A 72,089-nucleotide genomic window follows, 5' to 3' on the forward strand; every position below is an offset into this window, starting at 1 on the left:
GAGCAGGAGCAGGGCAGAAGGACAGACTGTCCCACGTATCCAGTCACACTCACTGTCTGTCGATTCCACAGCCAACTTTGAAAGAAGTGGCAACCTGAAAAAACATCAACATATTGCATTGCTTTTACAACATCAGAGAAATCTGTCATGAGATTATTACTAAAGTAGCATTGTGTATAAAAATGAATCATTTACATTCAACAGTGAGTCTGAAATGTACCGGTGAATTACGTCTTAAATTATAATGAGAAAAAAAAGTAGTTCAAAACGTAGTTTGAAAAAGTTACAGACATTTTGCTGTTCTACCTTCTCCTTAGAACATTAGACACCCCACTGTACATTGTTATGTTGCTGTAAACCATGACTAATTGTCTTTTGCTTTAAAATAGAATTTTAATTTTTTTACTTTATCTTTAAATCCTAATTCCAAATGTGTAAGTGGTGCATTAAACACATTGTCCTCATGTACCACGAAAAGACCACAGTTCAGTAATGACTGCAGAAAACAACAGCAACATTGACAACAGCTCAACCAAATACAGGGTGAGTGAAAAGTAACTAGGTATTAAAATTGGTCCATTTCTAATACAGTAGGAAATAAAAAAAAGAAAATAGGAAAATGAAAGCAACTTTTTTAATTTCATTGTAAGCACCAGTTGTGTAAACCAGTTTCCTTAAATGGCCGACGATGGAATGTACAGTCTTCTGAAAGAAGTCATTTGAGATATTGGAGAGAACCTCCCGAATCTGTGGAGGTTCCAGTCCTTCAGTGTGCGAGGCTTTGCCCTGTACACCATCTCCTTTACGTAACCCCACAGGAAATAAAGTGGAGTGAGATCTGGACTTCCTGGGGTCGTGGCATCGTCACAGCCAACATCCTGGAAAATGTGGATCTAACCATGCATGCACAGTAAGAGCAAAATGGGCTGGTTCACCATGAGGTCATGCTCTAGTGATACTACAAGTTCTATAGCCTTTAAATATTGCCTAATGAATTTCAACCTCCATGTAGTTTCATGTGTTCAGTGTGCATTTTACATCTAAACATCATAAGTAAAAATACTACATGATGTGAAGACGCAAAGACTTCAAATTTTTAAATACTTAAAGAGAGAGAGAGAGAAAGATGACTCACCTTCATTAATGTGGAAAAGAAGAAAAAGATAAAAACATATCAGCATTTTAAAAACGAATGTCCCCAACTCCTTAATGTCTGTAAGCTAAGACACTGTCTTATGTTTAATATTCAGTTTCCACACTCACTCACCCACCCACCAACACACACACACACACACACACACACACACACACACATTTTGTAAAGTAAGAGTTTCCCATGTTTTTTTTAATTATTTGGTAATTCCTCTTTTATGTTTCAGAACATGATTAAGATTTAGTTATTTGTCACATGTTCCTTACAGCACATTGACTTTGTGAATCTTTTCACATATTCCAATAAGAAATTTGAAATCAAAGCTTAGGGTCAGCCAGGATACAACGTCCCAGAGCAGATCGGGCCCAACAGGAGCAACTTGATGTGACTTAGTGCTTACAATCTTCTGAAAAGTAACCCAGAGCTTTAAGTGTTTGAGCCAGCAACGCAGCACATAATCTTATACAACTCTATCTATCTATCTATCTATCTATCTATCTATCTATCTATCTAGCTAGCTAGCTAGCTAACTAGCTACAGTAGATAGCATGAGAGCTAGTTATCACCATCAGATCCAAGTGATTATATCTCAGCTTTAGTAACATGAAACTGTATGAGGAGGAGAAGAAAACACATCTGATCAACTTGTGCACAGTATATGATAATGAAGTTTAGAAATTTACCAGTAATGCCTTAATAAAAAGTTAAACATTTGCACTGTCATTGACAAGAGAAAAGTGAACTAAATACAGTAAAAGGCCAAACTACATTGCTGTGGAGAAAGATACAGAGACTTTAGATATTCTTAAGCGCAAAAATGAAAAAGGACACTGATGAGACATTCCATAGAAAATCAGATAATAAAAAAAAAATATATATATATGATTTTATTTATAAACTGTGGATTTTGTGGGCAGAAAAGTTTTGTTTATTAGCTTTTTTTTTTTTGGGGGGGGGGGGGGGGGGGGGGGGAATGAGAAACTAATTTCATGCGATGATGAATCAGGATTTTTCTCTTTCCTGCCAGCAGGGGAGATAACATATGGGACTCTGTATTACAGGGAGTAGGTTTATAACGTACTACAGTTATAATGGGGAATGTATTTATGTGTCATCATTACATATAGGCTACATTTACAGAACACTCTCATACACCTGCATGGGTATTTTTATTTGGTATGCAGTATAGTACTTACAACTTTCGGGTCATAACCAAATATCAAGCATGCAACTGAGAAGGGAAATTTCACAAAGTCTTTTTTTTTTTCTTCTTTTCTTTATTTCCTTTTATTAGCATGGCACAAGCTAGTTGGGAACAGCTTGTGATTTCAAAACAGAAATCAGGCAACAACTTGTTTCCTCATTTTTAACATTCCAATAGTTGTCAAGTAGACAAAGCACTAAGGTGTATTATAAGGTCAGATAGATGGAGAGAGAGAGAGAGACAGAGAGATAGATAGATACTATATTGAAATTCCAGACATCCAGCATCAATGAAGTCAATAACACTAAGACAAGTTTGGAGATGTAATTGCTCACTTTATATCTTACATATAGTCAGTAGATAATGGCTAAATGTGAGAGCTGACCAAAGTTAGTGCAATGCTAAAATCTACAAAATTTATATAAAGAATATAAAAAATCTGTAATAATAGCCTATATATTTATATAAAAACATTATAATAAAAAGCATAATTGCATAATACTAATAAGTGAAATTAAGTGCAACCTTTGATGTGCAACTGTATTTATGACAACTATTTATGACAATTGACAACTGTATAACTGTCAATAATAGAACAGAACAGCGTGAGAGTGACAGACAACATGTTACATATTACGCATATTGGCAAAATATGTAATACTGAGAGAATTGAGCAAACACTGAAGCTAAAAGACGAAAGCAAGATAATCAGTAAAAATGTCATTGTCAGGTGGGTACAGTAGAATGTTGCTGCTGTTAAACGTCTCTGTCTTTTGTCGACATTTTTCTGTACTGTAGTCTATCAGTTCTATTTCCATCATTTCTGCTGCAATAAGCTCAAGCAGGGCCTGGAGACAAAAATAAACAGGAAACATTAAGTCACATCATGCAGAAAACAAAAGATGACATGTATGTTCATATTCATCATTGATATTAATGTGTGTATATTAATGTATGTATTAATGTAATGTATCATTGTGTGTGTGTGTGTGTGTGGTTAGGGGTGTTGGGGTTGTCATTTCTATGTCAAGTCTATGCAGTTGTAAGTACTTATACTTTTTTGTCTGTGTCACTTTGCAATTAACAATGCCAAACCTCTAGTTGTTGGTGCGGTTTCTATGCAACTGTATGGAGTCTGTTCACCGTACTCTATGCTTTTTTGTTGCACTACAAACTCTGACAAAAGAAACTCAAACTGGTTGTTCGTGGCAGTTTTTTGCCGAAAATGTATTGCCATCTGGCAGACCTTTTAGTGTGGCAAAGATGAATTATATAAATGTGATGCTACTAGGTGGACCAAACACAGGGGTATCAGAGCAATGTGTACTGTAGGTCCATTTCTTTGGGCTTGTTCGTGTACTGTAGGTAACATGGTAGGGTGTGTGGCTACGCAGTACCTAAGTAAGACCCACTATATTGTGTAGACTTGACACAGACACATAAAGAAGGCTTTAGGGTCAGTGGATGAACGATGTGATAAACCTGTACAGTATTATTGGAAGAGATTGACCAAGTGTGTGTACCTTTCTTTATGGTTCTTTAATAGACCACAGCTACGATGAAGTGCAGAAAGATCACAATCACCACAGCGACAAAGGGAAGAGGATCTAGAATGTTGATATACAGAGACAGGCAAAAAAAAAATGTATAAGATAGTAGGATGTATATTATATTAATATAATATTAATAATATTGTCATATTATTATCATAAAAGTATCATATATTACAATATATAACATACAGTATAGCAATAAATTTAGTATTAAAATATTTATACAATAATTTCTATATATTTATACAATATATAGAAAATCTTTTATTTTTTTATACTAAAATATTATATTATATAATATATATTATATTAACAAAAATTTAAGTTTTTAATAATTTTCACACGTACTATAAGAGAACACCGCATATTTCCGTGACCTGAAGCATGTTATTTGACCCCTTTACAAGGAAATAGCTAATATTTTTATGTTAAAATAAATAAATTAATAAATAAATGTATACACTGATCGCAGCATGTGATCTTATATCAACAGGAATAAGATGTTACTCCATTTTTTCTTTTTTTTACAGTTGTAAGGAAAACCTTTTTTTTTTTTTTTTACAAACAAATAGAGAATATTTTGTGCATGTTTTCTTTGAGTCGCAAAGATGATAAAAAGCACATGACAAAATATTTTGTCAAATTTTTTATGATTATATATCAGTGTGAATTTTACGCTTTTTGCCAAAAGCTTTAACTCCACCTCGCACAGTTTTGTCACAGTGTGAGGTTATGTACAGCTAAAAAGAGAGTAAACTTTTGCCCCTATTAAATCTTTTTTTTAAGCTGAGTAGCGTTTTGGAACTACTGTGATACTGACTGATAATACTGTGCATGTTTCTTTAAGAGTGCTGTTCGTGTAACAATCAGCTACTAGCGGAGGCACCCTAATTGGTACACTAGGCTGAGGATTGGGCGTGGACGCTAGTAGAGTGTAAGCAGGTGTACATGTGAATGAGAGTGCTCCGGGTTTAAAAGTGTTTTCATATAAGTATTTTACAGAAAGAAATGTGTTGGCCAAGGACGATCGCCTTTATTTTTTATTTTTTTATTTATCGCCATTTTTTAAAAAGTGTAACATATATACCGGCCTACAGTTGTGCATGTGTGTGTGGCTATTTATAGTAAATATGCAATTTAGTAACAATAATAGTGTTGAGTGTTAAATTTCAATATAAAATTATAGTAAACTGGTGTTTTGACTGTGATTCTCTAGTGAGTCAAAAAGAAATTAGTGTTAAGTACAAAGATTGTTAAAGATCCTGATGAATATTATGAGCAAAACAAAAACCTTAGTTTGCAGCATCATGCAGGTCTCTCTTATAGTACAGACAGGCACTGGATGATGTTTGTTCATGCACACTTTTATAACTTTATAATCAATTTCATAACTTTGCAGTAAGAGTAGTCAAAATGTGCATGAATTCCTCACGTGTCTTTTAGTTTTATGATGTTATTTTCCTGTTTTACCACCATCGTTAAATTTACAAAGAGTATTTAAACAACACTGAAATTACAGAATGTCCTTTTTCACACAACCCATTGAGGATGTTAAGCAATACCAGTCATTGACAAGAACATAATGTAAGTATCCATGGTTTCATCATTCACCAAAGATCCTCTGAACACATTCAAACCACTCACAGAACCCAGAGTGCTGCACACAAAGGATCTTTGGGTCACATGACATAATGTAGCATTGCGATTGGCTCATCAAAGCATGCCAGCTTTTGCTCGAAACTCAGGTTGTGCTTCGTGCAAAACATAGAAGCTTAAAGATTCTCAAAAAATATTTTGTTACAGACAACCGTGTGTTTTTACAAAATAATTTGGCAAAATTAGTAAAAAAAAATGCTATTTATCATATTCTACTGTCAAGCTGTTCATATGAGGTTACAATTACCAAATATCTGACAAAACCTATACTGTAAGGTTCTGTCCATTTCCCAGAAGTGTTCACAGCAAATACAAATCACTGAAATTGTTAATGAACTTAAGACAGTGAATCGATTATTACCTTTTCCACATGAGCTTCGGGGTTCAGGTGTGACACCTACAAAAAAAAAGAACAAAAAAATCATGGATATATTTGGGTATATTAAGTTTGTCGACTCTTGAAATGGGGCGGGGGTTGCCATAAAATTGGATAAATGCTCAACATAATTTTTATACAGTAATAATATTTATTTACAATAATCCATGTACTTGATTAGAAACAAATTTCAAAAACAAACATGATCTATTGACATACAATACATTACCTTTCACTGAAAGTGAGACGTATTTAACGTCATTCTTGCTGATCTCACACCTGTACCTTCCTTCATCCTCTCCAGTCAGGTGTGATATCAGTAGAGAGAGATTTCCTGGATGATGATCATTAAAGAGTTGAACTCTGTCTGTGTAGAGATTTGTCTGGTCCTTTGGGGAGATTTCTGTCTTATCAGATCCCTTTAAAAAGATCCACCTGAAAGTGTGTGGTTTGGTTTGTAATTGAAAGCAGGAGCAGGGCAGAAGGGCAGACTCTCCGATGTTTCCAAACACAGTCATTCTCTTTTCATTCCACAGGCAACCTACAGGACGAACAAACATCAACTTATTGCAATTTGGTTACACCATCAGATCGATCTGTCATGGAATTATCACTGAACAAGCATATAATTTACCTTCAACAGTGAGCCTGAAGTTTCTGTATTCACTCTTAAGTCTACACATGTAATCCCCTCCGTCCTCTACAGTCAGGTGTGATATGAGCAGAGAGAGATTTCCTGAAGAGTGATCATTAACAAACTGGAATCTGTCTTTGTACCAATCAAGCTTGGGAGATATCTCTACCCATTCATTTTCATTTCTGAGTTTCCTCCATGTGAATGTCCCAGGTGTGGTGTGGAGGTCAGTGCAGGAGCAGGGCAGCAGTACTGAGTCTCCTGTGTATGCAGTGATGAGTTTTCGTATATGGTTTCCTTCCAGCCTGCAGCCTGTAGGAACGCATCAGTATATATTTTTTTAATAGGCAGTTTATGTATCGGTATATATGCATGTGTATACATACATACAGTATATCCATATATACACTACATTTCTCTGATGCTTTTATCCAAAGTAACTCATAAAGCTGATTGGGGTGCAGATTAACCACATTGGCCTGGCATCACCAGGGTTTAAACTCACAACTTTCACACGATGAAAGCTTTAACCACTGAACCACCACTTCTTTCATCTAGCTTACACTGAAGTAACCACATTTACCAGTGAATTTAATCTCAATTATTAATGAATTTTAGTGCGCAGAAACAATCCACTAATTTTAAAATTAAAAATAGTGGACAAAAGAGTAATAAAACATTTAAATAAACCACTGTACATTGAATTTATACTCTATCCAGATACTCAACTAAGTGGTGCAATTACTTTATAAGTAGACTAATACATGTAAAGACTTAACTAATTTAAATGTTAAACATTACATATTTACAGTAATAAGATTATTAAATGAAAGAGAGAGAGAGAGAGAGAGAGACGGAGACTCTTACAACAGACTTACCTATAGTGATGTTGAGCAAAAGGAAAAAATAAAGACACACCAGCATGTTTAATATGTAACGTCCACAATCAAAGACACACTGTGTGTGGCCTTATGTTCACTCTAAAGTGTCCACACACCTTGCACTACTGTTTCAGTTGCTATTTCCTCTTTTTTGTCCCAGCACCTAATATAGCACATAGTCACACAGTATTGCTTCTATCTGTCAAGCCCGAAATTATTCATACCCCTGACAAATTCGGACTCAAAGTTACTTTTATTTAGCCGGCAAGTTTTTTCTTGATTAGAAATGATACAGGCGTCTCCCAGAAGAATTGCCAAAAAAATAACATTTTTGTTTCATCTGACCTAAAATAGAAGACCAGAAATCTGAGAGATGTGACGAGAAGACTTCTGGTCTTCTTTATGGTCTGATGGAACTAAAATTGAATTGTTTGGCCACAATGATGTAGACTCCTTTAACCCTAAGATCACCTTCTCCACTATCAAACCTGGTGGTGGGAACCTAATGTTTTGGGGGTGTTTTTTTAGCCGGTGGACCAGGGAACCTGATCTAAAGATCAGGGTAATGGCAAGCACCTGCCAACCTAAAAGAGTTTGAACTCATCGTTAAAAATAATAATTGGGCAAAAATACCAGTGGAGAAGCTGGCCAGCAATTATAGGAAGTGTTTGATTGCTGTAATAGCCAATAAAGGATTTTTTATTGATTATTGAGAAGTGGATACATTTTTAAAGTTTTTTTTTCAAACGTAAATAAAAAGTGACTAATCATTTTTTTCACATTGTCTTAATATCTTCTAGGAACACCTGTGTCATTTCTAATCACAAAACACTTGCTGGTTGAATAAAAGTAACTTAAAGTCAGAATTTGCCTGGGATAGGAATAATTAGATGCAGAAAAACAGCAAAACTTTAAACCTCAAAGAGTAGCTGTACGTCACTACTGTTAAAACTGAAAAACATTGACTAGAGTGTCCATAAGGATTGCTCTGTACGATACTACAATTACTCCCTGTAGTGCAGCCAGCAAATTTACATTATACAAATTTAAATACCACTTCAAAATGATTTTGTGTTGTGTTGAAAGTAACGCATGCCTCGCCATTTTCTCTGGCTGTTTTCTGACGGTCACATGATAGCATCAACATCGGTGTGACTACCAACATCTTTAAAGGAAACATATTACTTTGCTGCCATGATATATTTCGAGTAAAAAAAAAAGAGCACAGATTACAGCTGTTAAAGTGTGTACAGTACTCTATATATATTTTGGGCCCCTTTTAATGTGTGTGTATATCAGACCCAAGTGATTATTTCTCACTTTCTGAGACATGAAGCTGTATGGGGAGGAGGAAGAGAAGAAGAAAACACACCTGCATTCTGGTTTGTTCGGTTGTGCAGCGTGAAAACGGATGAGGGTTTTATTTAAGATGTTTGGAAAATGAGCCACAGTGGTGTTTTAACTGCAGAAGAGGAAACGGGCCAAGAGCGTTTTCTTTAGAACATGTGAGATACAAGCATATACAAAAGAGTAAGACATAAAAAAATAATAATAATAATGTGAGCAAACAACACTGGAGACAGCTTCAGGGTGGATCCAGACCAAACTAATAAACAAAACAACGATTAAATTCCTTAATATTACTGAAAGCTACGCCTTCATATACAGTACAGTGTGGGTACAGACAGTAAGATCATGCAGAATTAATACAACTGCTAACAACATGACTATACACACAAAGTGAATTAATAAGCCAAAGCACAAAGCAAAAATCAGAGTCAGTTGTAGGATAGAAAACACAGAGCATCAGTGAACCACTCTCTCTCCAGTCTCTAACCAGTTGCCAAACTCTCTCTCGTCGGCTCTTCCTGTGTTACAACAGTCTCCTGCTCACTGCGCCATTTTCAGAGCGGGAACCACAGCGAGGCAGGCGGAAAACATGGACTGGAGTTTTTAGCAGCGTGACCTAGAGGCAATATACGCTGAACACACTGGACACTGAACACACACACACACACATACACACAACAGAGCACAGCAATAAACACACATTTATAAAACATATATCTTGACCAGCATCATGCGGAAATAGTGACATTTCTAAACAAATGCCGAGCCACAAACAGCATCTGACCTTTGGCATTTGTCCAGTGTTCTTCATCTAGTGACCTCTGACGCAGGAACGATTTCGAATTGGGAAATGGATTTCAAAATAAAAAACTTACTTTTTTGTGTAACAGTAACACCAGTGACATATGGGGTGACTGATATTTATTCCATATTCATTTTTGTATTGCACTTATTCCATAAGATATTAAAGATATTGTGAATCATGTTTATTTTATTAAAACAAACAAACAAACAAATAAACAAACAAATAAAGGAGCTTGAAGATGTAAGTGGAGCAAGGGGTGACGCTGGCACACTGGCGACATCAGCTCCAACAGGATCAGTGGGGACTGTTCCAGGGTAGCCAAACTTTTGTGGAAGAATAATTGGTTCTGACCAACACACATGATGTGAGGCAGTCATACTGTACTGTACAGTGTGGATGGGGGGCTGGTTAATAGCAGGGCACTGTGCACATGAACATTTGCAAACATGAACATATTTTATTATTTATTTATTTTTTTCTATTATATATTATGTGTCTTATGTTTACAGCATTTAAGTTCTAGTATTTCTTTATTTTTATTATTTTTATTATTTATTTATTTATTTATTACACATGTTTGCATAATTGCAATTACCATAGATTCCATTTGTGTCTGGAACAAAATATCAGATTAGATGACAAAAAAAAGACATACACAAAAATAATAAATTTTTAATTAAGATGTAGTAGAATATTATAATTAACCTATTATTGAAATTAATCCTCAGTCTCGGAAAACAAGGTTAACATTATATTATAGAGGTATATTTAATGATTAAGCAATACAACCTTATACAACAAAACACTTTATATTTTAAAGCATGTATTTAAATGCAAACTAATATGAAACAGTAGGAAATTTATATTATGTTGATAAAAAAAAAAAACCCTATGAGCTGACATATTTCATGACAAAGCATAAGTTAAAGGGTAATTACAACTTTTCAAAACAAATACTCAACTGCAAATCTGATAAAAAGACATTTACCAAAGTGTTGGTATTCCAAATTTCCGTTTATTAACATATATAAAAATAATATATATATTTAATTAGATAAAGGTTTGTTTCCATGGTAACATATTAAAACTAAAATCAATGGCCAGTTTTCTGTTTCTCTGAAGGTTTTCATTTCACATGTCTTTATTTTTAAATAGTAATTTAAAAACTGTGTCATTTCAAAAAAAAAAAAAAGCAAATGGTTGCTTTATGATTTTAAGGTTTTATTTCCAAATAAAAATAGTATTCCTTGGTCACCATTCTTCTCTACTATAGTCTTACTGTTCCATCTTCATCAGTTCTGCTGCAATGAGCTCGATGAGCAGAACCTGGAGAGTAAAATAAACCAATGAACATTCAGTCAGGTTATGCAGCTAAACTCCTAAACAACTCTTGAGTGCATTTAAGTTTTTTTTTTTTTTCTCTTTTATATGCTTGCATAGCAGCTTGGAATGAGTGGAAACAACATACAACACAATAAATGATATTAGTGTTATAGTTGGCAATGTGTGTCTACAATTAATATCATTAATATTGTTGTACTGTATTTAATAATTGTGAGCATTTATACTTTTTGTCTATGTCAATCAGCGATTCCAATGCAGAACTGCTAGTTGGCATTGCAGTTTCTATGCAACTGTCCTAAATCTCTTCACCAGTCTCTTTCTTTCCGTTCATGTACTACAATCAAGTAGTGTAGTAAAGATAACTTGTGCAAATGTCCATATTTGGACATTTAGTCATTTTTTTTAATTTAGTTCATGTTCAGTCAATTTTCAACTGAATTTAAAAATGCAGCGCTAGTAGATGGACCGGCCCAGCTGCTTCTGTTCGCATCCATGTGACATGTTCTTGCATTTCTAAGGAAGCGCACATCAGGCTATTTGTGAAAGATACAGCCTATTGTATGTAGCTACAGTGTAGACTTGATGCAGAAGCATGGATCAGGATTTAGAGTCATTGGCTAAAAGAGATTAAAAACATGTATATTATGATGAGAAGAGCTTGAATGTTTGAATACCTTGAGTACCTTTCTTACTGGTTTTGCAATGGACTACAGCTACGATGATGTGCAGAAATATCACAGTAACCGCAGCAAAGGGGACGAAGGGAAGAGACACTGGACAATAAATATAAATATGAAAATAAATATTAATAAATAAGTATTTATTAAATGATTCTGCAGAGAATCATTGCATATTATTTGATGCCACAGAAATAATCAAAGCAAAATGACGGTCAAATGAAATATTTCAGTGTGCAACATTATTATTTATTTATTTATTTATTTTTTTTCGTCAGACAGTGTATACAAAGTGTATTTAAAAAGCATTTGAATTGCATAATGTCGTATTTCCCAGAACATATCGTGGACATTGAGTGACACATACTTGTCATTTATTACTGCTTGGATGACTGAATTTACTGGGGTGCACTAAATGCACTAGGGTGCATATTTAAAGTACTTACAGTACAGCAGTCCATGTGTAGGACAGGGTGTATTTTTGCTTTACTGATCATGTGACAGAAAAAGTAATTCGATATGAAAATCGGAGTGCTACATGTTCTGCTTTGTTTAAACCATGAAGATTAAAGCCTTTAAAAAGGTTATAAAGGAGATTTCTAATTAAATCATTCATTATAGTGGTAGGGAAAATAAATGGTGTTCATCTTGTGTCTGTACTTAAGTAGTTTTATTAGAAGATTTTTTTTTTTATTTTACTCCACTGCATTATACTGGAAATATTTGTATTTTCACTTCACTGTATTTTAATGTGGCAGTGCATTACATAAGCAAGTGGTGTGTAGTATCTGAAGCAGGAATTTCACCAAATGCTATATTATAATAAAAAAAGTTTTTTTAGTAATTCTGATATGACGAATCTAAGTGTAAAATTTGATTTTGTCTATTATGTTAAAAGAACACTTATACACAAAAACAAAACTTAGTTTTAATTTAGGTCGAAGATGCGATTAGATAATTAAGCAGCAAATGTTCTGGTATGCTGTTAGCATAGTGTTGACTAGCTCAGCACAGTTTTTGGCTCACTTGTCCTCATAAAAAAATCAATGCCCTACTAAGACCAATGCATCCCAAGCAGCAAGTTTAAATGGTTTGACTGTTCCTTGGAATGTTCTATCACACATCAGTTTGTGTATTTCTGGTCTGCTTTCATTGCTCTAAACCTTTCCTTAATATATTGAAATCCATTTCTATTATGATCCATTTATGCTAAAAAAAAATGAGACCAATTTTAATGTAAAGTGTTGGAATGCAAACAATATTGTCAAAAGTATTCACCTGCCTGCCTTCACATGCATAAAGTAACATCGAATTCATAATCCATGGAGTTTAATATGATCCTGGCCATTGCAGCTATAACATATAATGTCTTTATGAACCTTGCTTTGTGCACTGGTGCACAGTAATTTTGGGACACAAAGGACCCGTCCTCGAATTGTCAGTCATGTTGAAACACAAAGGGTCCATCCCCAAACTGTTCCCACAAAGTTGGGATCATGAACGTGTCTGAAATGTATTGTTAAGCTGAAGCATTAGGAGTTCCTTTTACTGGAACTAAGGAGCTGAGCCCAACTCCTAAAAAACAACCTCATAAAGCAAGGTCAATAAGGAGATGAATGAGTGAGTTTGGTGTGGAAGAACATCCTGGTCTTGACCCGATAGAACACATTTGGGATAAATTAGAGCAGAGACTGCCTAGAAAAGAGGCAGAGAAAGCCTTCTTGTACAACATCAGTGTCTCAACTCTCAAATGCAAATCTGGAAAAATGCTTAAAAATTCCCATAAGCACACTTCTAAATTTTTTTTTGAAAAGCCAACATCATATTAAACTCATATTAGACATCATATTAGACTATATATATATAGATTAGATTGTTGAAGACCATAAGAATCATTGTAAGCAATGCAAAAACCTTTGCAGCATCATTAGGCTCCTCCTCAAAACCAAATTGTTTAATTTCAGTACATTTTTCACAGCTACCTATAATAGTACGTTTGTGCCATGTGACAAAGGTTCATGCATGACCCGACTGCATGTCCGACAGTCATCCCCTAAAGTTTACAACATTACATTACTTCTGTACATTTTTTTGTACACAATTTGCTTTTAAGTCTTTTAATTGCACTGTTTGTGCTTTATTTATTTATTTATTTTTTTTAGAAAATATTACTTTAAGTGCATCATGACATTACAATATCCCACAGAGTTAAGTTAAGTATATACATAACTATAACATAGTGTTATAATAATAATAGCTTATTCACAGACTATTTTGCAAAGGTTAGATGATGTATGCCTGTAATTTATTTGTCAGGGATGGAGGTCGGGACGAAAAAAACCCAATAGCAGACACAGACTTACTTCACGGGAGTTTATTTGGAGTTAGGGGTTAAATATATGGTGGCTAAGGCAGCGTAGTGTGTGTGTGTGTGCGCACGTGCGTTTGTGTATGTGTGTGTGTGTGCCTGAAAAAAGTCAGCGCGCAGCGGCGCAGGTGTGTGTGTGTGTGTCTAAGAAGGTCAGCGCGCAGCGGCGCGGGGGTGTGTGTGTGTGTGTGTGTGTGTATGTGCGTGTGAGTCTAAGAAAGTCAGCGCTCAGCGGCGCGGGTGTGTGCGAGTACCGAATATTCCGAGGAGCAGGCTGTGGCGTGACGAGGGTCAGGGTGACGACGTCGGAAGTCCTCCGCGGAATCCGGAAGCGCGCACGAACCTTGCGCCGTCTTAGCAATGTGCGCGGGTGGTGCGACTGAATTTCCGTGATGATTTCGACGTGCTGGGCTGTTACCAGAACGGAGAGGGGCAGAGAGAATCGGCGTTGTTTAGCAGGTAAGGGTCGATCATCCGAATCCAGCCACGATAGCCAGCAAATCGATAGGGGCGGGTGCAAGAAACAGAATCCTAATACAGGCAGGGTCAAACACGAGAAGCAATCCAAGAACAGGCGAGATGATCAAGGGATGAGACAAGAAGAGAAGTCCAATGGGCAGCGAGGTCGGCAACGGGTCAAAATCCAGCGAGAAAATATTCGAGAGAAAACGGGAGGCACACGAGCGAGATCCTGCGGCACAGACTGGTGCGCTCTGCATACTTTTAAAGCCTGGGGATGATGTTCCTAATTGAATACAGGTGTGTCGTGATTAAACGCTGGGTGCGCTGAAACTCTGGAATGGAGTTAGGATTGTGAGGCGCTTGGTGGTTGGGGCTGGCTTGTGACAGTACCCCCCCTCCTACGGACGCCACCTGGCGTTCTGGCCAGTGCGTTGGGGTGTCGAAGATGGAAGTCATCAACAAGGGATCGATCCAAGATGAATCTGGAGGGGATCCAGCTTCTCTCCTCAGGGCCATAGCCCTCCCAATCCACCAGGTACTGGAGGCCTCTGCCTCGCCGTCTGGCTTTCAAAAGCTTATGCACGGTGAAGACCTCACCACCATCGAGAAGTCGGGGAGGAGGAGCTGGGCGGGTGGGTGGATTCAGTGGACATGAGACCAGGGGTCTTATCTGAGATACGTGGAAGGAAGGGTGTATCCGGCAAATGGTGGAAGGCAGATGGAGTCTGACGGTACAGGGGTTGATGATTCTGGTGATGGTGAACGGGCCAATGAATCTGGGAGATAGTTTGCGCGAGGTTGTTTTGAGGGGAATGTAGTGGGAGGATAACATCACTCTTTGACCCACACGGTATAACGGAACTCTGGAGCGACGTCGGTCAGCTTGCTGTTTGAAGATCGAAACGGTCCGGGGGATCCTAGCCCTTGCCTTTAACCACGTTCTTCGGCACCGACGAATAAAGGCTTGAGCCGAGGGGACCTCAACCTCCGCCTCCTGAGAAGGGAACAGAGGAGGTTGATACCCTAGGCAACATTGAAAAGGGGAGAGACCCGTGGCTGATGTAGGTAAGGAGTTGTGGGCATACTCGATCCATGGTAGCAGCTGACTCCAGTGATGGGGGTCCTTAGATGTCATGCACCGAATAGCTGTTTCTAGGCCCTGATTAGCTCGCTCCGCCTGGCCGTTCGTCTGCTGATGATAGCCGGAAGATAAGCTAGGGGTGGCACCAATTAGCTTACAGAAGGCGGACCAAAACCGGGCAGTGAATTGGGGTCCTCGATCCGATGTGATGTCTGTTGAGAGTCCATGCAGCCGGAACACATGCACAATTAAAAGTTCGGCGGTTTCTTTCGCTGTGGGGAGTCCAGATAGCGGAATGAAGTGGGCCGCCTTGGAAAAGCGGTCGACCACCGTGAGGATGCAGGAGTTCCCTTCCGAGTCGGGGAGTCCTGTTACAAAGTCAAGGGCGATATGGGACCAGGGCCTGTGAGGAATCGGGAGCGGTCTAAGGAGGTCGGCGGGTGGCTTGTTACTGGCCTTGCTCCTGACGCAAGTGTCGCAGGCACTAACGAAGTGACGAATGTCCTTCCTCATAGTGGGCCACCAAAACCGTTGTTGAACCAGCGCCAAAGTCCGTGCCGCACCAGGATGGCAGGCCAGTCGTGAGCTATGTCCCCATTCCAGAACGTGGGGCCGTACTTCTGCCGGAACGAAAAGTCTGCCCTGTGGTGTCTCTGAAGGGCCAGGCTGCTAATGGAGTGCATCCCTGACCCGCGATTCGATGTCTAGTAGTGCGGCACCCACAAGGCATTGAGGGGGTAAGATGGTGGCTTCAGGCATCTGCTCATGGGCTGGACAGAACTGGCGAGAAAGGGCGTCTGGTTTCGTGTTCTTAGACCCCGGGCGATAAGACAAGGAGAAGTTGAAACGGGAGAAGAACATGGACCACCTAGCTTCACGGGAGTTTAGGCGTTTGGCTGTCCGGAGATATTCCAAGTTCTTATGGTCCGTCCAGACCAGGAAGGGGATTTCGGTGCCCTCGAGCCAATGCCTCCACTCCTCCAGGGCGAGTTTAACCGCTAGTAGTTCCCGGTCGCCAATACCATAGTTTCTCTCCGTAGGAGAAAGCCGGTGGGAGAAAAAACAACACGGATGCAGTTTGTTATCTTTGGGCGACCGCTGTGATAGGACCGCCCCGGCGCCTGAGTCGGAGGCGTCCACTTCCACCACGAATTGAAGAGAAGGGTCCGGCTGAAGAAGAACCGGGGCTGAGGTAAATCGCCTCTTCAACTCTAGGAAGGCCCTGGCCGCTTGCTCCGACCAGATGAACGGGGTCTTGGCTGAAGTCAGGGAAATGAGAGCGGCGGCCACTGTGCTATAGCCCCGAATGAATCGCCTATAGAAGTTGGCAAACCCCAGGAAACGCTGAAGCTCCTTGCGTGTTGTTGGAGTAGGCCAGTCGGTCACTGCCTTCAGCTTTGCGGGGTCCATCTGAATCCTAGAGGGAGCGACAATGAAACCCAGGAAGGAAACTGTGCTACTGTGGAACTCGCACTTCTCCGCCTTGACAAACAGTTGATTCTCAAGTAACCTCTGGAGTACCTGGCGGACGTGCATCTTATGTTCCTCCCAGGACCGCGAGAAAATGAGAATATCGTCAAGATAAACGAAGGCGAAGATATTGATAAAATCCCGAAGGACATCATTAACTAGGGCTTGGAATACTGCTGGGGCGTTGGCCAAACCAAACGGCATGACTAAGTATTCATAATGCCCCGACGGTGTGTTGAAGGCGGTCTTCCACTCGTCCCCCTCTCTAATTCTGACCAGATGGTAAGCGCTGCGCAGGTCCAGTTTCGTGAAAAGTCGGGCCCCCTGCAGGAGGTCAAAAGCGGTGGACATCAAGGGCAGAGGATACCGGTTCTTGACGGTGATATCATTTAGTCCTCTGTAATCAATACAGGGGCGTAGGGTCCCATCTTTCTTGGCCACAAAGAAAAACCCGGCGCCAGCAGGTGATGAGGATGGTCTGATGATGCCAGTGGCTAGGGCCTCAGAAATGTATTGGTCCATGGAGTTCCTCTCATTCTGAGAAAGTGAGAAGAGGCGGCCCCGAGGTGGGGCTGTGCCAGGCAGGAGGTCGATGGCGCAGTCGTAGGGACGATGAGGGGGAAGAGAGACAGCACGGGACTTGCTGAAAACGGTTTTAAGGTCGACGTAATCAGGTGGAACCTTTGAGAGTTCAGGGATCTCCTCTGGGGCGCTTGGGGCTCCGATGGGGCAGAGAGCAGACTTCAGGCAAGAGGCCAGGCAGAGAGGACTCCATTCGAGGATTGTATTGTTCCTCCAGTCTACGTGAGGGTTGTGGCGAACCAGCCAAGGATGTCCGAGCACCAGCTGGCACTGAGCCTTTTCCATGACCAGGAGTGAAATTTCTTCAGAGTGGTTCCCGGAGGCCCTTAGGTTAACCGGCACTGTGCGACAGGTGATCGGAGGGAGTAGTGTTCCATCGAGGGCGTGGACTGACAGTGGCGCATTCAGAGGAAGAGTGGAGATACGTAGTTCCCTGACCTTCGTGGCGCAGATAATATTCTGATCAGAGCTGGAGTCGATGAGGGCATGAGCTATGTAGGGCTGGTTGTCTAGGAAGAGGGTGACAGGAAGAACTGGACGGCCTCTAGGCATCTGCTCTTGGGTGTGCCCCTCCAGTGTGCCTAGATTCACTGGGGGGGCCTGGCTTTTAATGGACACTGCAGACGTAGGTGTCCGACCTGGCCACAATAGAGGCACGCCCCTGCCTGGATCCGGCGTTGTCGCTCCTCTGGCGAAATCCGGGTTCGTCCAACCTGCATGGGTTCGGCAGGGACGGCGGCTGGCATGGGAGGAGTGACTGCCCTGAGCTGGAGCTGGGAAGGGGGGCGGTGCCTCCGTCTGAGTCGTGAATCCACCCGGCCTGCGAGGTCCATCAGGTCATTCAATTCTTCAGGAAGCTGCTGGGAAGTCAGCTGATCCTTGACCATTCAGGAAGGTGTCATAAAGCGCCTGAGAGTCCCATTGAGCGCCGGCCGCCAGAGTCCGGAACTCAATGGCGTAGTCATAAGCAGATCGGGAGCCCTGACGAAGCTCCAGTAGTTGTCTGGCGGCCTCTCTTCCTACGTGGGAGCGATCGAATACTCTCTTCATTTCCTCGGTGAAACTGCTGAAGGTGATGCAGCAGGGATCGCCAGCGTCCCAGACGGCCGTTCCCCACTCACGGGCTCTCTCCGTAAGAAGGGTGATGATGTACGCCACCTTGGATCGCTCAGTAGGAAAGGCGGAGGGCTGGAGTTCAAGCAGCAAGGAACACTGTGACAAAAATGACCGACAGGTGCCAGGGTCTCCATTGTAGGGTTGAGGATTGGGTAAGCGAGGCTCGTGCCGAGCTGGAGGTGTGAGCGTGGATGGGAGGATGGAGAACGCCTGCTGGAACTGATTTGACAGCTGAGACAGACTCTGAGATATCTGTTGGAGGCTTTGCTGTTGGGAGTTAATGAGAGCACCTTGTTGGGCAACAGTCTGGCGAAGCCTGGCCTCGGATCGGTTACTAGCCCGCAGCTGGGATTTGGTGCTAAGGCCCGGCCGGGGTCGAAAAGTGTCTGCTGGGTCTGCCATGGCCGCAGTATACTGTCAGGGATGGAGGTCGGGACGAAAAAAACCCAATAGCAGACACAGACTTACTTCAAGGGAGTTTATTTGGAGTTAGGGGTTAAATATATGGTGGCTAAGGCAGCGTAGTGTGTGTGTGTGTGTGTCTGAGAAAGTCAGCGTGCAGCAGCGCGGGCGGTATGTGTGTGTGTGTGTGTGTGTGTGAATTGGTGCGCCGCAGCGGGGGGGGGGGGGGGGGGGGGGGGGGCACGTGCGTTTGTGTATGTGTGTGTGTGTGCCTGAAAAAAGTCAGCGCGCAGCGGCGCAGGTGTGTGTGTGTGTGTCTAAGAAGGTCAGCGCGCAGCGGCGCGGGGGTGTGTGTGTGTGTGTGTGTATGTATGTGCGTGTGAGTCTAAGAAAGTCAGCGCGCAGCGGCGCGGGTGTGTGCGAGTACCGAATATTCCGAGGAGCAGGCTGTGGCGTGACGAGGGTCAGGGTGACGACGTCGGAAGTCCTCCGCGGAATCCGGAAGCGCGCACGAACCTTGCGCCGTCTCAGCAATGTGCGCGGGTGGTGCGACTGAATTTCCGTGATGGTTTCGACGTGCTGGGCTGTTACCAGAACGGAGAGGGGAAGAGAGAATCGGCGTTGTTTAGCAGGTAAGGGTCGATCATCCGAATCCAGCCACGATAGCCAGCAAATCGATAGGGGCGGGTGCAAAAAACTGAATCCTAATACAGGCAGGGTCAAACACGAGAAGCAATCCAAGAACAGGCGAGATGATCGAGGGATGAGACAAGAAGAGAAGTCCAATGGGCAGCGAGGTTGGCAACGGGTCAAAATCCAGCGAGAAAATATTCGAGAGAAAACGGGAGGCACACGAGCGAGATACTGCGGCACAGACTGGTGCACTCTGCATGCTTTTAAAGCTTGGGGATGATGTTCCTAATTGAATACAGGTGTGTCGTGATTAAACGCTGGGTGCGCTGAAACTCTGGAATGGAGTTAGGATTGTGAGGCGCTTGGTGGTTGGGGCTGGCTTGTGACATTATTACTACTAGTAATGGCAGTAACAGAGTATAAGTTCCTTTTCCTGGCTATCACATTGAGCTTATTTATAGTAAAGTACTGAGATATAGATTATTTACAGGTAAATAGTTTTAACTGTACTATACAGTATACTGTACTATATTCCTATGCAATATATATTGAAAATAAGAATTTACGTATCAATTACATTTGCCTAATGATTTGGTGACATGTAGGTTAACCACAGCAGCTTTTAGTGCTGAAATCTGAAATCACAACATTCATAACCTCAAAGCCTTAACCATTTAGCCACCACTTCCTTTGCCAAGACTACACTGAATGATCCACATTTACCAGTGAATTATGTAAAGTAATAATGTATTTTAGTGTTTTACTAAATCAAAATTGATAACAGCATATACACTTGCATCACAAAATGAATATTTACTGTTAAAACTAAAACTTAAATACCTCTCATACAGTGCACTTTATAGTATTTTACTGCAAAACAGTGCTGAACTTAACCAAATAATGACAGATGTTCATTGTGCACTTTTCTTTTTTACATTATAAGTAAGATTATTACATGATGTAAGTATTTAAGAGCTTTGAATGCTAATTATTAAGTTCAGTTAGATTATTAAATACCAAAGAGGGAGAGAGAGGGAGAAGAAGACTTACCTTCAGTGATGTGAAGGAGAAGGAGCTACAGGATATACAGTATCTATCTATCTACCTACAGTATCTATCTATTGTCACGGCGTGCGCCCAAATTAATATTGCTTCTTGCTCACTCCGAAGCTCACGAGGTAGGTGCCCTCCCCTTTTACTGGTGCGCGAAAGAGCAGGGCCGCGGAATTAAGCACGGCTGGTGAGCTATCACCTCTGATGGTTCCGGGCTTCTTCCTGCGCTATAAAACACAGCGAAAAGTGTAGCTTAGGGTCTGTCGGTCTGTCTGACTGTTGGCAAGCTGAACTTTGCGACGCGGTGGATTTTTGAAAAGACAGTGAGACACGAGCGGAGCAATGTGACGCGCCCAAGAGACTTTGAAAGCAAATAATTTCCACGAGAAGACAGCGCGTGAACAAGCTTCGTGAGCTCCCATGGCACCTTAGCTTCCGCTTAGAGCCCGCCTTTGCATCCCTGCCACCGAAATTGAAAAGGTCGCAGAAAGGACTGCGTTAGGGCTCCCTATCCCAGCCGGGAAAGCCGCCCAGCCGTCGGACGTCCAGGAGAGACTCCCGCCTGTGGCCGCGGCCAGAGAGAGCTGGGAGGGGCCGGTCTTGGCTCATGTTCAGTGGGAGAGGTCGCCGCCTTCGGGAGCGTGCAGGAACGCTACCTCTGCGTGCTCCGAAGCTGCCACTCTGCCAGCCACCAGCGCTCACCAGCCTGTGCCCGCATGCCAGGAGGGCATTGCCAACCAGACCAGCACGTGCATCATCACCTTTCCTTCCCTTTCTCTCCATCCTCCCTCCTTTAACCCTTTCCTTCTCCATTTTTCTAAATAAAATTACCCTTTTTCCCAGTAAAACCTCGCCTCGTGTCTGTGTTTCATGGTGTCACCCGTGTACTTAGGGTCGAACACGTTACTCTATCTATCTATCTATCTATCTATCTATCTATCTATCTATCACTTTGCAGCTACTAAATAACATAAACAGAAATTATCTGATGATTGAGCAGCAACCCATCCATTTATGAACCGTACCATGTAACTTGTTTAAGGTCAAAGAGGGCACAAGGCAGGAAATGCCCTGGATGTGGTGCCCACCCATTGTAGAGCACAAGCACATACACACACACACACACACACACACACACACACACACACAATGTGGAAGTGCCAATCAACTTAAACCATAGAGGAAACCCATCTAAGTACAAACAGTACATGCAAACTTCAAACACTCAGAAGAGTCAAGATTACCTGTACCTGAGCACAAAGCCAATGGACCACCCTAATAAGGCAATTAATAGGAAATCTGGAAATAAAAGATCACAGTATCTACATCTCTGCATATATGTAGAATTTCTAGGTGGGATTTGTTTAGTTTATTACAGTCATGGTGTACACAGTGAACATGACGGACACAACTGAGAAAGTTGCGTTAAAAAGCCAGCAGGAGCCGCTGCCTGGACAGTTCCACTCTCCCGCTCTACCGCCACCAACGCTTGTCAGCTGAGTGACTCTTTCTTCACACTCTCACTTCTTTACACCTTCCTTTTTCTGTTTTCCTAATAAAATAAATTGTTTTCCATAAGACATCACCTAATGGCTGTGGTGCTGCCCAAGTCAAAGATCTTACAAGTACCTTAATTGTTTCAATTGGCAGGTAGATGAAGTATTAAATGCATGTGATGAGCAGGACTATGTTAACATACTGTATTGGGCTTTCCAGGCTGTAGTCCAGGGCCTTGGCGTCTAGCAGAACAGCTTTGGAGATAGTTGGAACAGTAGTGCCATCTTGTGAGATATGTGTACTACTGTATTTACTTGTGTCTTCCACAATGGTGACCTGCTTATCTTTTGATTTGTCTAAACAGTTGTTAAAATTGTAGATATAATAGAGAAAGGAAAAGAGAGCCAAGGGGAAGGAGAAAGAAAGGGGACTGTACCTGAAGAGATTAAATCGCAATGGTGTTTGGACAAACAATACTAAAAGACAACATAGATATGACTTGGCAATCCCTCCACACACACTTCAGACATGTATGTTCATAGTGCATTCTCTTTGCATAAGTTTAAAATGTATAAATCGCTAAAGATATGAAAAATTAAAACAGAACTAGAGTTTAGAGTAGGAAATCGATCCTGAGTGAGCAAAAAATTTTGTCCTACTTTTAAAAGTAAGAGTAAGAGCAATTTAGCAACATTCTTAAAAAAGGAAATCACGCCTTATAAACTGGAGTTTCCTACAGTCTACCTGAGCCTTCAATAACGAATTGGACTCCATATTAACTTAAACACATCTCCTGGTATACTGAACTTCCAGCCTCTTCACACACAGTATGACTACAGATCAATCCCTGCTATCCGTTATCACCCACATGAGGATGGGTTCCCTGTTGAGTCTGGTTCCTCTCAAGGTTTCTTCTTATTGCCATCTCAAGGAGTTTTTTCTTGCCACTTTTGCTGTCACCCTTGGATTGCTAATTAGGGACAATCTGATCATTTTGCTTTATTCACATTCATATTTCATAGAAACTTCCAGAATTCTTTTGATTGTGTAAAGCTGCTTTGCAACAATGAAAACTGTTAAAAGCGCTATACAAATACAATTAAATTAAATTGAACTCAATATAGGTGGCATGGTGGTGTAGTGGTTAGCACTGTCACCTTGCACCTCCAGGGTCCGAGTTCGATTCCCGGCCAGGCTCGACTCCAGTCTCTGTGTGCATGGAGTTTGCATGTTCTGCCCGTGCTTGGTGGGTTTCCTCAGGAAACTCCAGTTTCCTCCCACAATCCTAAGATACTCAGGTTAGGCTAAATGGTGTTCTCAAATTGTCCCATAGTGTGTAAATGAGTGTGTGTCTGTGTGTGCCTTGTGATGAATTGGCACCCTGTCCAGGGTGTACCCCACCTTGTACCTTGTGCCCTAAGTCTCCTGGCATAGGCTCTATGCCACCCACGACCCTGAATACAGGATAAAGCGGTAAAGAAGATGAGTGAGTGAACTCAATATAATGTCACTTAAAAATGTATTAATCCCTTTTTGATATAGGTTTAAAGCATTGTCATGGCTAAGCTGTTTTGGATATCAAAAGATCCCTCTGCTATTTTAAATAGGGCCCTAATAAACATTAAAAGAACAAAAGTGCCCTTCACACGCTATTACTACATATTGTAGAGCTGATGTCATAGTGCTTGGGCCCTAATCATAATTAAGTTGAAGCATATTGTTTGATTCGGAATATTCAAAAATATGTTACTTACAATTTACATTGTGTTAATTACTAACAATGCTCAGGTTCCCTCTTTGTGAGGTGTGAAAATGCAGAATAAGTCCGTGATGACTTTTTTCATCTTTTATGATTTATTTATGGAGTAAAAAAGCACAAAACTGTTACAGAGAAAAATAACAATAAAGTCTACTTTATCCAAAGCTATACATGATTTTAAAATCCTATAACAATAAAATATTCATAGTTTATTAGTTTTAGTTTTCTGGTTTTCCTAAAAGACAGCTCATAATATACACACACAGGTTCAGGAGAGAGTTTAAAGCTGGAGAGGTGGATCAAACTGCTGCAATACGTTTTAGCTAATGAAAAATATAGCGATGCTTAAAAAGTGTGTATATATATATATATATATATATATATATATATATATATATAAAAGCCAATCAATTTCACTTCTTGGCTAACTTACAGTAAAACGCAGTTAAAACCTGTAAGGACTGTGCCATAAGCTTCACCTAAAAAAAAAAAATTACAGAAAATAAATATTTTTTTTTTAGAATAAAATAAGAACATTTTCTCCATGCACAATGTGGAAACCCTAACACTGATTAAACAGCTGTGTGGCCATAAGAAAAAACTAACAAACAAACAACAACAAAAAAAACACTTGTTAGTGAAAAATAACAGTTAAATTTGCTACAAGGCATAAAATTGGGTTTTAAAGTGATGGAAAAAGGTCATGTGACCTGATAAGTCCAGAGTTTATTCCAGAGTGATGTGTGTGTGTGTGTGTGTGTGTGTCAGGGTAAGAAGGGAAGTGTATAAAGTGATGAACCCATCATGCATAGTGTCCACTGTACAAGCCTCTGGAGACAGTGTTATGATCTGGGGTTACTTCAGTTACTCAGGTCTAGACTAGGTGTGTGTGCGTGTGTGTGTGTGTGTGTGTGTGTGTGTGTGTTAGTGTGTGTGTGACCTTTATGTTAGCCAGGGGGTGACATTTACTCTATTATTTACTATATGATTTTTATTTTATGCTTCAAACATTTTGGAATAGCACAATGCAAAAACCTCATGTTGTAAAAAAAAAAAAAAAATGGTGTGTGTGCGTGTGCATGTTTTTTTTATGTGTGTGTGTTAGTTAGTTTTGATGCTAGCGTAAACTGTAATATCGTCTGATGTCACTGGAGTGTGTGCTGCTCTCACTGTGTTACTGAGGACTACAGTCGAGTATGTCACATCATCCTGCAGGAGGAGACACACACACACACACACACACACACACACACACACACACACACACACAGCACATAAACACAATGTAAAAATAATACACACATTTTCTTCTGCTTTGTTGCATTTAGTCTGTAAATTTATAGCTGTGTGCAGAACATCAGAATCATTCGGTTAAAAGGAAAAGATGGAACATTACTCTAAACTTACACACACATGCACACACACACACACACACACACACACACACACACACACAAATGGTGTGTTTTCACATGACTGAATGCACAACACATCACAAACAACTGTCCCGAGCACGTGCACTCACCTTTTTGTGTAATTCTTCTTTAGTAGGTTCTGTTGTTACAGCTGAGTTTGGAAGTTCTTGAACATCCTACAGTGCACACACACACACACACACACACACACACACACACTAAACATAAGACTTCTTAATAAAGATCAAGCTGTAAACCATAGTGGATGTGTTTATTCACCTGCTTCTTCAGCTGTGTCCTCTGTCCTGTTTGTCCATCACCCGTCTCAATCTGTCCTCGTCTCTGTCCTACAGGATCAAAGCAGATGTATGATCTCTCACTCTTTCTCTCTTTTGCTCACTCTGTGTGAGTGTGTGTGTGTGTGTGTGTGTGTGTGTGTGTACCTCTGTGATTCCAGTACATGACTCCTCCGAGTATCAGCAGCAGCAGCAGAACCACAACAACACCAGAGATGATGATGGTGGTTTGCGGACCTGTGTGTGTGTGTGTGAGTCAGTGTGAACAGCAATACAAATGACACTGGGTGAGTAAATGGATTCTGTTTAGACATAATAAAATGGGTGCAAAATGTGCAATGAAACAATAATGATTTTAAAAATGCACACGAAAAAAAGGATTACACACGTTTAGGTGTATATATATATATATATATATATATATATATATATATTTATTTATTTACTCATTAAGCATCTGGTTTATTTTAGAGTAATAATATAATTTAAAAGAGGACTTTTGTCTGCTCTGGAGAATGTGTAAGTAATCACCACTAGAGGGGACTGTTTTTTCATTTGTAGTTTTTGTTTTGCAGACTCAGTTTCCCAGAAGGCACCTCGGTCAGGTGATGCGGGTGCACACCTGAACCGAGGCATGTCATTAAATCTTCAATAAATAGCTGATTAGTCTGGGAAACTGGGTCGAGCATTGAATGTTTGTTTGTGTGAACTGTTTATGTGCACTCAAAAAAAATGAACATGGCTACCTGTTACATGTACTAAAATGTAATATGTGATTTGTACATAATAATTTCATGTTTCCAAGATGAACATGAATAAATGATGTTGTATTTACATGAAATTTAACAACTTAACATGTACTAGATTCAATCATGTTGAGATAAACCAAAGAGATCTTGTCACTATGAAAAGCGGAAATATCAGATCAAACATCGCGAGAAGACATCGCGAGAAGAGAACGCAGTGTGTTGAGAAGACAAACGTTTGGCGGGCGTGTGGAAAAGGTAAGCAGGAATTAAATCCTACTAAAGGAAGAAAGTATAAATATTGTTCATTTGATTAATTAAGTATCATGAATTTTAATTGAATTTATCTCTGTATTTTTTTACAGGAGTTTGTGAGTGAAAGTGTCCCGTCTGCATCTGACTTCAGGAGTTTCCTGACCAACCGTCTCTAACGGTCATATTTAAGTCATAACGGACAGTTATAAAGTACAAAACTTTCTGTTGGTGTTTAATTGTTTTTCTACGATTCATACTTATTTGTGGTGATTTTTTTTGTTTGTTTGTTTTTTACATCTTTTTAAATTGAGACATCATTTGTAAGTTGCTGCTGGTGTAAAACAGGGTTTTTATTAAATATAAAATAAAAATCTCTGTTTTATCCCGTTTGTCTTATGCTTCCTTCCTTCACAGAATTCTGTTGACCAGGGCTTATAATTTAAATTTACTTGAGTTGGATCAACTTAATTTGCAACTGAAAAATGTGTTGTATCAACGCTATTCATTTATGTTAACAGTAATAAGTTATGTTGGACGCAGCTGTAGTAAATAAGTTAAATGAACCTAATAAAATTAATTTGACTGAACCTAAGAACATTAAGTTGGGCCAACAAAATTGCTTAATGCTGGAAGAGAGCCATTAAATCAGGTGGAAATTCTTTCCATAATTTAATTATGTTCATTTAACAAGTTATTTTTTTGAGTGTGGGCACTTTGTTTGGTATTTTGGTTTATTTTATATATTGGTTTTATTGCTTTTACTTGTACTATGATTTAAAAACTTGTCCCAAGGCCCAACTCTATGTAAGTTTTTTTGGTGTTTAGTGTGTGTGTGTGGAGCTGATTCGGTGTTGTCAAGATGTGTTGTGTCTTAAAAAGCAGGTAAGTAATTAGCCCCTGTGTGTCCCCTAGCCTAGCCTCTGTGTTTCTGTGTCCCAAGTCCATAGTGTTGTGTAGCTAAGTGCATGTTGGGCTAAACACAAAACAAGACTAGAGATGCGACTAGACGAGAGACAGGACTAGGGACACAAGACAGGACTCAGGCTAAAGACATGGCAATCAGCTAAACATACACCTAGCTAAACATGTCTTTAGCCCGAGTCCTGTCTTGTGTCCCTAGTCCTGTCTGTAGTCTCCCTGTGTCTCTCGTCTAGTCGCGTCTCTAGTCTTGTTTTGTCCTGTTTCAGCTCCATACTTACTTGATGGGTAATGTCTGGTATGTTTTCCAGAAGCCTGTGTCACAACACAGAGCTAGTTCTGGGTATCAGGTATTAGAGCCTGTATGTTCGTCTGTAAGCCTGTGTTTCACCTAATGTGTGCCCTGGTGAGGTCTCATGCCCGATAAAGTACAAGTTTTTGTTTCTTTGTTACTTGTTTTGTGACTTTTGTTTGAAAACACCCCTCTGCGCCTATGCCTGCCCTTTTTCTGCCCACAGCAACACCATCTGCCATTACACCCCAAACATGACTGTTTTTTTTTTTTTTTTCAAATTCAAATTTTATTTGTCACATACACAAACATACACAGTACGAAATGTAGTGAAATGCATTATACGACTGCCATTGACCCTAAAGAGAGTTAAATTTTACAAATAAGAAATAAATATGAATAAAAGAAATACGATAGAAATAAAATTAAAAAATTAAATTAAACTATGAAAAATAGAACTAAAAATAAAAATATAAATGTGCTAGGAAAAAAAAAAAAAATAGAACTAGAAATAAAAATAGAAATAGAAATATGATGTACAAAATAGAAATATACTGTGCAAATTGAAATATACTGTACGGTGTGTGCAAATATGCATAGAGCAAAGTGTCTTAGTGCAGAGGTTATTAAAGTGTCTTTGTGCACTGGTCCAGGATGTAAACGTAAAACTGTAAAATGTAGTGTAGTTGTGAAGGTAGGTGTGCAAGGTTATTAAAGTGTCTTTGTGCAATGGTCCAGGATGTAACGTACGACATGTAGTGTATATATGAAGGAAGGTGAGCGTGTAATTGTCCATAGTGTTCATGGATGTAAGAAGATTGATAGATTTGACCAATTATGAAAATATTGTGTAGTTCTGCATAGTGGTGTGGTTGTGGTTGAGAGACCTTATCGCCTGCGGGAAGAAGCTCCTCCTCAGTCTCTCTGTGTTGGCCTTCAAGGAGCGGAATCGCTTCCCAGACCGCAACAGAGTAAACAGTCCGTTATTGGGGTGGCTGAGGTCCTTCACGATCTTCCTGGCCTTGGTCAAGCACCGCTTGCTGTAAATCGATTGCAGGTCAGGGAGCTCGATGCGGATGATGTGCTCAGCGGATCGCACCACCCTCTGTAGAGCTCGTCTGTCCTGCATGGTGCTGTTCCCGAACCAGGTCGTGATATTTCCCGTCAGGATGCTCTCGATGGTGCAGGAGTAGAAGTTCCTGAGCACCTTGGAGGGCAGTCTAAAGTCTCTCAAGCGTCTGAGGTGGTAGAGACGCTGTCGGGCCTTTTTTACCACGGTGTTGATGTGACAGGACCATGCCAGGTCCTGCGTGATGTGAACACCGAGGTATCTGAAGCTGTCCACTCTCTCCACTGGGCTCCTGTTGATGACGGGGGTCTGGTAGTTCCTCACCTGCTTTGTACTAAAGTCCACTATCAGCTCCTTTGTCTTACTGACGTTCAGGAGGAGATTGTTTCTCTGGCACCAGTTCTCCAGATTTCCAACCTCCTCCAGGTAGGCCGTCTCATCGTTGTTCGTGATCAGGCCCACCACAACAGTGTCATCAGCAAACTTGATGATGGTGGTGGAGCTGGTAGTGGCCACGCAGTCGTGGGTGTACAGAGAGTACAGCAGGGGGCTCAGAACACAACCCTGGGGGGCTCCAGTGCTGAGAGTGAGGGAGGCTGAGACATGTCCGCCTATCCTTACTGCCTGTGGTCTGCCAGTTAGGAAGTTGGAGATCCACTGACATATAGATGAGCTGAGTCCCAGGTGCTCCAGCTTGGTGGTAAGTGTGGAGGGAATTATGGTATTAAATGCAGAACTGTAGTCGATGAAGAGCATTTTCACATAATTCCCCCTCCGAGTGTCCAGGTGAGTGAGAGATGTATGGAGGAGATGAGAGATTGCATCGTCCGTGGAACGGTTTGGACGATAAGCAAACTGTAGTGGGTCGAGTGTGTCTGGTAGTGAAGAGATGATGAAGTCTCTGACCAGGCGTTCAAAGCACTTCATCACTACTGAAGTGAGGGCTACAGGGCGATAATCATTGAGGGTAGCAGGATGAGGTTTCTTTGGGACAGGAACAATAATGGACTCTTTGAAGCATGTGGGGATCACCGACTGAGATAAAGAGATGTTAAATATCTCAGTGAACACAGGTGCTAGCTGGTCTGCGCAGGCTCTGAGAATACGACCTGAGATGCCGTCTGGTCCTGCTGCTTTCCTGGTGTTCACTCTCTTGAAGGCTCTCCTCACGTCATGCTCGGTGATGATGAACGCGCTTCCGGTGCTGGCAGTGACTTCCTGTCTGCAGCCGTTAGCGCCGCTAGCATTAGCATCGCTAGCGTCCTTAGCTGCAGCCTCGAAGCGAGCATAGAAAGTGTTCAGCTCGTCTGCCAGAGTCACGTCTGCGTTTATCATACCGGATGTTGGTGCTTTATAATCCGTTATTGTCCTTAATCCCTGCCACAGGCTCCTAGAGTCACTCTGTTGGAGTTGTGACTCTAGTTTCCTCCCGTAGCGCTGCTTCGCCTCTTTCACCGCCTTCCGGACGCTGTATGACGCAGCCTTGTACGGTTCCATGTCCCCCGACGCGAGTCCCGTGTTGTAGGCAGCGGTGCGAGATCTCAGAGCGTCGCGGATGGTTTTATCCACCCACGGCTTCTGGTTGGGAAACGTTTTAATAGTCTTTTTTTCTACGGTATCATCCGCTAGTTTCCCGATGAATCCCACAACCGCTTCCGTAAACACGCTGACGTCACCATCGGAGCTGTTTCTGAACATGTCCCAGTCTGCGTCATCGAGTGCGTCCTGTAACGCGGCCACCGATTGGTCCGTCCAGCGCGCGACCTCCCTCTGAACCGGAACTTCCTGTTTCAGCCTTTGTTTGTATTTTGGCATGAGGAAGATGGCGGCATGGTCGGATTTACCAAACGGTGGACAAGATTGTGCCTTGTAACCGTCCTTGACTGTGGTGTAGCAATGATCCAGTGTCCTTTCGCCCCTGGTGGGGCAGGTGATGTGCTGATAAAAGTTCGGCGCTGCGCGTTTGAGGTTGGCACTGTTAAAGTCCCCCGCCACAATAAGCGCAGCGTCCCGGTGTTGTGTTTGTTGTTGTGTGAGTGCCTCATGCAGCTCGCATAAGGCAGTGTCCGTGTCCGCTTGTGGTGGAATATAAACGGCGCTGATTATGACCGATGTAAACTCCCGAGGAAGGTAAAAAGGACGACACATGATGGACAGTAGTTCCAGATTTGGTGTGCAGGAGCGTGTGAGAGGAACAACGCTCGCGCTGTTGCACCAGCTGCTGTTCACCATTAAACACACGCCGCCTCCCCTTGACTTCCCCGAGTCCCGCGTCCTGTCCATGCGGTGAACCGAGAAGAACTCGGCCGGCTGGATGGCGTGGTCCGGCACCGCTGGGTTCAGCCATGTCTCGGTGAAGCAGAGGAGATTGCAGTCCCGAATGTCTCTCTGGAACTTTACCCTGGCCCTGAGGTCATCAAGCTTGTTTTCCAGTGACTGGACGTTGGCGAGCAGGATGCTAGGCAGAGGTGTGCGGTGTGCACGGGCTCTCAGCCTGTTCCTGACGCCGGCTCGTTTCCCTCGGGGCCGCCGCTTCGCGTCGCGTCCTTTGTTCTCCCTCAGGATCTCACTCGGCCAGCTCGGATCCGGAGTTAAAAACGTCGAATTGTGAGTACATTGTATACCAATAGAAACAAGAGTGTCTCTATCATAACTAATGTACCCCATGGTGGTAATTTTGCCGGTTTTAAAACGCTGTAAACTAACTTAAAGAACAAAAACAAAGAAAAGGTGGTCGGAGCAGTCGTGACGGCAGCCGACCTCACCGGCGCCATCTTGGATCCCATTTTTTTCTGGAAATGTTCACAGCAAACAATCAAGTTGTTTTTGGAATGTGTGGATTTATTTTCTCATCATCTATAAGGGTTGGTTTTGTAGCTGTGATATTTACAAGAAAAAAAAAGACAGATGTAGATTAAAAAGATAAATGTAGTGTGTTGGTGTTTGAGCTTTTCTCCAAGCTGATGCATTAACCTGCACTAACTGTCCTGACTGTGTGTTACAGTGGTGTGTAGTACCTTGTTTGGAGGTTGGTTTTATCTTTGGTGTGGGTGTTAAAGGTTTTGTATCCTCTGCAAAGAAAAAAAAAACATTTTTGTTGTAAATAAAACCTGGAAATATAGTGTGGATCAAATAATCACACTCAGATAATCCATAATTATAAACACAGGTATATAAGATAAAATTAGACAAAAGTTCTATACTACAACTTCATGCAATAGTCTGTAAAATAATTATTTTTTTAGCAAGACACAAGTAAATGTTATGCTTTACAGTGTAAATGATTTTACCTTTAACTGTGACTGAGATGTCTTGATAATCATTGTTGCTGATCTGACACCTGTAATATCCTCTATCCTCTACAGTCAGGTGTGATATGAGTAGAGAGAGATTTCCTGGATGATGATCATTAATGAGCTGAACTCTGTTTGTGTAGAGATTTGTCTGATCCTTTGGGAAGATTTCTTTGTAAAACCCTTCAATAAAGATCCATCTGAGAGTGTGTGGTTTGGCTTGTAGTTGAGAGCAGGAGCAGGGCAGAAGGACAGACTGTCCCACGTATCCAGTCACACTCACTGTCTGTTTCTGCAGGCAACCTGGAGAATGAACAAACATCAACATATTGCATTGCTGTTACAACATCCAGCCTGTAGGAACACACCAGTTACTGATCTGCTCATCATCTGCAGCAAATCTACACAACTACACACAACCTGTATGTATAACACGCATCAGGCAGATCAGCAGCCAAACATGGTTGCTAGGCAATGCTACCATGACGGTAATCAGAAAAAATGCACACCACCTGCCCCCATGCCTACTTAAGCCTCCAAGGAATGACACACAGTGTGCGAACATTAGGTATGAGAGCAAGTTGCTCTGGTTATCATGTTCAAGACAAAGATCAAGAAAAAAAATAGATCCAAAAAAGAGAAGAGAAAGGTAGAACAACAAAGATAAGAAAAGTGTTTTTAAAACAGAAGAGAAAGGAGCATGTGAGAAAGAAAAATTGTGCCCAAAACAAAGAGAGAGGAAGATGCAGTAGTTGAAAAAGAGACTTATGGTAAAAACAGAAGAAAGTTGTGTGTAAAAAATGATACAAAAAAAAGAAATGAGTGTTGTTTTAAAAATAGAGAATTTACTTTAAAGGGTGAAATGTAAGTTAAGAAGAAAAGAAAAGGCATAACCCTGTCTTGAGGAGACGGGGGGAATAATCAGTGCATTTTGTGTTGGTTTTTGTTATTGTGTCTTCACTGATCCAATAATCTCTTCCCAAACGTGTGCACAATCACTCCCGAAGCCAAGACTCACACAACTCCACTTCTGAATTCCTGCATAGAATTCATTCAGTCATACATTATTTAAAATTTAACTTGCTATCCATGATGAAATCACAGATGTGGTAAAGCACATGGTCAGAACAGCACCTGTTGCACAGCTCCTGATGTACTCAGGACAATGTCTTTTGGCACACTGACTTATTAAGGTCGGTCCTCTCTTTGATTGTAGATACACAAAAATCCATACATTCCATATACAATACGCGTAGGCCTACATAAACTACATACACTGAGACTGCTACTAATCAATTGTAAATAAAATAATTCTGCTTAATCAAATTAATTTATAATCAGTGTTTATATGATATGGGGACTATAACTGAGTTGAAAGATAAAAAAATTATTACACTGCAAAATAAAGCAATAAACAGTTTTTTTTTTATAATTAAATGTGTAGGTGACGATCTGGTCTGTTAATCAGGTGTAAGTTGTTATCTGGTCGATTTACAACATCAGATTAATCTGTCATGAGATTATCACTGAAGTAGCATTGTGTATAAAAATGAGTCATTTACCTTCAACAGTGAGTCTGACGTCTCTGTAATCACCAGCTTTAACACCACACCTGTAATCTCCTCCATCCTCTACAGTCAGGTGTGATATGAGCAGAGAGAGATTTCCTGAAGAGTGATCATTAACCAGCTGAAATCTGCCTTTGTACTGATCACTCTCAGGAGATATCTTTATCCAGTTATTTGTTATGTGTTTCTTCCATGTGAATGTCCCAGGTGTGGTGTGGAGGTCAGTGCAGGAGCAGGGCAGCAGTACTGAGTCTCCTGTGTCTGCAGTGATGGGTTTTGTCTCTCTGGATCCTTCCAGTCTGCAGCCTGTAGGAACACACACATAAACATCCATCAGCATCTAAAAAAAAACTATACCCAACCCATACTGTTCGAAACTCATTAACATTCACATGAGAAATGTAATTAAGTATAAAAATGTGAACAGATAACATGCTCTAAATAGAGTACTGTAGATATACTGTAAATATTTAAATAAATTAAAAATGCAATATTTGTGTCAGGGGTGAGACTGAACAGAAGTGAATGCAATTGCAGACAAACAGCTTTATTAAAGGAAAGACACAAAGGAGTTTCACCATGCAGAGAGGAGAGAGACTGCGCATGTAAGTGAGCAGGATGAATGGAGGAATCCCTGTGTTTTAAGAGGGGAGGTGGGTCGATAACGTAAGAGAAACTGCACAACCTCGGAAGCAGAGCGAGAAAGGGGCTCTCCAAAGCCAAAAATATAATATTGCTTTACCGATCCAAAATTGATAACATAGACTTACATCTATCTATGAACAAAAATCTGTACCTCATTTTAGGAGGATGAGATTCAAGTGACTTAACACCAAGTGATGCATTTTTACTGACCAACTGCTACATTGTGTCTGATTAGCATTAACACACTCTATTGATCGCACACTGCAAATTTGTTAATTTAGGACATTCATGGAAGTGCTCTCCCAGAAAGTGAAAAATTAGCAGAGCATCACTGATGGAGCAGAAGTGTAAAATACAAAGAACACCAAACCACAATGTGCAGAGAAACACACAAATCCCAACCAGTTTGCATTTAATAAACAACAAAAAGCATGTGAGAAAAAAACTGATTAGACATTTAAAATTCAATTAATAATAACAATCAATAACATGTGGACATGTTTAATTTATTAGCTTTATTTTTCCAAGCTGCATGTGGACGAGGTATTAAATCACAGAAGGGGACCCTGAAGTGTTACTGTAAGTAAAGTATTTTTTTCTAATGATTTTCCCATCTCTCTTTCTTTTTCCTTATTTTCCCCTTTATTAAATTCCCTTTCCCTTGCTGGTCAAGTGTGGTGGTTTGGTTGTTTCATCTTTTGGTTGTGAGTTAGTGTGAAAAGTACCAAGGATGTGGATCTGGGGCTTTAGTGGGTGTTTATCTGGAATAAGGATAGGGTGAGGATGTTGTAAGGTTTTTTTGGCCTAGGTTACACCTTGGGTGCTAGAGCCGGTGGGGTCAGTTTGGGTGTACCAGGAACTGCATCCTGATGTGGTCTTCAATTGTTGTGACCCATCGACTTCAAGTCTGGGCTATTGTGTGCTCTGAGACTCCTTTACTTCTCACCATATTTGGGGAGAGAGCTCAGCTGAACTCTTAGCCCAGCCCAGAGTAGTTGGCTCATTTTGATGTGAACTGTCCAGTAGTATTATAGGCTGCTCTCTGTGGGTGTGACAACCCTCACAGGGCACATACGTATAGGAGGCTAGGAGAATAGGCCTTTCTGGTATACCGGTCTGGTGTTGGCAGTCATGCCATGGGTGGGTGGCTTCATGGGGGCTGCACTTGTCTTCCTTTTTCTGGTGGACATTGAATTCCTGACCTGTGTCCATTTGGGTCCATGCAATGTACTAATCCTCATGATTGCCTAACTGAATGGCTATGTAGGTGTGCAGGTACACCCTGTTTTCTCTGTCTGTCTGATTGTCTATTTATGTACACTACCAGTCAAAAGTTTCACCACACCTTCTTATTCCATGGTCTTTTTTTTGATTTTTTTTTTTCTTTCCATGTAGGCCTGAATCAGAAAAAAAATTAATTGGAATTTTTGGAATTGTCTTCACAGCGCAATCCCTCCAATGTATAACCTGCATTAAACCTTGTGTGGTGGGGGTCTGTGGGACCCATTTTCATTTTTTATTAAAAGAAAAATTATACAATTAATTATTTTCTTGAACTCAAACTCATTGGCCTTTTCTGTGAAGAGCATATATCAGAAAACATTTTTGCGTTTATATTTATTTATATAAGGGATGTTCAGGTCCACGGGACCCAGGGCTAATAAAAGTGTGAAAATTATAGGTACTGTGTACCATCACTCTGTTCTCCTCCTGTGTGTGTGTGTGTGTATGTGTGTGTGTGTGTGTGTGTGTGTGTGTGTGTGTGTAAGAGAGAGAGAGAGAGAGAGAAAGAAAGAAAGAAAGAGAGTGTAAGTTTTGTGTTTTGGCCCTGTCGGCACAATTCAAGCACTCACACCTGTCTGCTCTCACATTCCTGCACACTTTACCCTCTGTCTTGTGGGAACTAATCTTTATTTGCTCCTATTCTCCTATTTTATAAAAAAAAAATTTATATATCTGAAATTGGGAACCGGATGGAATAAATATAACATTGTGGTTTCTTATCACAACTTAGAAAAAGATTCTTTGTTCAGAACACATTACAATTGTATTTGGAAGAGAGAGAAGCTTTTGATGATGATGTAGAGGAAGATGATCACATTTCTGAACATTCATACTTTGACACTGGCTTTAAGGAAAAGGTTGAGACTAAGCATCAACTTGTTCCAAAACTATGATGAGATGCAGAACCAGACCATCAGCAGCCAGCTCCAGAAACAGAAGCCCATCGGCAGCTAGCAAGTGAAAAAAATATGGATGTCAAAAAATGGTAAAATTGAATGGCCTTTTTGCCAAAGAAATTAGCAACTCTGCATGGCTGCCAATGTGATAAGAACGGTACCAGGGCCAACAGGGATGGCCGTTTCTCATGTGCAGGACATCAAGTCTTCTTTTGAGCTTTTCGTCTCAGATTCAATCCAAAAAATTATTCTGGATTACCATAATTTAGAAGGAAGGCTATTTTTTTGAATGAGGGGAAAGGTAATGGACGAAACTTATTTACAAGCCCTCTTTGCCGGAGTTTTCAGATCTGAGGGGGAACCCACAGAATCCCGATGCAGAAACTGTCAGAGAACATTTTCATGCAACAATGTCCCTGGAAAACCTCCATACAATTTCCAGGATTATCAGCTTTGATAAACGAGATGACAGACCAGCTTGACATTAAAGAGACAATCTATCTGCCATCAGAACGGTGTGGGACAAGTGGGTGCACCGCCTCCCCTTATTTTACAATCCTGGGCCTATTATTCTAGGTTGTGCTGTGAAGTGTGTGGACGCAAGATGGACAGAGAAGATTTACATACACAGGAAAACTCTGTCCCTTATGTGTTGTATAGGCTGGATTAATAAGACGATGTGTTCGGGTGGGCTGATGTGTTGTCTAGACTGACATGGTTCAGCTTGTGTTTTGTAAAATTACCTGAAAGGGTTAAACTTCTAATTAAGTTCATATAAATCAAAGTCAATAGTTGCTTAATTTGTAAATCTGTTGATTTTTTTTCACTCATATTTATAATTCATCTTTTTTTATTACATTTTATTAAAAAGAAAAAAAAACGAGTAGCACTTTAACGTGGTTTACAGTAACAAATGTAAAATGTTAACCAGATATCCTGTGTATATTGCTTGTAATCAAGATGAAGTTAACATCTTTTGAGTATTTTAACATAAAATTGATTAATTGTGTTGAATTAAAAACTACAAAATGCAGCGGGTCCAACAGACCCTGAACACAGGCTAAGTAACAAAAATAATGATCGCCACACAAGGGTTAAATATCAATAATCTGGGGCTAAAACAGGTGCAATAATATTAATAGGGACAACAAGAAGACAAATAAACACTATTTTAAACACTTTCAACAGTGGTTTCAACACTAACAGTAAAAAAAAAATTCTTTAACTTACCAAAATGAAAGAGATTATTGAGTGTTGTTAGTTTTAAAGACTCTCATCATTCGTCAAACTCATGGTCAAGTGTTAATCCACAGAATGAATAATCCTACAAAATGCTCACATTCGCTTTGACTAAACCCAGGGTTTATAATGATTTTGCAGCGATTTAACTGAATTAAATTAACTAGATGTAACATTTATAAGGAATTTAACTTTCAGAAACCCAAAATAAAATATGCTTAAGATACAACATGGCTAGAATGTTTTTATCTTGTGTTCCTCTGCATCACTAAAACGCATGACATTTCACTCTGAAGAGCTAAACACACTTTTTAGTGTGAGGCCAACTGGAGGAGGAAGTGAGAGTGTGAACACATCACATGGCTAAGCACTTCCATGACATCATTCTCACATGCTATGAACAGTGTACACACACCCAGTGTTTCAAGTATCTTTAAAATAATGGGCGGTGAATCTTGTAGTATAAGCACATACTGTCATGATGCTGTAAGAACCTCCATGAGTAACAGCCAAAGAAAGAGCAAGAGGAAACAATCATGATAAAGAAGAAAATGAAACCAGGACATAGACGGGGATTACTAAAGCTCTGGCACAAAGTTTCTTATTTATTAAGTGTTAAACAGGTTTGATGAAAATCCCATGATGTTCAATTTCGTGTAGTTATACAGTAGAGCCTTGGATTTCGAGAAACTTGGTCTGTAGGCGTGTTGCAAGATGAGCAAATTTTTTCATACATTTTAATTTGTTAAACGATCGAGGTACTTCAGAAGCTTTGTCTGACAAGTGTCACGTGATCACAGCTGAACCAATAGTTCTTTTCTCTCTCGCGCTGTGAGCTTGTGGGTAATCGTCTGCGATACTCAATCTCAGTACCCAGTATGCTGTAACCTCTAGCCGGAGGTCTAGAGAGAGCTGATTGGCTGAGCTCTCTCAGAGGGGACGAATCAAAGGTACTTCGTGCTTCCACATTAATTATGGCTCTACAGCCAATCAGGAGCGTCTGTGATATTTACATTTACATTTGGGCATTTGGCAGACTTAAATTTTTTTTATTTCATTACAAATCTGAGCAGTTGAGGGTTAAGGGCCTTGCTTAAGGGCCCAACAGTGGCAACTTGGTGGTTGTGGGGTTTGAACCTTGGATCTTCCGAACTGTTGTCCAATGCTTTAACCACTGAGCTACCCCTGGCATTCCCACAGATAGCGTTGTCCTCCAAACGTGTTACTCTGCCCCCCAACAGTGCGTGAGTGAGCAGTTCAAAAAGATGCAGTTGCGTCACGTGGTTCGGAATTAACATGTGATAGTCTTCTGCCCTCCCGACTGAGTGGTAGTAGTAGCCTTAATGTGCCTAAATTTGTGCTTAAATAGTGCTTAATTAGCCTAAACTCACCCAGATGATTTTTTTATCTACTTTACAGTTTCATAACATTAGTTTATTTTTTTATTTAATAATAAATACTTACATATAGTATTTATTAATATATTATCACCTATTTAAGTACCAGAGAGAGAGAGAGAGAGAGAGAGAGAGAGAGAGACTCACCTTCAGTGACATGAAGCTGTATGAGGAGGAGAAGAAAACACACCTGCATTCTTACTGAGGACCCAAACACACACATTAATCCAGAGAGAGAATTAGAGCTAAACACACACTGACCAACTGCTGCACCGTGTCTCATCATAATGAACACACTCTACAGATCACACACTGCATGTTAAGCACTTTAATCTTCGACACATTTACAGGAAGCATAAAAACAGGAAGCAAAAAATTAGCAATACATCATTTACCAACAGTTCTCTTAAGTCGGTTGCACAACATAACTGAGACTGTGTTCTAAAGAGATAATAAATGACTATATACTGTAGTAAACGATGATACCAGTGAGCTATAAACTGTTATTTATTTTACATATACTCCAACATTTACACATTTATAAAAGGAAAGCCAAAGTGAGATGCTGCAGAGAAACACACAAACCCCAGACAGAGGACTGGCAGCATTACCAGACAGCATCTGAAAAGACAACAGTACTGACCTGGTGCAGATGTAGAACACGAAAAACATAGAAAATGGAATGTAGGAAATCATCTCTGCAAAAATGTAAACTAGGTGTACCACAAGGGTAAATATAGTTGCAAGTAATGATGAGTGGGCCCGAGCCCCTGCGCCATCATCGGTCATGTGCACCAGAAAGACCAGAAAGACCAGATTTTTGTAACTGCATTCCTGTTGAGTAGAAAAAAAAGGTCATAAAAATCATCACACAAGTTGGAATCTGCTGCCATTACGATGCCAGGGCACCTTTCCACTAACACCAGGCAGACCAGAAAGACTGTGGGCACAGTGGGCACCTGCATTCAAAGAGGAAATGGCAATAATATAGTAATATAATATATTCTATAACTATACTCAGGAAAAAAAAGAAACGTCCTCTGACTTTCAACTGTTTTTACTTTCAGTAAACTTAATGTGTAAATATTTATATGAACACTAAAAGAGACAACACCATAAGACATAAACTAAAAATGTTTCACAATGTGTCCCTGAATGAAGGGAGGCTCAAAATCAAAAGTACCAGTCAGTATCTGGTGTGGCCACCAGCTGCTTGAAGTACTGCAGTGCATCTCCTCCTCATGGACTGCCTATTTCGGACAGTCTGAGCACTGATGGAGGGATTGTGTGTTCCTGGTGTGACTCGGGCAGTTGTTGTGGCCATCCTGTACCTGTCACGCAGGTGTGATATTCGGATGTACCCATCCTGTGCAGGTGTTGTTACACGTGGTCTTCCACTGCGAGGATGATCAGCTGTTCTTCCTGTCTCCCTGTAGCGCCGTCTTAGGCGTCTCACGGTGCGGACATGGCGATTTATTGCCCTAGCCACATCAGCGGTCCTCATGCCTCCCTGCAGCATGCCTAATGCACGTTCACGCAGATGAGCAGGGACCCTGGGCATCTTTCTTTGGGTGTTTTTCACAGTCGGTAGACAAGTCTCTTTAGTGTCCTGCGTTTTTAGAAGTGTGACCTTAAATGCCTACTTTCTGTAAGCTGTTAAGGTCTTAACGACCATTCCACAGGTGCATGTTAATTAATTGATTATGGTTAATTGAACATGCATGGAAAACATTGTTTAAACCCTTTACAATGAAGATCTGTAAAGTTATTTGCATTTTTACAACATTATTGTTGAAATACACAGTCCTGAAAAAGGGACGTTTCTTTTTTTGCTGAGTATATATAATTATATATAACTAAGGAAGTTATTAGACACTTTTTGCCAGAAGTTTAAAGCCTCACCATGACTGAATCACTTGAAATATTAAAAATCCATTCATAACTTTGTATCCTGAATGTCTTGAGATTATATTGTCCAAGTTCAGTGGTGATTGTATAAATCCCCTAGAAGAAGGTTATAGGATTTCCTGTGCTTTGGAAACAACCTAAAATAGTCTTTGACATGCATAGTGAAAGTTGTTTAGTTCAAAAGGATCCAAATGTGTACTAAGTTTTACCTGTATACTGTACATAAGTGCAAGTGTGTATGATGTATGCAGTAAAGCCTCCTGTAAAGGCCCTAAGCCATGCCCAATGTGTTCGGGTCCTAAACATAAATAATCTAACGATGCTGCTGTGGGGGCAATTATGAGAGATGCGCCACACCTTGCCACATGTCTACTTAAGTCCCCAGAAACCAGCACATACCGTGAGGTCATTAAGTAGAACTAGGTATGAGAGCATGGCGCAAATAGGGCAAAGACAAGTCTTGCCTGCCATGCAGAAGGCCCAGATTTGATTCCCTCCCAATGCCCAAATCCCAGCCACTGGAGGCAGTGCCATTCCCAAGTCCGGATAAAATGTTAGGGTTGTGTCATGAAGGGCATACAGCTTAAAAACTGTACCAAGTTGTTGTGCAGATAGGTCCACTACAGTGCAAGTGCAAGTCCAAGGCTAAAAACAACATAATGAACAGAGAACAAAGGTGATATACGAAAACGCAAAAGAGAATCAAAATAAAAGAGAGAACAGAAATTCAATGTGGAAAGTAAAAAGATGAATGAATGCTCATTTTAAAAGAAAAACAATGTCTTAAGGTGAAGAGGGAGCCTTTGAGTTTGGCATTTGGCATTGTTTGTTTGTGTTCCTTTTCCGTTCCATTAATAAACCCACATTATCTCCCAACAGGAACCCCCTCTGAAGACCTGCACATGGGTTCTTACATTCATTATTACATCTTGTAGTGTGGTTGTCAAGTCCACTCTAGTGATGCACCTGAAAACTGTCAAGAAACTGACTCAAATATGCAGATGTCACAATCAGATATCTAACAGCGGAAACTCTCCATCAAGCTGTAGAGCTGTTAGATGTTTAACATTAAATTAACTGCATTGTAAGTCTCATCAAAGAAAAAAGTGATGGATTTGTTAATAATCAATATTGGCAAGAAGGAAATTAATTAAACTAATTTAAATATCCACTGTATGTTTCATCTTGGACCTTAAACTTTAGTTTTATTACCGTGTTTTGTAACATGTCTAAAATTAGCATGACAGTTATTTATTTTATTAATTAATTAATTAATTTATTTATTTATTTTTATAACCGCTCTTCTATAATAAGGCTATGTACACCTATTGAATTAGCTAATATCTAGAGTAGATACTGTACATGCAGCGCACATTTAGCATTACATCAGCTCACATTTAAGGTCTGGCTCCTATAGTGACTCTAACAGGTTTTATATGTTACATGTTAACTTTTTATTAACTTACCTTTAACTGATCATGCGTTTGTTACAAACAATAATGATAAAATGAAATTTTTAATAAAATTCTAATCATAATAAACAATTACCTTAAAGCACATATGATATGTGGGTGTAAATGATCAACAATAATAAAGAATATTTTCACATGGTACAGTGACTTTAATTTAATTTGTGCACATCTCACTAACAGTGCTCATGCTTTTCTGTAGGACTCTGTGTTCTGTAAGAAAATGCAGAAAAAGACAGACTTTTCAGCATTCATTATTTATTCATGAAATAAGCGCGCACAAAACACTGATACAGCTAAACATAATGAGGTGATTTTATAAAAAAGCCTCTAATAATTTTACAGATATATACATTTCTAAAAGAATCATATCAAAGAGATCTTATAATGTTTAAATATGCAGAGGGACCCAAAAATGTATACACACTTCAACAGTGTCCTTTACAGTATGTGTGCCCTTTTTAAAAAACTGGACTTGAATTATGGCAGCAGTGTGTAGTATTACGTTTCCTCTGAAGAGGTCAGTAATCACACCATCAGTAATGATATTATGTGACCGTCAGGAAAATGGAATAAATTTTTCATGTTTTTCAAGTGTGTATAGTTTATTTTGGGATATCTCTGTATATTTAAATTGCTTTAGGCTTCGGGAAAATTATTCCTTGTGCTCCCTGAGCCACTGCTTTTATTTATTGGCAAGAGTGTGTGTTGTTCGCATACAAAAAATTTTTAATTAAAATAAGCAGAAAAATGTTATGTTTTAGGCACTTTGGAATTTTAAAATGCAAAAAATGTGTGTTTGTGTGTTCTTAGGTGTGTGTGTTAGTTTTGATGCTGGCGTATACTGCAGTATCCCCTGATGTCACTGGAGTGTGTGCTGCTCTCACTGTGTTACTGTGGACTACAGTCGAGTACGTCACATCATCCTGCATGAGGAGAACATCAATAACATGTTATCACACACACCCACACACACACACACAGATTACATAAACAAGGACCTGCAATTACACACACATACACATACATGTAACATACACACGCTACATAAACATGATTTTAAAATGATACACACCTTTTCTTCTGATTTGTTGTGTTTAGTTTTCAGATTCGTAGATGTGTACAGGACATCAGAATCATTCTGTCAAAAAAGCAAAGAAAGCATGGAACGAATTCATATACTTGCACACAGACAAACACACACACACACACACACACACACACACACACACATTTATGTGTATTCACCTGCTCCTTCTGCTGTGTCCTCTGTCCTGTTTGTCCGTCACTCTCATGGGGTCCTTGTCCAGAATGAGACCAGACAGAGTATGACTGCAGAAACTCCGTCTATATGTGTGTGTGTGTGTGTGGAGGGGTGTGTGTGTGTGTGTGTGTACCTCTGTGTTTCCAGTACGTGACTCCTCCAAGTATCATCAGCAGCAGCAGAACCACAACACCAGAGCTGATGATGATGATGGTCTGATGATGATGTGAATCTGTGTGTGTGTGTGTGTGAGTCATTGAATGAGTTTATTCATTAATGCTGCTTTTTCTATAGTAAAAGTTTACACAGGGACAGCTGTAAGACAGATGTTCTAGATGATCTAAACCTAATTAAAACATACAACTCCGTGTTTAATTCCTCACTTGGCAATAATTTGATACAAATTTACCAAAATACATTTTTATGCTGAATACTTTCTAAACAGAATTGTTTGTATGGAAAGATCTTTCCTTACCTGGAAATGTTCACAGTAAACATGAATTACAAACCTGTTAATGATATCAATGCAGTGAATTGATTCTTACCGTTTTCAGTTGTTTCTACAAGAACTAGAAGAAACAGATAAATGTAGTGTGTGAGTGTTATGTTTGAGTTTGGCTCCGCGCTGATGCATTAACCTGCACTAACTATCCTGACTGTGTGTTACAGTGGTGTGTAGTACCTGCTGTGGAAGTGGGTTTGGTCTTTGGTCTGGGTGTTGAAGGTCTTCTTGTGGCCTCTACAAGGATTAACCAATAAATAAATAAATTAGGGTGAAAAGTGACTTAAAAAATATTATCTGTAAACCTAAACATAGATGAGGGTCAGAAGATGAAACAGAAACCTTTTGAATTTGATTTTTATATTCGTTGTTGATTTTTTTTGTTAGCAAAATTGAATAAATATTCTCAGTAGCATTTTACTCTACATAAGTAGCCTATATAATTATTAAGAATAGGCCATGTCCTTGGCTAGACATTTTAGCCATGCTTCAAAACATCAGTTTACCTTTTACTCTGAACGTTATGTCTTTAAAGTCATAGTTGCTGATGTGGAATTGCGGCTACAACATCAGATTAATCTGTCATGAGATTATCATAAATGAGTCATTTACCTTCAACAGTGAGTCTGACGTATCTGTAATCACCACCTTTAACACTACACCTGTAATCTCCTCCATCCTCTACAGTCAGGTGTGATATGAGCAGAGAGAGATTTCCTGAAGAGTGATCATTAACCAGCTGAAATCTGTCTTTGTACTGATCACTCTCAGGAGATATCTCTACCCAGTTATTGTCATTTTTGTTTTTCTCCCATGTGAATGTCCCAGGTGTTCTGTGGAGGTCAGTGCAGGAGCAGGGCAGCAGTACTGAGTCTCCTGTGTATGCAGTGATGAGTTTTACATCTCTGTTTCCTTCCAGTCTGCATTCTGTAGGAACACAGCAGGTAATTAAGTCCGTATCTGAGGTGCAGTAATCATTCATTTGTATCATTCACTAAATTCTTTATACATTTCTATAAAACGTATCTACAGTAATTTTAAAAGTTAGTTATTTGACCTCCGTGTGGCGCAGTGGTAAAGTGCTCGCCCTATCAAGTGCTCGCTGGTTTGATTCCCGGGTGATGCTGTTACCTCTCACAGCCAGAGGCCTAGAGAGAGCTGATCGGCCGAGCTCTCTCAGGGGGGAGGGATGAGAGGTACTTTGTGCTCCCACATTAATCACGGCTCTACAGACAATCAGGGGCGTCTGTGAGCTCACGCACGCGGAAGGAGCGGCTAGCACTTTCCTCAGAGTGTGTTACTCCGCCCCTAACGGTGCGTGAGCGAGCAGTTCGAAAAGATGTGGTTGGCTGCCGTCACCCGGCTCGGAGGAAACACGTGATAGTCTTCGCCCTCCCGACTGAGTGGTAGTAGTAGCCTTAATGTGGGTGCCCCCTAGTGACGGGGAGGAATTGGACACAACTAAATTAGGAAGAAAATCGAAAAAAAAAAATCCCCTCCCAAAAAAAACAATAAAAAGTTAGTTATTTACAAGTAACTCTTTAAAAAAATATGTCACGGTTGTACGTGCTTCTTGTAATATCCTCTACGTTTTTATATATATATATTATATGTGGCAGTTTAGGGCTGTTAAAGGCCCATCAAGTTTATTATTTTTTGTGTATGGAAGTGTTGCTTAGGAGGGAGACTGTGCAGCGCTAGACTACGGGAATGATTGTGCACTGTTCAGAGCACCTTTTTCTTAATACTTTAACCTGTGAGTATTTTCTTTTTTCTTTTGAACACACCTTTTCTCTTTTCTTCTTTTTATGACCAGTGGGAGAGTTGGCAATCCCATTTGCATATTTACAATTAAATGGCAATAAAACCCTAACTAAAAAACATTAATACAAAACAAACAAAAATGAAATACACATAAAAAAACTCAAACTTGTTCCTGTGATACGAGTTTCTTCCTGTAACTCACCTTTGCAAACTGTAAAACACTAAAAATGATTGCTCTTCCCTTCACACATGATCTATAGATTATACATGTTCATAGACATCATCATGGTGCACCCCATAGAGATCTGGGTTATGGTGCTCTTATGTGAGTTTACTACCATGCTTGGTGTGATGTCACCATGCGCTTCTAATCAAAACACTAAATGCATTGCGCGTCCCTTCACACATGATCTATAAATATGACGTGTGCATACTTTTGAAATCTGGGTTGTGTGTGCAAGTTACTCAATCAGTTCAAATCAAATTCAAATCAAATTAAAATTTTATTTGTCACATACACAGTCATACACAGTACGAAATGTAGTGAAATGCTTACTCGACCGCCAGTGACCTTAAAAAGAGAATTAAAGCTTATAATAGTAATAAATATGAATAAAAGAAATACGATAGAAAATTTAAATAAAAAAAATAAAATAAATAAAATCTAACTAGGAAAAATAGAACTAAAAATAGAAACTGAAAATAGAAATATACTGTACAAATAGAAATATAATGGTGTGCAAATATGCATAGAAAAAGTGACTTTGTGCAAAGGTTATTAAAGTGTCTTTGTGCAATGGTCCAGAATGTAAACGTAAACATGTAGTGTAGATGTGCGTGGAGTTGTCCATAGTGTCCATGGATGTATAAAGATTGATTGATTGATTGTGAAAATTGTGAAAATATTGTGTTAGTTCTGCATAGTGGTGTGGTTGAGAGACCTTATCGCCTGCGGGAAGAAGTTCCTCCTCAGTCTCTCTGTGTTGGCCCTCAGGGAGCGGAATCGCTTCCCAGAGCGCAACAGAGTAAACAGTCCATTGTTGCGGTGGCTGAGGTCCTTCACGACCTTCCTGGCCTTGGTCCAGCACCGCTTGGTGTAGCTTGAGTGCAGGTCAGGGAGCTCGGTGCGGATGATGCGCTCATCTGATCGCACCACCCTCTGTAGAGCTCATCTGTCCTGCCTGGTGCTGTTCCCGAACCAGGTCGTGATGTTTCCCGTCAGGATGCTCTCTATGGTGCAGGAGTAGAAATTCCTGAGCACCTTGGAGGGCAGTCTAAAGTCTCTCAAGCGTCTACGGTGGTACAAAGTTCTTAATTAATAAGTGTTACACAGGTTTGATAAAAATTCCATGATGTTAAATTTCCTGCGGGTATTTTTATATTTGATTTGATGGTAAACTAAAATAACTCCCAGATGATTTCAGAATCTACTACGCATTTTTTATGAGTTTATGTTTTTATTTAATGGCAAATTGTGACATATAGTATTTATTGATATATTACTAAATATGAGAGAGAGAGAGAGAGAGAGAGAGAGAGAGAGAGAGAGAGAATGACTCACCTTCAGTGACATGAAGCTGTATGAGAAGGAAAAGAAAACACACCTGCATTCTTACTGAGGACCCAAACACACACACATTAATCCAAAGAGAGAATTAGAGCTAAACACACACTAACCAACTGCTGCACCGTGTCTCATCATAATGAACACACTCTACAGATCACACACTGCAAGTTAAGCAATTTAATCTCCGACACATTTACAGGAAGCATGAAAACCGGAAGCACACATTTAGCAATACATTACTCATCAACAGTTCTCTCAAGTCTGTTGCACAACATAACTGAGACTATTATAAATACAATAATTATAAATAATATTACCACATTTCAACTTTCACATCCTTATATTTTCCACAAAAAGATGAGATCATCTAGGCCTAATTCTCAAAAAAATGGAAATTTTGGTATTCAGTCTTCAGTACTCCAATGTACCTACTGTATGACCTGCATTAAATAGCAATGTTTATTGGGTGAATACACTCACCTAAAGGATTATTAGGAACACTGCCATGTGATTCGTTGATTAGAAAATTGCATTAATGAGAAATTGAACAGGTGTTCCTAATAATCCTTTAGGTGAGTGTATATATACTCACACATGCAGGTGTGATATTCGGATCTACCGATCTTGTGCAGGTGTTGTTACACGTGGTCTTCCACTGCGAGGATGATCAGCTGTCCTTTCTGTCTCCCTGTAGTGCCGTCCTAGGCGTCTCACAGTGCGGACATGGCAATTTATTGCCCTAGCCACATCAGCAGTCCTCATGCCTCCCTGCAGCATGCCTAATGCACGTTCACGCAGATGAGCAGGGACCCTGGGCATCTTTCTTTGGGTGTTTTTCATAGTCGGTAGACAAGTCTCTTTAGTGTCCTGCGTTTTTAGAACTGTGGCCTTAAATGCCTACTTTCTGTAAGCTGTTAAGGTTAAATATTGTTAAAATACACAGTCCTGAAAAAGGGACGTTTCTTTTTTTGCTGAGTATATATTAAAATATATTAAACATCAAAGGATGTTTCAACTAAGACAAACAAAAATATTTACCCAAATTAGATTAGATTATACCCAAACAGATTACTGAGTGTTGCCATTTTAAATAAAAGGGGCTCTCAGGAATTTAACTGCAATTTAACAGGAGCTGGATGTAACATTTATGAAAATACAACATCTCTAGTCTGTTTTTATCTTGTCTTTCAGTGCAGCACTTACACTTTTAGTAACACATTTGACTTTTAGTGACACAAATTTTGGCTTATATAACCTCGGTCGGGTGACGTCATCTGATGAGACGCACCTGCGGGTACATTCCTCAGATTAATCTGTGCGGTCACGTAGGCAGTGCAGCATTGGGACGCAGCATCTCGTTCCCGCCTTTTCAGGGGACAGGGTTACAGCAAAGTAACCCGAGACATTCCCTTTTAAAGGCTACACTCGATGCTGCGTGAAAACGCTATGGGAACGAGAGTACCAGCGCCGCCGCACTGCAAGTGTCTTGACCCCAAGGTTGTGTAGCGTGTGTGCACAAGGCCGAGAAGGTCTCAAAACTATGCCTGGTTAGCTAACTTGAGGACTCGTGGGCCCGGAGTAGCATAAACATCCAGACTATAAATGTAAGAAATGTGTGCGGAGAGGACCAACCCTTCGCGTCACACACTTGCTGCACAGCAATACCTCTTCCTAATGCAATAGATGAGGGGATCCCCCTGGTTAAATGAGCACGCCTCATAGGAGAGGGCAATAGCATCTCTTACCCAGTGTAGTTGCGGCCGCCCCCCGGTTGCGGCCCCAAAACATGTAAAAGCTGCTCTGCTTTACACCACTGGCTGATGCGGTGGACGTAAATCTGAAGTAGACAAACTGGACATAGTAAGTGAAGTCTCTCCTGCTCCGAAGCTGTAAAAGGCGGAGGACAGAAGGCTTCAAAAACAATAGGGTGCATGTTGATGAATGGAACTTTCAAAAGATAGTTCAGTGAGTATGCAAAATGGCCCTGACTTGCCCAGGGGCAAAGTCTAGGCAGGATGGGGAGACTGACAGATCTTCAATCCTCTTAGAGAGGTAACGGCTATTAGAAAAACCATCTTAAGGGTCAGAAACCTGAGGCGCTGACTCTAGTGGTTCAAAGGGGGTGTAAATCAGACCTTTAAGCACTATAGATAAAACCCACAAAGGGGGCACTAATTTTCAAATACATTTCTTTTGAGGCCATAAGCTCTTCTAGGGAAGGGAGCCCTAGCACTTAGAATAGTCTTAATTACGCTGGCTGGAAGACCAGCTTGACTTAATTGGTCCTATTCAGGGACCAAACGTGAAGGTTCCAAAGCTCGGGCCAGGGATGAAATATCATCCCCTGCGCCTGAGACTCGGCCAACAGGGCGCTATCACTAAGAGGCGCAAACGCTGTTGATGGACCCTCGCCAAGACTCCCGGGAGCAGAGCTATTAGGAAAAACGCATAAAGGCTTAACCATGGCCACATACGGGCCAAGGTGTCCAGACCCAGGGGGAGCTGGAAGAGTCAGAGAGTAGCAAAGGGGACATTTGCTGATCTTGCAAGGCAAAGAGGTCCACCTCTGCTACATTAAATCTCTCCCAGATTGACTGACTACTTCGGGGTGGGGTTTTTATTCCCTGTGTGTCAGAAATCACCCTGAGGGAGAGGAACCTGGTGTGCTAGCTATTTAGTGGCGCAAGCACAGTCTGCCCTTGCGATTAAAATATGAGCCGTAGTGTTGTCCAGCCGCACTAGGACATGGTAGCCTCTAACTGCTGGAGGAAGTGCTTTAGGGCCATAAATAGAGCCATCATTTCAAGGCCATTGATGTGCTGCACGAGAAGAAGGCCTCTTCAGTTCCCTTGGGCTGGACGGTCATCTAAGACTACACCCCAGCCCGTGAGGGAAACGTCTGTCGTTAGCATCTGCGACAACAAGACGAACTTAGAGTGGGACTCAGAGTCAGAAACCAGGCTCTAAACCACATAGGAAGGGTACGAAGCACGTGGCGCGTAACCCTTTTTGGGGATTGGCCCTAGAGTAAAATCCTCTGTCTTAGCCGCAACTGAAATGCTCTCATGTGCAGAAGGCCCAAAGGTGTCACCGTGGATACAGCTGCCATAAGAGCTAAGATCTCTGAAAGTGATGGTCACTTTCTGGTCTAGCTTTATTTCCTCGATGGTGTTGAGAATGGATTCGACTTTTGGGTCTCAATCCTAGAGATAAAGATGAGCTAGGATGACATGCTGATGTCGAAGCGCTAGCTACTGAGACTGGGCCAGCCAGTCGTTCCATGTTCCATGGCCCATTTTCCCCAACAACTTCTGTCAGCAGATGCGCACTTTCCGGTTTCATTGAAGTGGAGACCACACCATTGAAATGCGGAGGGTGATGTGAGAACTGAATCAGAGCAGACACTGGGAGCAGACACGGTTTCCCAACTCAAAAGTAGACTCAAGACGCATCTTTTTAATCTGGCATACGCGTAACTCATCCCATAACCTCATACTCCAGTACACCTATCCTGAATGGCAACTACGCTAATTTTCTCCATCTTTTCTGTATTTTTCTACCCATCCCGAGGCATCTGGAGATGTACCAGCTGTGCCAGCTTTAGTGGACAAAGGCCAATCCTGCGAGGTTTCTAAGGCATCCAGAGAAGGACCAGCTCCAGCTGGATTCTGCTTTATGATGGCTGGAGCTACACATCCTGCTCCTGTGCTTCAAGTGATCCAGACCCTATCTGCCCTCTGCACCTACTGACTCCCTGTGCTGAACTGGACTTCATGTTAATCCACACAACTTCTGTTATATTGAACTTTCACCTGCGCAACACACATGATGTCATTTCTATCTGTTATCACCCAGATGAGGATGGGTTCCCTCTTGAGTCTGGTTCCTCTCAAGGTTTCTCCCTATTACTATCTCAGGGAGTTTTTCCTTGCCACAGTCGCCGTCACCCTTGGCTTGCTCATCAGAGACATTTCATTCATTCATCTCACTATTATCTAGACACATTTTTCACACACATACACACTTCCAAATATTTTCTTTTCTGCTCTTTTCTTTTCTAAAAAAAAAACAATTCTTTATTTTTTTGTGAAGCTGCTTTGAGGCAATGACCATTGTTAAAAGCGCTATATAAATAAAATTGAATTCAATTCAATTGAATCCTGTAGTTTTTTTTCTACAGTGCTAAGTACCCAAAGAGATATACTTGGCAGTAGCTTCCATGCTGCCCGTTTCTCAGAAAAGGGCAAAAGTTTGGTGGCTTGGTTAAACGGGGGGAGGGGGGATGTTAGATGTTCGGCATCCTGAAACATGGCAGAAAAAAAAAAACTAAGAACTAACACTTTATTGGAGACTGGAGTTGCCCGAGACACCAGTGGTGGTGGAGCAAAAACACCGACCTCCTGGGGGTGTCAGGGAAAACACTTCATTCTTGTAAGGAATTCTGCGTGCCTCTTCCCATTGCGGGCCACCCACATGGTCCTGGGCACATGAACCTCAGGGCTTCTTTGTAAAGAAGACAATATGCCAGTCTGACCTCTTTTGAGGTGGATTGTGAGGCGCGTCGCACCCCAATCTTTACGAGGGGGTGGCCGGCCCAAAAACACTCTCCTTGTGTTTCACGGCTTGCAAGAGTCAGTCCCGGTCGAGACTGGGTGGCCGACAGTCCCAACTCTTGAGTACGGCGGCGAAGGAATTTCCCAAAGGCTTGTTCATATAACAATTTACGATCCTTATCCTTGATGCGCCTGAGATTCAGCCACAAGTGCCTCCCCGCAAAAAAAACATCACAGCCATAAAACGGCCGAAAGCATGCGCCGTCTGCTTTGTTGCATGTAAAGACAGGTCTGTGGCCCGGTGTAATTCCAATACGCCTTATTTATTATTTTTTTTTGAAGAGCCCTGCCAGTGCTCAAGTCTCTCAGCCTGTCAGCGTGGTATCCCTGGAACACCGCCATGGTGTGCAATGACTAACCAACCTGACCTGCTGCCTGAAAAGTTTTTTACCTCCAGGGAAGATGAAAGTTTACACAGCTTGAAAGAAAGTATTAGCTTTTCAGGAAGGGTGATGTCCCAGGAGAGAGATAGCCTGAAAGCGTCTTTTCTATCTGGGCATCATCATATAGCGCTTCCACATCAACTATATTTGAACAAATAAATAAGTCGATGGCAGGAAAACACGGGATAATACAGCTTACTCCATGAAAGGGTTAACTCATATGGAGATAGCTAAGAGGGGGGGGAGAGCGTCGTTGAGGCTCCAGTAACTGCTGTCTAATGCTTTTTTTTCCCCCCAAGTGCCTGGGAGCTATTTCCATCTCCGCGGAAGCAAGAGAGGATGTTAATCCGTGCCCATTCACAAGAAGCACCTGAGAGCGGACAGAGGGATTTCCCGATCCAACAAGGAAGTGAGAGATAGGAGTTTTAATTCTGTCTCTCACAGCTCTGCCAGATACAGTTTTAAGCGCAAGCACTTTAATCAAAGCAGTAAAGTGTAAAGATCGCCCTCCGATTCCCACACATGGAGGGACATCTCGTTTAAAACTTTGCCATATCGGTGAGTTAAACACTTCTTATTTTGCTGGTTTAAACACAGACACACAATCACAACTAGGTCAGTGAAGACTAAGAATTTGAGGAATGCTTCTGGTTCACTCCGATTTATAACCTGGAGGTGCGTCTCATCAGATGACATCACCTGACCGAGGTTATATAAGCCAAAATTTGGCGTGTTTGATACACACATGCTTCACAACCGGCAACATGACAAGATGTTTGCCATAGCGTTTTCATGCAGTGTTGAGTGTAGCCTTTGAAATGGAACACACCTGCATTCTTACAGAGGACCCAAACACACACATTAACCCAAAAAGAGAATTAGAGCTAAACACACACTGACCAACTGCTGCACCGAGTCTCATCATAATGAACACACGCTACAGATCACACACTACAAGAGTAGCACATTTTATTTACACATTTACAGGAAGTAAAAAAAACAGAAAGAGCTAAACTTATCACTTCATCACTAACAGAACTGAGAATGTCTCTTATGTACAACACAAAGTTAATGTATTGAAGATTTAATATCAATTAAATTCTAGAAAGAATTAAAATATAAAATATACTACTGATACAACTATTACTTATTTTAAACATGGCATATTTACCCCGGAAGTGCCATGTAACAGCACTTTTTTTAGCCCTGTAGAAGAGTGTAACCCTAATAAAGGTAAGGGCAAATTAAAACACTGCAGATCAACACACACAAACCCAAACACTTTCCATTTCCTAAAGAATAAAATGATACAAAATACAGAGGTGAGGCATTAAATGTAGTGTGTGATTAAGCAGAATGAAAATGCAAAAACTGTGTGTCTTTTATTGTAATTTATTATATATAGCGTAAGGCATATCCTGTATAACAGAAGGCGGGGCCAGAAACAAAGGGGTGGAGCCTGAAAGAGAAGTAACATCAACAACAGACATCATTTCATAGGCCTAAAGAGGACATCAAAGGAAGGACATGAGAAAGACATTAAATGTTTCTCAGCCAAACAATAAACATTTGTAAAACATGTTTTAATTTAGCAGTTATGTATAATAGTTGATACAATAAGGAGATGCTTATGTAACATTTATGAAAGGATCATAAAGAATAGTCTTTAGACAGAAGAGTTTACACTTATTTATTTCTCAGTAACATAAGCTGTTTTTTTTTTTTTTTTTGCCATTTTAAAACAAAGAAAATAAAATATTCTTACTCAAAATATACCAGGTCTAATTTTGAATACAGGATTGAGAGTGTTACAGGATTTTGTAAAAATAAATGAAAACACCTGTCTAATCCAGACTCTGAATAATTGAATGGTTAAAAAAAAGCTACAGTATATTATTCCACTAAAGGACGAAGACGAGCGAAAACTCAGGGCTGAAAATCAATCTATTCACAAATTGTGCTAATGTTTTAATCCATATTAAAAGAAGAAATGCTGATCGATGCCGAATCATCAGGTGTGTAGGATTGTTGCTGCAGTTAAACATTCATATGTTCTGTTGATGTTCTTCTCTACTGCAAACTCACCGTTTCATCTCCATTATTTCTGCTGTAATAAACTCTATCAGGACCTGGAGAGGGAAATACACACCTGTGTGATGTTGGTTCAGAAACTACACATAACTATTTGTGTTCATTCATTTGTTTATTTTTTTATTTCATTTAAGAGGGTTGGTAACCTGTATAGTACAATTAGAAGAGCTTGAACGTTTAAAAGTGTGTGTACCTTTCTTTCTGGTGCTGCAATAGACCACAGCTACAATGATGTGCAGAAAGATTGCAGTTACCACAGCGAAGGGGACGAAGGGGAGAGACTCTAGAGGTGTTATTAATATCAGTATTAGATAGAAACTTAAATGCTTTTTAATGCTTACTTCTTGTAAGAAAACAATTTATACAGCAGAGAAATGCATCAAATTTGAAGGTTTCTGAAAATGTAAAATAGCGATTGTGTTATGTAAAATTAATTATTTTAATATTTAATGTGGATATTTAAAAATAAATCTACTTTTTGTGAATTTTATGTATGAACTTTTACTGTCTAAAAGTCTTGATCATAAACGGATCGTACATATAATTCTGAAAGAGTACTTTGTTTTTTTATGATATTTTTTTTTTACGGTATTTCCTAGTAAATATTCACATCAAACTTGAATCACTAAAACTGTTAATAAAGTTTATGCAGTGAATATCATTACCTCTTCCAAATGTTTCAGAGTGTGGATGTGTTTTATCATCGCCCACCAAAGTTGGTTTTGTAGTTGTGGTTTCTACAAAAATATAGAAAACAAAGATAAATGTAGTGTGTGAGTGTTGTGTTTGAGTTTGGCTCCAGACTGATGCATTAACCTGCACTAACTATCCTGATTGTGTGTTACAGTAGTGTGTAGTACCTTGTTTAGAAATTGTTTTGATCTCTCGTGGCGGTGGTAAAGGTCTTTTTGTGGCCTCTGCAAAGAAATAAATTGTGTTACATAAATGTGGAAATTTAGTTCAGATTTACAGGTCAGAAAACAAACTCAGAAAAACATTATCACCATTATTTCACTATAGACCAACATTTTGCATTGCTGTTACAACATCAGAATAATTTGTCATGAGATTATCACCGAAGTAGTCATTTACCTTTAACAGTAAGTCTGAAATCTCTGTAATCACCACCTTTAACTCTACACGTGTAATCTCCTTTATCCTCTACAGTCAGGTGTGATATGAGCAGAGAGAGATTTCCTGAAGAGTGATCATTAACCAGCTGAAATCTGTCTTTGTACTGATCAGGAGATATCTCTATCCATTTATTTCTTATGTATTTCTTCCATGTGAATGTCCCAGGTGTTCTGTGGAGGTCAGTGCAGGAGCAGGGCAGCAGTACTGAGTCTCCTGTGTATGCAGTGATGTCTTTTATCCCTTCAGATGCTTTCAGTCTGCAGCCTGTAGGAACACAGTGGGTATTTAAGTCCTTATCTGATGAGCAGTAATCATTCAATCGTATCGTTCACTAAATTCTTTATACAAATCTGTAAAACGTATCTAGAGTAATGTTAAAAGTTAAAGTTATTTACAAGTAACTCTTTAAAACAGTATGTCACTGTTGTACGTGCTTCTTGTAATATGCTCTACATTTTATAAATATTTTATATGTGGCAGTTTAGGGCTGTTAAAGGCCCATCAAGTTTATTATTTTTTGTGTATGGAAGTGTTGCTTAGGAGGGAGACTGTGCAGCGCTAGACTACGGGACTGATTGTGCACTGTTCAGAGCACCTTTTTCTTAATACTTTAACCTGTGAGTACTTTCTTTTTTCTTTTGAACACACCTTTTCTCTTTTCTTTGACCAGTGGGAGAGTTGGCAATCCCATTTGCATATTTACAATTAAATGGCAATAAAACCCTAACTAAAAAACATAAACACAAAACAAACAAAAAATACACATAAAAAAACTCACTTGTTCCTGTGATACGAGTTTCTCCCTGTAACTCACCTTTGCAAACTGTAAAACACTATAAATAATTGCTCTTCCCTTCACACATGATCTATAGATTATACATGTTCATAGACATCATCATGGTGCACGCCATAGAGATCTGGGTTATGGTGCTCTTATGTGAATTTACTACCATGCTTGGTGTGATGTCACCATGCGCTTCTAATCAAAACACTAAATGCATTGCGCGTCCCTTCACACATGATCTATAGATTTGACGTGTGCATACTTTTGAAATCTGGGTTGTGTGTGCAAGTTACTCAATCAGTTAGGTTAAAGTTAGGGTTGCTGATTGAAAAATTTGGGAAGGGGGTGGGGGGATTCGAGCCCCAGCAATATTAAGTTCCCACTGTTGAGCCCTTGAGCAAGGCCCTTAACCCAAGGCTGTATCCTGGCTGACTCTGCACTCTGACCCCAGCTTCCTAACAAAAAAAGTAAATGGCACGAGCGCTCCGGCAATAACACTCACTGCTCCTGATTGTTCATGTGTTGTGTATATGTGTGCTCTCCTCTTAGTTTACTCTTAATAATGAACATTTTTTATAAGAATATCTTTACATGGACTTTTTTATTTCATCGCTTCATCGTTTGCTGTTTGTTCAGTTTTTTTAATATTATTTAGAAAAATATGTAGAAAAAATAAAAACTTTAATTCATTTTTATCTTCTTTATTGCACATTTAAACAATTACATTTTAACATTTATATTTGTGAAGGTGAGGGTGTAAGGATTGCTTGTAAATACACTAAGATACCCTGACGGAGCACTTCTAGGGCAGATCTTAAAGGGTAAACATACTTTCTTAAGCATGTTTTTTCTTTTAGTTTCAGTATAACTTTTCTTTTTTCACACACTCTTTGTCCCTATACCAGAGTGTCTCACTCAACACTTCCTAAATGTCTACACCCCGCGGGCCGAATATAGTAGATCTATAGAGGCACTTTATGTCGCGCATCTCCTTCACATTCCGAGAGAATGTTTGCAATACACATTGAAAAGACGTACGTTAGATTCTATAGTCTCTATAGACTATTGTTTAAACCTGAATTATTAAAAATGTAATTTGGAGCTAAAAGTGTAAAGGGATGAGGATAAAAAGAACGTGACTCAAAAAAAGCTAAAATGTTCAATGTCTGTACTACATCCAGATTAATATATCACAATATTATCACTATAGTAACATAAAAATGTGTCATTTACCTTCAACTGTGAGTGTGAAATATTTTTCATCCCCATTAATGATACACTTGTAAACTCCTACATCCTCTACAGTCAGGTGTGATATGAGCAGAGAGTAATTTCCTGAAGAGTGATTATTAACCAGCTGAAATCTGTCTTTGTATGGATCACTCTGTACGGATATCGCTACCCATTCGTTTGTGTGTTTCTCCCATGTGAATGTCCCAGGTGTGGTGTGGAGGTCAGTGCAGGAGCAGGACAGCAGTACTGAGCCTCCTGTGTATGCAGTGATGGGTTTTGTCTCTCCAGCTCCTTCCAGTCTGCAGCCTGTAGGAACACACCAGGTAATTATCTGTTAATGAGCAGTTCACCATCTACTGTACAGCAACTCCACACAACTATACACATCCTGTAACTCCACAACTCACTAATATCAAAATCTCTTTAGCTGCAAAATGGCCCGGCTGTTTTTATCTTGTGTTCCTCTGCAGGACTGAAACTCTGCATGTATTTTACTCTGAACAGATAAACACACTTCTGCTTTAGTGACACGCAACCAAAGAGGCCAACTGCTGCTGGAGGAAGTTGTAACGCTTGGATTTATTTAAACCACTAGTTACTATGCTACGGGGTCGAGAATCAAAATATGGGCTTGTAAACTGCACTTCCGGTATTGCGCAACCAAGGCGGGACAATATAGGACGCGACACAAAACAATTACCCAACCAGACCAAAGTGTATTGTACAAAACAAACCAATAAATAAATAAACCAGGTGCACCAAAAACCAATATATACAAAATATATACAAATATAAACAAAGGTGTGGAGTGTATGCGTGTGTGTGTGTGTGTGTGTGTGTGTGTGTGATAGTCCAGAGTCAATGATATTGTTGTGTGTGAAATGGTGTACGGGAGAGATGGCTCGGTCTCACCGGTATATGATGGTAAATCCGGGAGCACGAGAAAACGGAATGAGATGGGTATTGATGTGAGTCCAAGGAAAGTAATCCACGGTAAACAACAACCAATCGCTCTCTCTCTATTCCATCTGCAGCACGCTGTCTTCATCTCTCCGTGTCGGGCCGCTTGCCGGTTCCGGCTTTATACCGGCACACGTGACCCGACGCCGCTTCCGGGTTCCCTCGCGTTGCGATCGCGCATGCTCGCGAGAGCTTACCCTGTGACCAACACTGTCTATGGGGACAAGTAAAACCATATAGGGTCTATTTCATTGAGCAGGTGAGCCGCATTAGCTCCGTAACCCTTTCCCTGCAGTTAAAAATGCCCCTTTATGTGGCTGCGCTACATAGACCCCCCCCCCAAGCGTCTGGCGTCTGAGGAGAATGTCCGTAAAAGCGCTTCAGATTCACCACATTTAATAAATTATTTTTTTGTGGATTGCCCCAAGACCCTGTGTAGTTAATTGGTCGTTTTCTTTTCTTTAATTCTGCTGGTCCCTCCCACTTGGGCGCTAGCTGTGCAGAAAATCTCTTTGCTGGGGAGGAGAGTGAGTGAGTTCTAAGCTCAACCAGTTCTCCCGGGTGAAAGTGCGCTTCTTTCCTCCGGGTATTCTGATATCTGGCTTGTTGGGCTTTCGGATGTTGTACTCTGTGTTTCACTTCCTCCGTGCTGAATCTGTGTCTGTCCAGTGATGAGTAGTTTGTAAGAATGGGTGTTGACGGGGTATTGGTGAGCCTTGCTAGTGGTCGGCTAGGCTTAGGGTTGTCTGTTCTGTGTCGCTGACAAACGCTGCAAGTTCTCATGTAGTGCCAGAGGTCCTTTCTCACCGTCCGCCACCATGCCACATCTAGCAACCTCAGCAGAGTTTTTAGTTGCCCCTGCTGTCCTCCCCTGGGATTGTCGTGGTAAAAATGAAGAAAGGTTTTAATTAATACCTGGGGAACCACCAGTTGGAACTTCTCTCCGCGTTTCACTGGTACCCGGCGATATAATGCCCCTTGATGATACTCAAAGGAGACCCTCGGATCTAGTGTGCTTCTTGGATAGTCCGTAGAAAGCAGCTTTAAGATAGTAGGGTCCTCCTGTTGGGCTTGGATCATCTCACTCAGGTCGCTGGGTAGGTCGGCGGAAGCTTTAGTGTTCGTGATGGCTAGACATGGTTCGTCATCACTTTTTGGTGATGGGGGCTCTTGGGAAATGGTATCTGGACCTAAATTTAAACAGTCCTCGCAGTCTTTCTCTACCCTGGAACCTCTCTTCACCAGCTGTTCCACAGTGTTCACCGTTCCCACTAGTTCTTCCTCTGAGATATCCGGCTTCCACTTTAGACAGAGGGCGCGGTAGTCATAGGCAAAGTCCCTCAGGCGTTCTCCCGGCTGCTGTACCCGAGACCTTAAGTTGACTTCAACTTCTGTAAGGTAGTCCTCAGGTAAAAACGCCACCATGAATGCCTGTTTAAAAGACTTCCAATCCTTCACCTTGCCTTTCTCCGCCTTCCACCAACTCAGAGCAGGTCCTCGTAGAACCGAGCCGAGGGTTCCTAGCAGCTCTGGGCTGGTCAGGGGTCTGATCTCCAGATAATTCTCAGCTTGCTCAATGAAGTTAAACACATCAGCTGTCTCTGACACGTTGCCAAAGGCAGGAAACTCCACGCAGATGGGTGGTCGAGCATAAAGAGAAGCAGAAGAGGGTGAGACTGAGGAGGTGGGCTGAGCAGAAGAGTGTACAGTACTTGAACAAAAGGAGGAATGTTGTAGATATCAGGCCTGCTAGGATGCTTTACCTTGGCCGTAGCTGTAGTGATTAAAGTGCTGGGCAAATGTTGCTCCTGAGATTGTTGTGCAGGGGTGCAGGTCTGTAACCTGTGGCTGGTGGGCGTACTAGTGAGACACAGTCTCTTCATCTGGTTTTCCCAGATGACGTCACGTCGTAGAAAACAGTCAACGATGGCTCTCTCTATTTTCTCGAGAGCCTCCTGGCAGTAGCGCTTCAGCCCTTCCAAGCTCGCGTCCACTGCGTCACGAAGACTGATTTCCCGGTTGACACTGCTGTCTAGGGACTGTCTAAAATCACGCTCTACTGAGCTCACTTTATCTGTAAGCGCCACCATATCCACCTTGCATTGATTTAGTTCATTTTGTAGTGTGTGCACCACCTCAATATCAGTAACATGAGTAACATTATCATCATTGTCATCATCAGGTCTATCAGATATATATAGAGAACTAATCAATGAAGCTATTTCAACTGTAGGGTTATGGCGTGTTAAAAATGCCTCATCCACATTATCCAGCACATAACTACCAACAGCAAAGTCGGCTTGGCTACCACTAGTATTAGCATTATTAGCGTCCATTTTGTTCAGCCACGACACACAAAACCGGAAAATACCCAAAATTACCGATTCCCCGTACGTACGGGCCACCACTATGTAACGCTTAGTTAGTGACGGTGTAAATGTCTATGTAGCGCTACAAAGTGACTATGTAGCGCTACAAAGTGACGGTGTAAAGACACCACATGATGATGTTTAATGACATCATCCTCATATTCTGTGAACAGTGTACACACCCCAGTGTTTCAAGCATCTTTAAAATAATTGGCTCTAAATCTTGTACGTAGTATAAGCAGATGTATGACGCTGTAAGAACCTCCATGAGTAACAGCCAATGAGAGAGCAAGAGGAAACTGTAGGGGAACGAGGCAGGAACAACCAGAACACCAATCATGATGAAGGAGACTCAGCGTTCTACATGAACCCGGACATAGACGGGGATTAATAAAGCTCTGGTACAAAGTTTTTAATTAATAAGTGTTAGACAGGTTTGATAAAAATTCCATGATGTTAAATTTCCTGCGGGTATTTTTATATTTGATTTGATGGTAAACTAAAATAACTCCCAGATGGTTGCAGAATCTACTACGCACTTTTTATGAGTTTATGTTTTTATTTAATGGCAAATTGTGACATATAGTATTTATTGATATATTACTAAATATGAGAGAGAGAGAGACAGAGAGAGAGAGAGAGAGAAAGAGAGAGACTCACCTTCAGTAACATGAAGCTGTATGAGGAGGAGAAGAAAACACACCTGCATTCTTACTGAGGACCCAAACACACACATTAATCCAGAGTGAGAATTAGAGCTAAACACACACTGACCAACTGCTGCACCGAGTCTCATCATAATGAACACACTCTACAGATCACACACTGCAAGTTAAGCAATTTAATCTCCGACACATACACAGGAAGCATAAAAACGGAAAGCACAAATTTAGCAATACATTACTCATCAACAGTTCTCTCGTCTGTTGCACAACATAACTAAGACTATTATAAATACAATAATTATAAATAATTATTGATTTTAAATACCACATTTCAACTTCCACACACTTATATTTTTCACAGAAAGATGAGATCATCTAGGCCTAATTCTCAAAAATTAAATGGAAATTTTGGTAATCAGTCTTCAGTACTCCAATCACTGTATGACCTGCATTAAATGGCAATGTTTATTGGGTGAATACACTCACCTAAAGGATTATTAGGAACACTGCCATGTGATTCGTTGATTAGATAATTGCATTAATGAGAAATTGAACAGGTGTTCCTAATAATTAGGTATTATTAGTATTATTAGTAGTAGAGTGTATATATACTCACACACGCAGGTGTGACATTCGGATGTACCGATCCTGTGCAGGTGTTGTTATACGTGGTCTTGCACTGCGAGGATGATCAGCTGTCCTTCCTTTCTCCCTGTGGTGCCGTCCTAGGCGTCTCACAGTGCGGACATGGCAATTTATTGCCCTAGCCACATCAGCAGTCCTCATGCCTCCCTGCAGCATGCCTAATGCACGTTCACGCAGATGAGCAGGGACCCTGGGCATCTTTATTTGGGTGTTTTTCACAGTCGGTAGACAAGTCTCTTTAGTGTCCTGCGTTTTTAGAACTGTCACCTTAAATGCCTACTTTCTGTAAGCTGTTAAGGTCTTAACGACCATTCCACAGGTGCATGTTAATTAATTGATTATGGTTAATCGAACATCAATGGAAAACGTTGTTTAAACCCTTTACAATGAAGATCTGTAAAGTTATTTGGATTTTTACAACAATATTGTTGAAATACACAGTCCTGAAAAAGGGACGTTTCTTTTTTTGCTAAGTATATATTAAAATATATTAAACATCAAAGGATGTTTCAACTAAGACAATCAAAAATATTTGGATTAATATATATATATATTTTTTTTTTTTGTAATTTATCCAAATGAAACAGATTACTGAGTGTTGGCATTTTAAATAAAAGGGGCTCTCAGGAATTTAACTGCAATTTAACAGGAGCTGGATGTAACATTTATGAAAATACAACATCTCTAGTCTGTTTTTATCTTGTCTTTCACTGCAGCACTGAAACTTTTAGTAACACATTTGACTTTTAGTGACACAAATTTTGGCTTATATAACCTCGGTCAGGTGACGTCATCTGATGAGACGCACCTGTGGGTTATAAATAGGAGTGAACTGGAAACTGGACAGGGTTACAGCAAAGTAACCCGAGACGTTACCTTTTAAAGGCTACACTCGATGCTGCGTGAAAACGCTATGGGAACAAGAGTACCAACGCCGCTGCACTGCAATTGTCTGGACCCCAAGGTTGTGTAGCTTGTGTGCACAAGGCAGAGAAGGTCTCAGAACTATGCCTGGTTAGCTAACTTGAGGACTCGTGGGCCTGGAGTAGCATGAACATCCAGACTATAAATGTAACAAATGTGTGTGGAGAGGACCAACCCTCCGCGTCACACACTTGCTGCACGGAAATACCTCTTGCTAGTGCAATAGATGAGGGGATCCCCCTGGTTGAATGAGCCCTAAATTCTAGAGGCGAAGTGAGCCCGCACGCCTCATAGGAGAGGGCAATAGCATCTCTTACCCAGTGTAGTGGCGGCCGCCCCCCGGTTGCGGCCCCAAAACATGTAAAGGCTGCTCTGCTTTACGCCACTGGCTGATGCGGTGACGTAAATCTGAAGAGCACATACTGGACACAGTAAGTGAAGTCTCTCCTGCTCCGAAGCTGTAAAAGGCGGAGGACAGAAGGCTTCAAAAACAATAGGGTGCATGTTGAGAATCGAACTTTCAGAAGATAGTTCAGTGAGTATGCAAAATGGCCCTGACTTGCCCAGGGGCAACGTCTAGGCAGGATGGGGAGACTGACAGATCTCCAATCCTCTTAGAGAGGTAACGGCCATTAGAAAAAACATCTTAAGGGTCAGAAACCTGAGGCGCTGACTCTAGTGGTTCAAAGGGCGTGTAAATTAGACCTTTAAGCACTATAGATAAAACCCACAGGGGGGCACTAACTTTCAAATACATTCCTTTTGAGGCCATAAGCTCTTCTAGGGGAGGGAGCCCTAGCACTTAGAATAGTCTTAATTACGCTGGCTGGAAGACCAGCTTAACTTAATTGGTCCCATTCAGGGACCAAACGTGAAGGTTCCAAAGCTCGGGCCAGGGATGAAATATCGTCCCCTGTGCCTGAGACTCGTCCAACAGGGCGCTTTCACTAAGAGGCGCAAAAAGCTGTTGATGGATCCTCGCCAAGACTCCCGGGAGCAGAGCTATCAGGAAAAACGCATAAAGGCTTAACCATGGCCACATACGGGCCAAGGTGTCCAGACCCAGGGGGGGCTGGAAGAGTCAAAGAGTAGCAAAGGGGACATTTGCTGATCTTGCGAGGCAAAGAGGTCCACCTCTGCTACATTAAATCTCTCCCAGATTGACTGACTACTTTGGGGTGCGGTTTTCATTCCCCGTGTGTCAGAAATTGACTGGACAGTACAACTGCTCCCACATTCATATGCCCTGGAATGTAAATCACCCTGAGGGAGAGGAACCTGGTGTGCTAGCTATTTAGCGGCGCGAGCAAAGTCTGCCCTGGCGATTAATATATGAGCTGTAGTGTTGTCCAGCCGCACTAGAACATGGTGGCCTCTAACTGGAGGAGGAAGTGCTTTAGAGCCAGAAATAGAGCCATCATTTCAAGGCCATTGATGTGCTGCACGAGAAGAAGGCCATCTAAGACCGCACCCCAGCCCGTGAGGGAAGCGCCTGTCGTTAGCATCTGCGACAACAAGACGAACTTAGAGTGGGACCCAGAGTCAGAAACCGGGCTCTGAACCACATAGGAAGGGTACGAAGCACCTGGCGCGTAACCCTTATTGGGGATTGGCCCTAGAGTGAAATCCCCTGTCTTAGCCACAACTGAAATGCTCTCATGTGCAGATGGCCCAAAGGTGTCACCGTGGATACAGCTGCCATAAGAGCTAAGATCTCTGAAAGTGATGGTCACTTTCTAGTCTAGCTTGATTTCCTCGAGGGTGTTAAGAATGGATTTGACTTTTGGGTCTTAATCCTAGAGACAAAGATGAGCTAGGATTACATGCTGATGTCAAAGCGCTAGCTACTGAGACTGGGCCAGCCAGTCGTTCCATGTTCCATGGCCCCATTCCCCAGCAACTTCTGTCAGCAGATGCGCACTTTCCGGTTTCATTGAAGTGGAGACCACGCCATTGAAATGCGGAGGGTGATGTGAGAACTGAATCCTGTAGTTTCTCTCTGCAGTGCTAAGCACCCAAAGAGATATACTTGGCAGTAGCTTCCACGCTGCCCGTGTCTTAGAAAAGGGCAAAAGATTGGCGGCTTGGTTAAACGGGGGGGAGGGGGGGATGTTGGATGTTCGGCATCCTGAAACATGGCAGAAAAAAAACGAAGAACTAACACTTTATTGGAGACTGGTGTTTTGCCCGAAACACCAGTGGTGGTGGAGCAAAAACACCGACCTCCTGGGGGTGTCAGGGAGAACACTTCATTCTTGTAAGGAATTCTGCGTGCCTCTCCCCATTGCAGGGCCACCCCCATGGTCCTGGGCACATGAACCTCAGGGCTTCTTTGTGAAGAAGACAATATGCCAGTCTGACCTCTTTTGAGGCAGATTGTGAGGCGCGTCGCAACCTAATCTTTACGAGGGGGTGGCCGGCCCAAAAACACTCTCCTTGTGTTTCACGCCTTGCAAGAGTCAGTCCCGGTAGAGACTGTGTGGCCGACAGTCCCGACTCTTGAGCACGGCAGTGAAGAAATTTCCCAAAGGCTTGTTCATATACAGTGGTGTGAAAAACTATTTGCCCCTTCCTGATTTCTTATTCTTTTGCATGTTTGTCACACTTAAATGTTTCCGCTCATCAAAAACCCGTTAAATATTAGTCAAAAATAACATAATTGAACACAAAATGCAGTTTTTAAATGATGTTTTACGTTATTAAGGGAGAAAAAAAACTCCAAATCTACATGGCCCTGTGTGAAAAAGTGATTGCCCCACTTGTTAAAAAATAACTTAACTGTGGTTTATCACACCTGAGTTCAATTTCTGTAGTCACCCTCAGGCCTGATTACTGCCACACCTGTTTCAATCAAGAAATCACTTAAATAGGAGCTACCTGACACAGAGAAGTAGACCAAAAGCACCTCAAAAGCTAGACATCATGCAAAGATCCAAAGAAATTCAGGAACAAATGAGAACAAAAGTAATTGAGATCTATCAGTCTGGTAAAGGTTATAAAGCCATTTCTAAAGCTTTGGGACTCCAGCGAACCACAGTGAGAGCCATTATCCACAAATGGCAAAAACATGGAACAGTGGTGAACCTTCCCAGGAGTGTCCGGCCAACCAAAATTTTCCCAAGAGCGCAGAGATAACACATCCGAGAGGCCACAAAAGACCCCAGGACAACATCTAAAAAACTGCAGGCCTCACTTGCCTCAATTAAGGTCAGTGTTCATGACTCCACCATAAGAAAGAGACTGGGCAAAAACGGCCTGCATGGCAGATTTCCAAGGCGCAAACCACTTTTAAGCAAAAAGAACATTAAGGCTCGTCTCAATTTTGCTAAAAAGCATCTCAATGATTGCCAAGACTTTTGGGAAAATACCTTGTGGACCGACGAGACAAAAGTTTTTTTGACAAAACTTTTTGGAAGGTGCGTGTCCCGTTACATCTGGCGTAAAAGTAACACAGCATTTCAGAAAAAGAACATCATACCAACAGTAAAATATGGTGGTGGTAGTGTGATGGTCTGGGGTTGTTTTGCTGCTTCAGGACCTGGAAGGCTTGCTGTGATAGATGGAACCATGAATTCTACTGTCTACCAAAAAATCCTGAAGGAGAATGTCCGGCCATCTGTTCGTCAACTCAAGCTGAAGCGATCTTGGGTGCTGCAGCAGGACAATGACCCAAAACACACCAGCAAATCCACCTCTGAATGGCTGAAGAAAAACAAAATTAAGACTTTGGAGTGGCCTAGTCAAAGTACTGACCTGAATCCTATTGAGATGTTGTGGCATGACCTTAAAAAGGCGGTTCATGCTAGAAAACCCTCAATTAAAGCTGAATTACAACAATTCTGTAAAGATGAGTGGGCCAAAATTCCTCCAGAGTCTTACACAAAAAGTAAGAAATCAGGAAGTGGGCAAATAGTTTTTCACACCACTGTAACTTCGCCTCATGAACCTAGTGGCGATCGAGTAAATGATATCGGCAAACAGGCCGGAAGGCGAGATCCTTATCCTTGATGCGCCTGAGATTCAGCCACAAGTGCCTCCCCGCAAAAAAACCATCAAAGCCATAAAACGGCCGATAGCACGCGCCGTCTGCTTTGTTGCACGTAAAGACAAGTCTGTGGCCCGGTGTAATTTCAATACGCCTTATTTATTTATTTTTTTTTGAAGAGCCCCGCCAGTGCTCAAGTCTCTCAGCCTGTCAGCGTGGTATCCCTGGAACACCGCCATGGTGTGCAATGGATAACCAACCTGACCTGCTCCCTGGAAAGTTTTTTCCCTCCAGGGAAGATGAAAGTTTATACAGCTTGAAAGAAAGTATTAGCTTTTTAGGAAGGGTGATGTCCCAGGAGAGAGATGGCCTGAAAGCGTCTTTTCTATCTGGGCGTCCTCATATAACTCCGCGCTTCCACATCAACTATATTAAAACAAATAAATAAGTCGATGGCAGGAAAACACGGGATAATACAGCTTACTCCATGAAAGGGTTAACTCATATGGAGGATGTGCGCATGCGCAAAGTCGTGTGCTGCCTATTACAAACACTCCTGAACTTCTAATACTATTTTCCTCTATTTCTTATTCTATTTCTTCTTTTTTTTTATTCTGCTAATTCGTGTTTGCTTTTTTGTGTTTCGTAAAACCGCATATTGCTTTTTCGGCACGTCAACATGTGGGTTAAAAAGGTTTTGGTGCTTATGTTCGTCGCAGCTCAACTTCTCAGCACAGTGGCGCAACAACTCAAAGCAGCGCACATTGTTTACACCAGAGATCAGCTGATTGACCTGAAGCCAGCCGCTTTAGCTCCAAAACCGGAGGAAATCCCTGTGGAAATTCGCCGCAAGACACACAGAGGATGCAGAGGAAATAAAAAGCTACGGAGGAAGAGGGAGGCTTTTAGACAACGAAGGCTTACAGAAAAAACTTATAAGCCGTGTCTCCCTACAATCACTATGGGGAATGTAAGATCACTGGGAAATAAGATGGACAAACTGACGGCGCTAACACAGAGCCAGAGGGAGTATCGGGAGTGCAGTTTAATGTGCTTCACGGAGACATGGCTGCACCAGGATATTCCTGATGTTAACACTATGATCAGCGGCTTCCACACGGTTCGTGCCGACAGAGACTGTGCAGCGAGCGGTAAGCGCAAAGGGGGAGGGCTGGCTGTGCTCGTGAATAAACGGTGGTGTAACCCAGCTCACATCACTGTTAAAGAGTGCATCTGCTGCTCGGATGTTGAACTGTGTGCTGTCGGACTTCGCCCATATTATCTACCCAGGGAGTTTTCACATGTAATCATGGTGGCTGTTTATGTTCCCCCCTCTGCAAACCCGAACACAGCATGTGACGTCATTCACTCTGCAATAGCCCAGTTACAGACTCAGCATCCGAATGCATTCATTGCTATTTCGGGTGATTTCAACCACGTAAATATGAATAGGTCACTTTGTACTTTCACCCAGTTTGTAAACTGCCCTACCAGGGAAGGAAGGACATTAGATCTGCTGTATGCTAATGTTAAGGACGCTTACAGCTCTTCCCCCCTCCCCCCACTGGGTTGGTCTGATCACAACTTGATTCACCTCTCACCCTGCTATGTGCCTGTTGTGAAGAGTTTGCCAGGTACTCCAAAAATAGTGAGGAGATGGACAAATGAAGCCAATATGACACTACAGGACTGCTTCGAGGTGACAGACTGGCAGGCACTTTGTGAACCACACCATGACGACGTTGACGGTCTTACTGAGTGTGTCACGGGATACATTAACTTCTGTGTGGACACCATTGTCCCAGCAAGGACTGTCTGCTGTTACCCAAACAACAAGCCATGGATAACAAAGGACATTAAAACCCTACTGAATGTCAAAAAGAGGGCCTTCAAGGCTGGAAACGGGGAAGAGGTGCGAGAAATACAGTGGAAGCTAAAATCAAAGATCAGGGAGGCCAAGGAGGCTTACAGAAGAAAGTTGGAGAGGAAACTTCAACACAATAACATCAGAGAGGTGTGAAGTGGCATGAGGACCATCACAGGTTACAAACCTTACAGTGGTGAGGGAGTGAAGGGCAATGAGGAATGGGCTAATGAGCTGAATCTGTTTTTTAACAGATTTGACATAGTCAAACCAGTGCACACCCAAACGCTGACCCCAATTGCTCTCACCACAACAGCATCACTGCAGTTCGCACCCCCTCCATTCGCCCCTCTACAACTTTCTGCTTCTCACCCCCCCTCGACACCACTTGAATGCCTTGCTAACACCTTAGCCCCAGACACCCTGTCTGACTGCACTCTCCAGAGTAACACTCTCACACCTCCACTACATGACACCTCTCTAATAAACATCACTGCTGCACAGGTTGAAAGGCAGCTGAAGAGACTTCATGCTGGCAAGTCTGCAGGCCCTGATGGTGTGAGCCCCAGGATCCTGAAGACCTGTGACTTACAGCTTAGTGGAGTACTCCAGTATATTTTCAACATGAGCCTCAGCCTTCGGAGAGTCCCTGTGCTGTGGAAAACGTCATGCCTAGTCCCTGTACCGAAGACGTCGTGGCCCAGTGACCCTAAGGATTACAGACCAGTGGCATTAACGTCACATATCATGGAAACCCTGGAAAAACTCATCCTGGAGCAGCTCCGGCCCATGGTCCAACCACTTATGGATCCGCTTCAGTTCGCCTACCAGCCCCGCCTAGAAGTGGATGACACCATCATCTACCTGCTCAACCGAGTTTACACCCACCTTGATAAGCCAGCAAGCACTGTGAGGATCATGTTCTTTGATTTCTCCAGTGCGTTTAACACCATCCGTCCGGATCTGCTGGGTGATAAATTAACAACGATGCAGGTGGATGCCCCACTGGTATCCTGGATTGTGGATTATCTGACTGGCAGACCACAGTATGTGCGCTTAAAGAGCTGTGTGTCAGACTGAGTGATCAGCAACACCGGGGCACCGCAAGGAACTGTTCTCTCTCCTTTCCTTTTCACTCTCTACACCACAGACTTCAGCTACTGCACAGAGACCTGCCACCTTCAGAAGTTTTCTGATGACTCGGCAGTAGTTGGATGCATCACTGATGGTGACGAGAGTGAATACAGAACTGTGGTGGACAATTTTGTCACTTGGAGCAAGGAGAACCATCTTCAGCTCAATGTGACAAAAACAAAGGAGTTGGTAGTGGACCTGAGGAGGACCAAAGTGCCAGCGACCCCGGTCAACATTCTGGGTGTTGGTGTGGACAGGGTGGAGGAGTACAAATACCTGGGAGTGTACTTGGACAAAAAACTGGACTGGACTAAACATGTGGACATCGTTTACAGGAAGGGTCAGAGCCGTCTCTATTTTCTGAGACGACAAAGGTCCTTCAACATCTGCCGGACGATGCTGCGGATGTTCTACGAGTCTGTGGTGGTCAGTGCCATCATGTATGCTGTTGTCTGCTGGGGCAGCAGCCTGAGGGTCATGAACATTAACAGACTCAGCAAGATCATTAAGAAGGCCAGTCAAAATGTAGGAATGGAATTGGACTCCTTCAACAAGGTGTTGGAGAAGAGAACATTGTCCAAAATAAGGTCAATACTTGACACTCCTTCACACCCACTACACTATATGATAAGCAGCCACAGGAGCTCATTTAGCAACAGGCTAAAACTTCCACGCTGCACAACACGCCCATTTCTTTCTTCACAGGCTACTCAGGTGCTTGTTCAGTCCCTTGTTATTTCAAGACTGGACTACTGCAACTCACTCCTGGCAGGCCTCCCTCTGTCCACGATTCGTCCTCTGCAACTGATCCAGAATGCAGCAGCACGTCTTGTTTTTAACCTCCCCAAATTCTCCCACACCACCCCACTCCCCTGCACTGGCTTCCTGTAGCCGCCCGCATCAAATTCAAAACACTGATGCTTGCCTACAAAGCTAAAAATGGCCCGGCACCCACTTACCTCTCTGCGCTAATTACACCACGCACTGCACCACGTTCCCTCCGATCCTCCAGCACTGCTCGCCTCATCCCACCATCTCTCAGGAATCGAGGGCGGCATTCATCCAGGCTCTTTTCTGTTCTGGCACCTAGGTGGTGGAATGAACTTCCTCTAGATGTCCGTACATCAGAGACTTTGACTATCTTTAAACGACGACTCAAAACTCATCTGTTTCTCCAGTACTTGGACTAACCCCCCCCCCCCAAAAAAAAAAAAAAAAAAAAAAAACCTCTTCTTAGTTGTGTTGGACTAATGGCACTTAGTTATTAACCTAGTTAACCCAGTGTAAGTATGTATCCAATTATGTAAACATTAAAGCACTTTTTGTAAGTCGCTCTGGATAAGAGCGTCTGCCAAATGCCTAAATGTAAATGTAAACAACTGAGAGACACAGGAAATCATTCCTGCCGGTCGCAATAAAACTATTTAACTCGCATATCTGATCACACCAAACCATAAACCAC

General features: G+C 41.5%; 1 protein-coding gene and 1 long non-coding RNA gene across 2 annotated transcripts; both read right to left on the bottom strand.

Moving 5' to 3' along the window:
* Positions 1–2,455: 2,455 nt before the first annotated feature.
* LOC128539220 (uncharacterized) lies at positions 2,456–7,637 on the bottom strand. Its single transcript, XM_053510663.1, has 6 exons — positions 7,455–7,637; positions 6,577–6,888; positions 6,172–6,483; positions 5,928–5,963; positions 3,881–3,964; positions 2,456–3,205 (listed from the first exon to the last, which is right to left on the bottom strand). The coding sequence occupies exons 1-5, from the start codon at positions 7,498–7,500 to the stop codon at positions 3,897–3,899; spliced, it is 774 nt and encodes a 257-aa protein (XP_053366638.1). The 5' UTR covers positions 7,501–7,637; the 3' UTR covers positions 2,456–3,205; positions 3,881–3,896.
* A 46,840-nt stretch (positions 7,638–54,477) lies between these two features.
* Positions 54,478–56,159, bottom strand: LOC128539316 (uncharacterized). The gene is made up of 5 exons (XR_008364565.1): positions 56,023–56,159; positions 55,791–55,847; positions 55,596–55,667; positions 55,124–55,213; positions 54,478–54,968 (listed from the first exon to the last, which is right to left on the bottom strand). It is a non-coding gene; the product is annotated as an uncharacterized LOC128539316 (long non-coding RNA).
* Between the last annotated feature and the right edge of the window lie 15,930 nt (positions 56,160–72,089).

The sequence above is a fragment of the Clarias gariepinus genome, chromosome 2 (genome assembly GCF_024256425.1).
Source record: "Clarias gariepinus isolate MV-2021 ecotype Netherlands chromosome 2, CGAR_prim_01v2, whole genome shotgun sequence".
NCBI classification, from domain to species: Eukaryota; Metazoa; Chordata; class Actinopteri; order Siluriformes; family Clariidae; genus Clarias; species Clarias gariepinus.

Excerpts from the sequence above, each read along its gene's own strand:
- LOC128539220 (XM_053510663.1), bottom strand. The coding sequence starts at position 7,500 with ATGCTGGTGTGTCTTTATTTTTTCCTTTTGCTCAACATCACTATAG. Across the intron at positions 5,964-6,171 it reads CGTCTCACTTTCAGTGAAAG|GTGTCACACCTGAACCCCGA; the intron begins GTAATGTATTGT and ends TTTTTTTTGTAG. Across the intron at positions 3,965-5,927 it reads CCGAAGCTCATGTGGAAAAG|ATCCTCTTCCCTTTGTCGCT; the intron begins GTAATAATCGAT and ends TCAACATTCTAG.